The following is a 57232-nucleotide window of genomic DNA, read 5'->3' as shown; positions in this document are numbered from 1 at the left end:
TTTAAAGAACTCTCGAGATGGAGATGGGCGAGAGCATGACCAGGCCATTAAGGGAGGAGGGAGGATGAGGATGGGACCAGGCAGAGGAGCCCAGCAGTGGAACCAGGGGGAATATTTGTGATTCATGCAGTGAAAGTTCCTTCTGCAGCACAGCAGCAAACCTGCCTGGAGCTCTGCTCCATGAAGAACCCAGTCGTGGCTGTGGGATTAGCAGAGTGTGGAAATGATGTCTGGGAGCAGGGATGAGCTCAGCACCTGGAGCAGATGTGCTCTAAAACCTGCAGAGCTGCTGCTTCCCTGGAATAACCCAGCACGGGCACAGAGTGTGATGGGATGGGGTGGGTTTGAGCAGGATAAAGGTCCTGGGTGGTCTGGGAAATGAGCAGGAGGGGGCCTGGCAGGGTGGTGGCAGAGCTGAGGTGGTTCTGTTTGGATGAGGAGAGGCACAAGGGCTCATTTTGCACCCAAACCATTTCCAGCCACCACAAAAAATGAAAAACAGGGGGATTATTTGATGGGAAAGAGAATGAGAGACAAAAGGTGAAATAATTCAGGGTGGCTGCTGCTCCTTGAAAGAGAACAAACCCAACAACTCCTGGCTCTCCACTGCCGGGTGCTGGGATTACAGCACTCAGGAAGAATGTTAAATATCCACACATCTGCTGTGGGGCCCACCCAGGCACACCTGGATCAAAGGGAATCCTAAAAGTAATAACAGGGAAGATTTCCACCCAGCAGGAAAAACGATCCCAGATTTCCCCTTGGCCAGAACACCTCCTGGTTTGTGGTGTGGCCACCGAGCTGCAGGAAACTTCCTTGGGAGGGTCTGGGATGGTCCCACTCACCTGTGTGAAATGGAAACCAGCCACGGATCTGTTTATTTTGAGGGTTAAATTCTGCCAGGCAAAGTGTTCCATGTTACTCCAAGAGCAGGTCATTCTTATTTAAGAAATTCCCTTAATCCATTATCAAAATCCTTTGAGCTACAAGAGCTGCCCGAGCCCCAAATCTCCTGGATAACACAGCTCACTCCCAAGATGTTTATTTACCAACACCCATTCCTCTAGGCCAGGCTTAGCAGGCAGCAGCTTTATCCCTGGGATAATGCTAAGTCCCCATCTGACAATCTTATTTCTCTCGGGGAATTACAAAGGCAGGAATTTAGAAACAACATTTTCTGTTTTCACAGCTTGCTCAAAGCAACTTTATTTTCCCCCAAGTTGCTGAATGAACCAATTGTCACGAGGCTGTCACAAGAATGAACAAAAATGTTCCATCCCCCAGGGCCACAGAGCTCTGCAGTGATCTGAGGGAATGCTGATCCCAGATCCAGCAGTTTAACAGAGCTGGGAATTGCTGTCAACCACTGCCTAGATTCCCCCAAAAATCAGCTTCTACTGCACAAAACTCTTTAAATCCACGCTTTAAATCCAGTGTTGTCTCATTCCAAGCATGGAGTGACTGGTCTTTTACAGGATCAACCCCAACAGGCTTTTTATTTTACAAGACTTTTATTCTGTTTCACAGATCTGACTATTACAGCAGTAAAATTATTACAAGTGACTCGTAACACTTAGTTCCAAATAAAAGTAGAAAAACACAAAAAAAAAACCAATAAAGGAAAGTTAAATGAGATGTGTTTTAAGAGCACAGAAAAAAGTATATAAAAATACATCAGGAGCAAGGATTTTGCAGCCCAGTTTTGGTTTAGTTACAGTTGTGACAGCACAGAGTCACAGAATGGCTGAGGCTGGAGGGGACCTCTGGGGTGGCCCTGTCCCAGTCCCTGCTCAGGCAGGGCCACCTGGGCTGTGTCACCTGTCCCCTGGAGAGGTCCAGGTGTGCTCTGTGGCAGCCCAGGCTGGAGCTTTCCCCCCTCACCATCCGTGGCCTCTGCAGCCTTGGACCTCGTTTTGGGCTCAGCAGAGCCCCTCTGTTGGCTCCTGTGTCCCTTGCAGGAGGAATTTACCACCAGCCCCCTCCAGGAGCCTCCTGGATTGCTGAGTTACCCCTCCAGCAGGGATCAGGGTGGTTCAAGTTCCCCCCTGAAATCTCCAAATTCCAGCCTGAGGCTGCTCCTGCCTGTGGAGGGTCTGATCCTCTCCTTTCCCCACTAAAACATCACCTCTCCCTGTCCTCCCTTCACTCCTGAGCTCTCAGCTGCCTCCTCAGCCATCCCCAAGAACTCCAGCTGCTGTCCCACAGCAAGGACAACTCCCCTTCCTCCTTCTCCTGAAGAGCCCCCAGAGCCCAGCACCAGAAGCCCAGAATACTGAGAGCTTTCACTAGAAAGGTGATAAATCCAAGAGCAGATAAAAGGCAGAAAGGAACCAGGGAAAGGAAAGGAGGGTGTCTGTGTGTGTGTGTAAAGTCTATTTTATGGCAAACTTCCAGTCCTTTGGCCACTATAAAGCAAAATCAGTGGATTTCATATAAATTCTCTGTATAAAGGAATGTCTATGAACTGTGTACAGTATGGCCCAGAATAAACATCTCATCGTCAGCCTAAAAGAGCTCCTCACAGAGGAAAAGAAGGTGCTTAGTCATGGTTCATCTTCCCAAGAAAATACTGTCCGCAATTGGACTAGTGCCCCAAAACACCATCTCAGGAACAACAGGAATTCCTTCAATGGAAAGGAAAAGCAGAGTCTGCCCAGGCTGGGGCAGCAGGAGCTGGGCAGGGCCCTCAGGGCTGCCCTGCTGCTTTCAAGTCCGTGTGGTTGATGGGCAGGGGGTGAGCCTCGGTGTTGAACACCCAATCCTCCAGGGACAGCACGTCATCTTCACAGAACAGAAGATAGAGGTACCTGCAGCCACAGGAGAGGGACACACGGCTTGCAGGAGCTCGGCAGGGCTCCAGGCAGGCACGGGCAGCAGCGTGTGACACATCCCCACCTCCCTGAACATCCCCACCCTTCCCAGGTAACCCAGCTCTGGATCACAGCAAGCAGAGCCCTTCAGCCCCAGCCCCTGAGCAGGAGCCTGCAGGGAGCCAAGGGCAGCAGAGCTTCTGCTGCAGGAAATTCCCAAAGATTTGCAGCCTTGCCCAGTTTCCCCCCGGAACGGGCTGGCTTGGAAAGATCCTGGAAGCTCCTCTGGCTCCAGCCCCCTCCCTGGGCAGGGACACCTCCCCTGGGAAGAGAAGACTTCCCCCTCATCATCTGAGGCTCCTCAAGCAGCTGCTGCAGGAGCTGTGCTGCTCTGGAAGGCCCCTGTGAGCCCAGACTCACTTCAGGGTCTCTGCGAGGAAGAAGCTCTGCTGCATGTTGTCGTGGGTGGGCGTGGTGGTGTACACGTCTCGGATGCCAGAGAAGCCAGCTTCCACCCTGCAGTGCTTCTCCAGGGCCTGGGGGGGAACAGAACCCTCAGCCACCCCCAGCAGTGTGGGGAGAAGCAAACATCCACAGTGGAGATAACCCTGAACTGAGGCACTTTGTGTATTCCTGCCCCATTGCTCACAGGTTTGAGATCCTGCCCCATTGCTCGTGAGTTTGAGAACAATCTGTGTTGAAAGGAACCTTAAAAATCACCCAGTTCCACCCCCCTGCCATGGACAGGGTCACTTCCCTCTAGACCAAGCTCCCCAGAGCCCCATCCAGCCCAGCCTGGAGCGTTCCTGACCCATCTCAGCATTTAATTTCAATAATTTCCGCTCCTTCCTCCGACCGAAGCCAAGATTTCCATAGGAATGCAGGAACCCCCAGAGCCCTGTGCAGCCTTACCTGGACCACCTCCCAGCCCCAGTGCCTGTACTTGGGCTGGTGGGTGAGCCTCCAGAGGTACATGTAGCTCTCCACCACCTCGGGCCGCAGGATGTAGTAGCGCTCGCTGAGCCGCGTGGCCGTGGCCTCGCTGCCCGCGTCGAAGCGGAACGCCTCGGGGCCCAGCTTGGTGTCTGGGGACAACACACAGCACTGTCACTGTCACTGCCAGGCCAGCACCAGCAGGACACCAGCCAGGTGCCTTCGGGCTGCTCAGCATGCCAGGGTTTGCCTAAGGCTTTGTTGAGCCTTTTTTCCTGCAGTGCCTTGGAGAGAAGGGATCAGGATGGTGATAAAACCAACTGCACTGGATTTATAAACAGAACATCAGGGCGATGTTGGTCTGTGGTGAGGAATCCCAGTCTCCTGCAAGCACTCTCCAGCACTCAGATGCCTGCTTTCAACACCAACCCTCTCCCTGCTGGAAAAAACTGGTTCATGAGGGGGCCCAGAGCAGCTGTGGCTGCCCCTGGATCCCTGGCAGTGTCCCAGGCCAGGCTGGACACTGGGGCTGGGAGCACCTGGCACAGTGGGAGGTGTCCCTGCCATGGCAGGGGAGGGATGGGATGGAATTTAAGGTCCCTTCCAGCCCAAACCCCTGAGGCACAGAACCACCCTGGCAGGCAATCCCCAGGTACCTGAGCGTGTGTAGGACTCGTGGCAGGTGCTGGTGATCTCTGCTGCCAGCTCCATGTGCCTCTGCCTCCTGTCCCCCGTGCTGTGCTCGGCCCCCAGGGCAATCATGCCACCAGAGAAGCAGGCCAGGTGGCCCATCTTGTGGTCCAGGATGCCACCCCTCCACTCAGCAATGTAGGTCAAGCCTCCTGCAGACTTCTTCACCAAATGCTTTTCTATTGCCTAGAGGGATGAAAATCAGGATCTCAACAGAGTGGACAGTGAGTAAAACTTGGTGTTAGTTAGTGCCAGGAGTGAGTACCAAGGACACCCAGAGACTCATTCTGAAGGTCTGAACCCTTCTCATGAACCATGTCCCCCCAAGAACCAGAGAGCAGCACCAGGCTCCTCACCTCCAAGGCATCGTCGTACATCTTTTTAGCTTCAGAGTCCTTCTTGTCTGACATCAGCCAGGATTTGATGAGATATTCATAAAAGCTGTCCCCGAGCCCCCCGATGGAGACGTGGTCTGTGGTGGGAAAGCCAGGAAAGAGCTTCAGGTTCATGACAGACAGTGAGCAGCTGCCTGACAAAGGGGAAACAATCTCCTCCTATTTAGTGCCCTTGTTCTCTCCTTCCCCTTCCCAGCTTCCTGGGGAGAGCTTGCAGCGTTGCTTTTCAGAAAGGAAGAAAGGTGGAAAGTGCAATCAGGAGAAAAATGTTCTGTCATTTTCCAGAGCATTAGTATCCCTTACCAGAACCATTCAGAGGCCTTATTTTACAAGTTATTTATCCTGCAATGTGAAGATGCTTCCTGTTTATGGAGCCATCATCATAAATCCAGCCTCATAAACCAAAAGCAGTGGTGGGTATTGAGAGATTTCCATCTGGATGGAGCCCCTGGGAGCTGTCTCCCTGCCTCAGGAAAGGAAGGAGAGGTGTTTGGATCCCACAGAGCTGCCAGCAAGGGGCTGTGGACACTCTCCTGGGTTTTGCCATTTGCATTCCTGCCTCACAAAGGGACTCTGAGCCCTGGGGGAGGCTGGGGGTTGCTGGCACATTAAAATGATAAAGTCAGGTATAGGGATGTGCACTGCACGTTTTCCTCTGCAGAAATGAAATTTCCCAGGCTGTCTGCTCAGAGCACCCCCTGCTCTGACCTCACAGGAGGTGCTGAGGGATTGCAGAGTGAAATGGGCCTGACAGCTGCAGGTTTGTGCCTGGGGGGAGCTGCTGGATGCATTTACAGCTTCAAACTCCACCACAGGGGGAACAGCAGCGTTCTCACTCTCCAAAGCACTCCCATTTTTAGGAGAGCAAGACAAATGGCCCTCCCTGGACTGAGCCATCCCTGTTAATTAACAAATTAACAGTGTCCCCCCCTGGCTCTGCCCCACCCTCATTTCCCAGCTAAGCTCATGCAGCAGGTGTTAGAGCTGCTCAGATTTTTGTTTCCCCTCTCCTTGTACACAGATAAAGTCCCGAGGCTTATTCCAAATGCTGAATCCTCCCAGCAGCACGAACCAACAGCCATGCATCATTCTCCTGACCTGAAGAGCAAACATCCCTGACACAGTGTGTCCAGTGATCCAGGGAATAATCCCTAGCAAAACAATGAGATTAAACACCCGGCTGCCGTGCCAGCAGGGAGGGCAGGGGATTTGCAAACACAGGCTGCCTTTAAAGAGCAGCTCTGTGATCCCGAGTGTGTCATTCAGAAACTCACCAGAGCTGCAGCCCTGGTACAGGACTGCTCCCCATATGGCAGCCTTTGCCTCCCAGGCACCCTGCACCAATAAATCCCTGCCTGCAGCAGGGGCTGGGCTGCCACTGCCCCAGGTAGCAGCTGCCCTCCCACAGGTGCAGCTCAGCCTCTCCACTGAGGAGATCTGCTCATTCAGCCAGGTCAAAGATGTGCCTTTTAAGAAAATCACAGCAATTTCAAGGAAAACAGCTTCCTGCAAAGAGCTTTAATGGCAAGAGAGAAAATGAGAGCCTGGCCTCTCTGGGGAGCAGGCTGCAGATGCCTCCCTGCTCTGGTCCTCATCTGTTTCTCCCCAGCAGCACTGGGCATGCAGAAGGGGCTGATCACTCTTCTCCCTCCCTGGAATATGGGGTCAGATCCCAAGGTCACATCCTGAGCAACAGCCACAAACAGCCTGGGAAAGTCTGTCTGGAGTCAGGAAATCTCCAGGCATCTGCCTGTCCCACACAAGCAATCAGAGGCTGCTTTTAATGTGCTCTGGAAAGCACCACCAGGCCCCTCTCTGGAAACAGAATTAAATTCGTGGCAGAAGAGATGAGAGCTTCCTCCCAGCACCAAAGGGCAGCTCTGGTTTAACTGTGGGACAGCTGTGACCATCCCAGACACTTTGCTGGGACCAGCCCTTCCAGTTACAGGTCAGGGATTGCTCACAGCCAGAGCTCTGTCCCTGCCTGTTGCCACCAGAGCCACAAAAACAGCACTGGGAGAGGTCTGGAGTGATCCAGCCCAGCAAAAAGTGCAGCAGAGCATGGGGACATCAGGAGCTGCAGGACTCAGAGTAACCTGCCCAGATAATAAATGTCACCCACTGACAGGTTCAAACCAGTCTCTGAAAGAGACTTTTCTTTGGCAGCATCAAATCCAGCAGGCAGAACAAGCAGATCAATAACAGAGCAGAGAGGGGAGGTCAGAGCTCAGGGCCCAGCTGCAGAAGTGGCACCTCCTGCTCCTACCACAGGGCAAACTCCTGAGGAGAGGCACAACCTCCTCCCTGCGTGTCACCTTCCCCTGGGTGCCTCCACAATTCCCCTGCCCTCTCCAAGACCTTCCCTGATTATTGCTCCAGTGCTGGGCTCCCAACAGGAGAGGAGCAAACATCCTCATCTCATCCTTCCTTCCCAAATGGCTCTGCAGAGCTGCCATGGTAACAGGAACAGGAATGCACAGGAGAATTCCTCCCTGGATCCGAGGGGGATCCAGGGCTCTTCCAAGCCCTCGGCCTCTCCAGGTGGTTCCTGCACTCTGGAGGGAACCTCACTGTGCTCCCCATGCAGCTCCCTGTGCTGACTGCAGGATCCCAGCCTGGGCTGGCTCCCAACACCTGTGGGACGAGCCCCTGTGCAGGGAAGGCCCTGATTCTGTCTCTGAGAGCACTCAGAGGGACACTCTGCAGCTGGCACACTCAGCCAGGCTGGTTCTCTCTCTGCAGCTGGCACACTCAGCCAGGCCCCAGTTCTCCCTCTGCAGCTGGCACACTCAGCCAGGCTGGTTCTCTCTCTGCAGCTGGCACACTCAGCCAGGCTGGTTCTCTCTCTGCAGCTGGCACACTCAGCCAGGCCCCAGTTCTCTCTCTGCAGCTGGCACACTCAGCCAGGCTGGTTCTCTCTCTGCAGCTGGCACACTCAGCCAGGCTGGTTCTCTCTCTGCAGCTGGCACACTCAGCCAGGCTGGTTCTCTCTCTGCAGCTGGCACACTCAGCCAGGCTGGTTCTACCTCTGCAGCTGGCAACCTCAGCCAGGCTGGTTCTCTCTCTGCAGCTGGCACACTCAGCCAGGCTGGTTCTCTCTCTGCAGCTGGCACACTCAGCCAGGCTGGTTCTACCTCTGCAGCTGGCACACTCAGCCAGGCTGGTTCTACCTCTGCAGCTGGCACACTCAGCCAGGCCCCAGTTCTCTCTCTGCAGCTGGCACACTCAGCCAGGCTGGTTCTCCCTCTGCAGCTGGCACACTCAGCCAGGCTGGTTCTCCCTCTGCAGCTGGCACACTCAGCCAGGCTGGTTCTCTCTCTGCAGCTGGCACACTCAGCCAGGCCCCAGTTCTCTCTCTGCAGCTGGCACATTCAACCTGGCTGGTTGTCTCTCTGCAGCTGGCACACACAGCTGGACACACATCTGGGCTAAGGGCACATTCCTGCCCTGCCCCCTGCAAAGCCTGGCTTATCTCCTGTCCCACAGCCTGTCTGTCTGGCTGCTGTGCCAGGTGCCCCCTGGGGAAGGAGGGGAGGAGGGGAGGAGGGGAGGCTGGCATGCTGCAGGCAGGGGGGAGGCAGGGATACCTACGCTGCACCCAGCTCCCCGTCACCGGGCTCAGGAAGTTGGGGTACAGGCCCTGGGGCTTCTCCACTCTGCTGAGCACCCTGCGGATGTTCCTCACCTGTGAGAGAGCACAGACAGCCTGGGTTAATGCTCTGCTGCCAGGGCTGCCCTCCCTCCAGCCCTGCCCAGCCCCTGCCCAGCAGCCTGGACACAGCTGGGGAGGGAGAGGCTCTGGGCTCAGCCCAATCCTTATCTCAGACGTGGCTCTGGAAACCCTGCAAAGCCCCAGGTCAGCTCACTGCCATGGCCCAGAAGGGATCCTGGGAGACCTTGTCCTTCCAGCACCTGAAGGGGCTACAGGCAACTGGAGAGAGACTTTTCCCAAGGGTGTGGAGTGGCAGGACAAGGGGGAATGGCCTCAAGGTAAAGGAGGGCAGGGTTAGGTGGGATATTGGGAAGAAATTCCTCCCTGGGAGGGTGGGCAGGCCCTGGCACAGGGTGCCCAGAGCAGCTGGGGCTGCCCCTGGATCCCTGGCCAGGTTGGACACTGGGGCTTGGAGCACCTGGGTCAGTGGGAGGTGTACCTGCCACGGCAGGGGTGGCACTGGAGGGGCCTTGAGGTCCCTTCCAAACCCAAATCTGATTCTGTGCTGGGGGATCTGGGTGGAAATGGGAGATGTGAGCATTGCCAGGGGTGATTTTTTCCATGATCCGAAGGGAAAGGAGTGGCAGGGATGAGTGACTCACACAGCACTTAAATTCACCATGTGGTCACTTAATGTGATGAATTGGGGCCTTTAATTTCAACAAGAGACAGTTCCTTTAATACCCCAGAACAGCCAGCACTTAACTCTCTAAAGCCTCCCTTGGTTTCACCCCCATTAAATCCAATAGGCCTTTCCCTTAAGGGACCCAGTTAAATTCCATGCAGCATAAATATTCTATTATAACCTACAGAGCAGCTAATTTGCCCTAAACCTTTTACAAAATCAGACAATTTGCACGCCAAAAGCTGGCTACAGCCTTGAGCCAGTGCTTCCAAGGAAGGGGTCAGGCTCCATAATATTTCCTGGAGTTTAGGAGCTTGGCATATTCATGACAGGTTTGGATAAAAGACACAGATGGGCTTTAATTCCTGCTAACATCCAGGTCCCAGGCTGGGAGCTCATGAGTTGATCTGCTCCCCTGCAGGAATTTCCCCCAGGCTGGGCTGTTAGAGCCCCCACCATCTCATATTTTCCCTCTCAGGGTGGCTCTGATCCATTTTCTGTGCACACACCAGCCCAGGAAAGTCCCTCAGAAAGGTTTTGCCATTTTCCCTCCACAGGCTTAGGAGGAGAAGAGGAAAATCTCTTAGGCTGGGGACAGAGGTTTGACCCTGGCTCAAAATGCCACAGTTTGAACCCAGAATGAGGATGCAACTCTGGTTTTTAGCAGTGCATCCCCAGTGTTTCCTCATCTCTCCCCTCCCTTCATTTCCTCACACATTCTCTCCACAGCACTGCTCCCTTTCCTGGCCTCTCCTCAGCTCCCCCTCCCTGGGAGCAATTTATCATTATCCCTGTCCTCAGGAACCTCAGCCTTGGCTCTATCTCACAGCACCAGCCTCTCTTCATCTTCCCACAGACTTTCCTGGTTTCCTGTTTCCCTTCACCCTCTCTTTTCCCTCCTTTGTGACACTCATTGCTCATCCCACCCTCACTGCTCTCCATCCACTCCATCCTAGCTCCACTTTGCTCTCCCACCTTCTTCCTCCTCTTTTTTTCCTGTCTCTCCTCCAAATCCCCTCCTTGTTTCACAGCTGACACACCTGCACTGGACACATCCTGGAAAAGCAGAATTTCTGGGTGTTTTTTTTGGCAATCCTGCCTGGTTTTGCCCCACTGTGGCACTCTGGACCACCCCAATTCCCTTGGGCTCTGTGGGGGCAGTTTGGGTTCTGCCTGGAAGGATCTGTGTCCCTCAAAGCAGGCTCCTGAGGGATCTGCATGCCCCGGATGGCTGTGCCCTTCTCTGGGTAAAATCCACCCTGGGAAAAACCCCAGAAGGATGAAGAGCCAGCCCACAGAAGCCAGGCTGGGCTCACTTGCCTTTTCTGCAAACACTGGGTTGCCAGAGAGCTCGGAGAGGTGCAGGAACTCCAGGTGCAGGGTCCCAAATTCTGCCAGGATGCTGCTGCCAGCAGATGCCCAGCCCCAGCTCCAGCTCATGCCACTGCAAGGAGAGAAAAGGGAGCCCTCACTGCCAGGAAGCACTGCCAGAGCCTGGGGTGGCCCTGCCAGGGCAGCCCTGCCTTTGCCAGGTGTTGTGGGGCATGGAAGGGACACACACACAGATTTGGGACACACACACAGATTTTCAGCAGCAGTTCCAGTGGCACTGAGCTGGGATTTTCCAGAGATTCTTTAGGACTGGGCTAACACACAGACTGCACAAGCTGCATTTCTTTGTGGGAGAGGACTCCCTGCTGGACAGCTCAGCTGACAAACAGCTTTGGAGGAGCACTGCCACCCTGCCCTAGACAGACACTGTGGGATAAAATATCCCTGTGGTACCCCAGAGCGCTGGGTGTCCCTGGACCCCTCCAGACAGGACAATCCTGGAGGATGCAGGGCTGGATGTAACCATGGCAGCCTCTGTGGGTGCTGCCTCAGAGGTGTGGAGGCTCCCGTTTGGCATCTCCTGGCAGTGAGTCCCGGGGAGGGGACAGCTCCAGGGACAGGGAAGGGTGGGGGTGACACTAGATGGCGCCGGGAAGCTTGGCTGGGAGAGAGAAGGGTTTGTTGTTTACAGGACCTTAAAACTAATGATCCTTCTGAGCATGAACAGAAAAAAAAGAAGTTTCCCTCGCTGTGATGGAGAGGAAAACGTGGCAGGTGCCGAGCTGGCTGTCTGACCAAGAGAGGCAGAGAGGCAGTGCGGTCACAGTGCCCTGCAGGGCCACAGCCTGCAGCAGCTCCCCTGCTCTGGGGACATGGAGACACTGCCAGGAGTGCATTCCTGGCCTGGATTTACTGCCCTGGAGGGAGGCTGCACCAAACACAGCCCCACAAACAGCTCGGCTCGGCTCAGCTCAGCTTGGCTCAGCTCGGCTCGGCTCAGCTCAGCAGGGTTGCAGCTGCCAAGAGGGGCCGTGTTTGTTGTCCCAGCAGCTCTGAGGGGTCCCAGAGACCAGGACAAGCCTGCCCTCCCCAAGAGCACAGCACGGGATGTGCTGCTGCAGCTGAGCCTCGGGTCAGACAGCGCAGCTGAGCTGCTGGGAGGGGAGGGAGGGAACAGAGCCCATCTGCAGCGTGTCTGGGGGAGAGAGCAGCCTGCAGTGACCCCCTGCAGGAAAACGTTTTGTCAGCCTCAAAACTGGGCCTCCACAGCTGCTCTGCTCTCTAGCAGCTCAGAGGAAGCTACTGTTTAAAGGACCTTGGCCTCCAAGGGAAAGGAACATCCCAGAACCTCCTTTATCTCCCAGATAAGTGGGTCTGAAATGCTGAATTATTGCCTTCCCTCATGGGAAAGCAGCAAAAGCAGCAAAACCAGTGGCAGGTCAGGAGAGAGGCCAGGAGAGGATGCTGAGGGAAAATCTGGAGGTACAGAGGGTTTAGGGACATGTGAAGGAAAAAGCTGCAGCACAGGGAGAGCTCACAGAGCAGAGCACAGAGCAGCTGGAGCACACAGAGCACTCCAGGGCCAGCGTGGAGCAGCAGGATGGAAAGCAGGAGTGAGAGATGGGACACAGCAAAGCAGGAGTGAGAGATGGGACACAGAGCCAGGGGACAGCAGGCAGCCACAGGAAGCTCTTCAGCAGAGAGAGGACCCCAGAGGAAAAGGTGACAGCAAGAGATAAAGGCAGCTGGTTTTGGGAGAGCTGGGGGGGCTGGCTGTGCTTGGGCCCTCGAAAATGAATGTGCAGAATTGACTCAATGCCAGGGGGTTTTTTTTGGTTTCAAATTTCTGAACGTCCTTCTTAACCCACCCCCCAAGCTGCCACCAGCAGGGGCCCACACACGCTGCAGGACCCTCCTCCTCCTCCTGGGATGCTGAGGTCTCTCTGGAATTAGCACATCCTTGCAAAAACAGAATTGGAGAGAGAATTCCTCATTGCAAAACTCTTCTGGGCTTTGCTCTGGCCCTGGTGTTTGGGTCAGCGTGGTCTCACAGCCTCACCTCGCCCTCCTCTGCCTCCACTTGCACACTGAGCAATTCCCATTCCCTGGGGTTTGCAGCCTTGGGCTGCTCAGGCTGTGGATGCAGCTCCCTCCAGCCTGCCCCTAAATCAGCTGCCACTCCAGCCCTCTCAGCAGCCCCAGAGCTCCAGGCAGCAGTGGGGGCTCTGCCTATGGCCTGGGTGTTCTGTCGATTTTCTCTGCTCTCACTCAAGGTCATCAGCAAAACATTTTGGGAATGTCTGGGCAGACAGAGGCTGCTTCAGTTGTCTTCACAAAGGGCAGGGGAGGGTTTGGCATTTCTGTGAAAGGTTAGTCCATGCAGAGCCTTTATCAGCCACAGAGGAAGCAGGATGTCTGTGCTGCAAAAAAGGACAATTACAGTGCTGCTGGTGGCTCCAATTTTCCCCGGGATCAGGAGCTCATCAGACAGCTGAGGGCTGACAGTGATATTTGAGCAGCGCAGCAGCGTGAGCCAAACGTTTGGAAGTCTTTTGCTTGCAGAGCCAAGGAGGAGATTTGGGCTAAGGGCTGGAAAATGACTCTGAGGGTTTCGCAAGAGGTGAGGATGAAAGGCTTTGTTAACCCACATTTCCTGCAGCTCTCACCCGTGGATTTGTTTGGATGCATCAGAAGCAGCAGATCCAAATCCCTGCCTGGCTGGCAGGGAATTGTCTGCCAGGAGAGCCAGGAGCAGGAGGGCAGCCCCAGCTCTGCTCTGTTTGCTGCCAGACCTTCTGCAGGGATTGACTGCACTCAGCTGCCTCCCTGGCCACGAGAACACCACCAACCTGAATGCTGGGGTCTGGGGAAGGACAGAGCCTGGCTGAGGGCTGTGTGCTGTGTCCTGCCCTTTTCCAGCACCTAAACTGTCAGCCAGTCCCATCCACTCCCCTGCCCGGTTTTTCCAATTTTTTAAATCCATTTTTCCTGGATGAATCCGCATGCACCTAGCTGGGCACACTGCAAAAATCCATGCTATGAGCAGGGTAGAAAATCACCTTTCACAGAACATGAGAGTGAGGAAAATGCTCTTGCAGCAGGGAGCCCTGTCAGGGGGCAGAGGAAGAAACTGTGGAGAGCCCCAAATTAATAAAACACAGCTGGGTTTGACCTGAGCCACCTGCAATCTGTGCCAGGGTCTGAGCTGGCAAAGCAAGTGACCTGGAGGAATCTGCTCTAGAGGGGACAGCTCTGAGGAGCTGCTGTTGCTCCTGGTCCTTCCCACCTCCCAGCACTACAGGAAATGCTGCTGAGGCCTTGCCTGCCCAGGTTGATGACTCCACGTGGGATTCCAGTGGGGGTGTTGAAGGCTGGCAGAAGTTTCTCTCCAAGTTCCAGGGCTTTGCTCTTGAACACCTGTTAAAAGGGAGGATAGATATTTGATGGATGAGTCACAGAGGATTCCCCCACATCCCCTTCTCCAACCCCTGTTATAAAACACTGGAGGTGCTGCAGAACCCCTGCTCCAGGTGTGCTGTGCCCTGGTTCCCCTGCACAAAAACTCTGAACCAAAAATCTCACTGAACTTGGGCATCTCTAAATTGCCTCTCAAAGCTGCACTAAACCAGCACCCAGGCCCTGCCAAAGCCTCAGCCTGGACCAGAGCAGCTCACACCAGCACCCTGTGATCTGAGCTGGTCCAGGGTGCTCCCCAAATCCTTCCCATTCCCAGGATGGCAGAGAACACCAGGAGCTGCAGGGCCTGAGCTGAAATCAGAAGAAATCCTTCTGGGCTGAAGCCCTGCTAGATTTACAGCGTGGGCTTGCCCAGATTTTGTTTTCATCTCCTGTTGTAAAAACCATGATTTGCAACCAACCATCCTCTCCTTGCAGCTCTTGGCCAAGAAGGATTGGTGGTTTCATGGCTAAGCTGCTCCTTTTCCACTGGCAATGCCTCAGTTTTGGGCTTTCCAGTCAGATTGCAGCTTATGGAGCCTTGCAGCACAAAGCAAGCACACACAATTATTTTGGGACAGACTGATAGCAGCACTAATCTTCGCTGCAGAGATTAGTCCTGATCAAGAGAAGCCTCTAAGTGACTTAGGAGATAAAGCACAAGCCTTTTACCTCTAGCCCTGTGGTGGTGGCTCTCAGAAAGAGGAATTCATTGCTCTAAAAATACAGCACTGAGGAAACCTGAGCTCTCCTGTGGGCTCACAGACCTTTGATACTCTCACAAGGAACCAGGGGGTGGCTCAGAAGGGAAAGCAAGAGCGGGGACTGGGTTTTGCCTTTCAGTGACACTGACTGGGAAGTGACAGGCACTGCCCCAGCTGCTGATGGGACTTCAAGAGGTCACTGCTGGAGTTTTATGGTTTAATGTGGTTCCTCTTTGCTCTGTTGATCTGAAACCTGTTGAAGTTGTCACTGAGGCAGACTCTGAGTCGGGGCACTGAGTCTTTGAGAGTTTTCCCTGGAGGGAAATCCCAGAGGGAAGGCACTCCTGGAACACATTTAACATGCAGCTGAAGTAAGAGAGCTGCTCCTGGATCAGTGGTGTCACTGTGCAGGAGCCACCCCACCCTCTGTGCTGGGGCAGCACCAGAGCTGAGCTCTCATTTGGGGCCAGTCCTCACACAGCTCCCCCTGAACCAGAGTTTCAGACTGCCAGGGCAGAGGAATAATTAATAATCTCCTCACCCCCCTGCAGATGCAGAATTCCAGCCCAGGCACACCAGCACACAGATGATGGCATTGTGGCCCAGGCTGGGGAGGAGGGAGGGCAGTGGAGATGAGATCTCCTGCCTCACCCAGGGCTCCAGCATCCACCCCAGGGGCTGTGACAGCAGCTCTGCACCCCAGGCCACTCCAGCCCAGGAATTCCTGCTCCACAGGGATGTGGGGAGCCCCTGCCCCTCCCAGCTGCCCTCCTTAGCCCGAGGCAGGATCTGGGATGATGTCTGATGAAATCTCACCCGACTTGGAAGAGAGAGGAACAAGCACAAAGACAAAGATCCCCTGCAAATGGCATTTCCCCGGGGAGCAATGTGTCCAACTGCAAACGTGTCTTGCTACAATTGCCCACAGGAGGAAAGATCTCTGGCAAATGAGCCATGCACGGTGTGTGCAAGGTAATTATTGGAGGCTTAATTAAAGGAACATTAGTGGCATTTCCATATTCACAAAAAGGATGGGTTTAGCCTGTTGTTAAGGGCGATTAGCTGATGCTCAGGGCAGGGCTCTCAGCTGGTTCCAGGTGCTGTGGGGACACTCCAGGTGCTGTGGGGACACTCGGTGGGGACACACCTCCTCTCCAGTCAGGTAGTAGGTGGCCAGGAGCCCCCCGATGTAGCGGATGTTCACCTCGAACAGGGAAGCTTCTCCATTCTGCAAAGACACAAGGACAGCCCTGAGTGCAGCACAGCCCTCAGCCCTGTGCCCATCTCCCAGCACCCTGCAGGGACAGGGTGAGCCTGGAGGGAACAGAAACACCCAAACTGCCCCATTTATCACCTGAGGCAGCACCTGGGGCAGATCACACAAGCACAGAACCTCCTGAGCTGGAAGGGACCCACCAGCATCAGCCTGGCCCTGCCCAGACCCCTCAACAACCCCACCCTGGGCATCCCTGGGCACTGTCCAAGAGCTCCTGGAGCTCTGGCAGCCTCGGGGCTGTGCCCATTCCCTGGGCAGTGCCAGCACCCTCTGGGGAAGAGCCTTTGCCCAAGATCCAGCCTAAACTTCCCCCGACACAACTTCAGACAGATCACAGCACTCAGTTTCCAGCAGAGCTCGTGGGTCCTGCAGTCCCTGTCCTGCCTTCCTGGACTGTGAGAGCTCCTTGTACAGAGGCAATATTGAATTAATTTTCCCCTGCCTCCCTTGCTGTGCTCCCTGACTCCACAGATCAATCCATAGCATTCACTCTTGTCTTTACAGATCAATCTATTCTGCAGGCCAAGATTAAAAGCTTTTATGAAATCCAGATAAATTATCTCCCAGTTGATTTTGTCCCTTGTTTATCGATTCAGTAACAGACTGAGACCATTCACCAGATTTATCAGATGTGGGCTGCCTTTTATGAATCCATGAATGCCAGTGGTGCCCTCCCAAATGATGCTTCTCTATAAAGGCAGCTGCAGGCATTGTTCCTGTGGGAGAACCATTCCTCACAACCACCAGACTGGCATTAAACAAATACAAGTTTAAGCTGCACTTTGGTTTTACCATTCTCTGTGTGTGCCACTGATGAGATGCCATCAGCTGGGGGTGAGGGAGGCAGGAGCTGGGACAGAGGAGGGACAGCACCCTTCAGCTGCCAGCCCTGCACCCAGAGCCCCAGCACAGCCCACGTGTCCAGGACAGCTCCAGCAGCCCCAGGCAGAAGCATCCCTGGCTGTTTCCTGCCCTTCCTTCCAAACCCTGGCTCCTCTGTGCTCCCCCTCTGCTGCTGAGGTGTCACACAGGTCCCAGCAGTGACACCAACAAGGGGAGCTGGGTTTACAACCTGAATCTAATTTAATAAGGAAATTTAATAAGAAAACCTTGTTTTATCACAGGCAGACATTTACCTGAGATGAAACAGAACTTGTTCTTTGATGAGCAACATTTCCTAGGAGTGTCTAATAGTGATTGTCTGTTTCCCTAACCCAGAGCAGAACCACTAAACACTGAACCTTCCTGTCAGCCAGCTGAGGCTGATCTGCTGGCCCCTGCTGCAGCCAGCAAAACCTGGGGTGAATCCCTGCCCTGCTCCCTTTGGCCTTAGAAAGAAAATCAGCGAGTGGCTTCTTCCCCCCCAGAGCTCCTGGGGAAGATTGTGATCAGGACTGGCAGCTGAGGTGGCACAGGCAGGCATTCCCAGCAGCTGACTCACCACGTTCAAGTCAAAGCTCTTCTCCACCCACTGCTTGGCTTCTTGGAATTCCTCCTCGAGCTCCATGATGTACAGGGTATCCAAGGCATCGATCACAGTTGCTCCTCGAAGGCCTCCTGTGTGGCAAAAACACAGCAGAGAGCTGAAGCCACAGCTCTGAGTCAGCCTGGGGGCTGGCACAGGCAGCAGCAGCTCCCAGTCCCAGTGCTGGGGGTGTCTGGGTGGCATCTTCCACCAGGGCTGCTCAGCTCTGCACCCACAATTTCCACAGGCCTGAAAGAGTGCTGACTTCTGGAAGAACTCCCCAGGGAACAGCTCAGGGTCCACCCCTGAAGCCCCCAGGCACAAGTGCAAGCCCTGGCCTTGTTCCAGCCCTGCCTTGGCCAGAGTGGCTCAGCAGTGTTTGTGCTCTCACCAAGGCACACAGGGGCCGTGTCTGACTCAGGTGTGCAGCCCAGAGAAGTGCTCAGGTCCTCTCAGAGTTCCTCTGCCCTAGGGAAGGATCCTGCCTTACCCTTTTGATGCTAAAGATTGCAGTTTTGACACTTCTCAGCCAGCCAGCACATCACTGCTTTAATACAAACCCAAGCAGGACTTTGCTGCTCCACCACGGATTGCTGCCTTTGGATGCTGTCTGCATCAAAAGCAGGGGCTGGGGGAGAGGAGGGAGGCAGAAAGAGCCTCCAGAAATCCATTTATTCCTGCAGGTCTGGGAAATGACCACCTGAAGGAGCCATCTCCAGGAGCAAAGGGTGGATGGAGTCCAACAGGCACTGGATCAACTGGTGGGCTCTAAAAATCAGCTGGGCTGAAGTGGGCCTGGCATGTTTGCCAAAAGCACCGAGCATGGAAAACAACCCCATGGCAGGCAGGGCTGCTTTCATCAGCCCTAATGATTCTTCAATATTAATGATGATGTGATTTTTATACACTTTCCTGTTGGCAAGGAGAGACGTGACAGGGAGGCAGGGAGAGCATTTCAGCAGGGAAGGAAGGGCAGTGGCACCTGAGGCACAGCTGCTGCTGTGATATTCTGAGAGGAAAATCACACTGCTGGGCTTGCCTTAATTTGATGATATAATCAACAAAAGCTTTTCATAATCTGCAGAGAGACAATGAGGAAAGTTGGATTTGCTCAAGCTAAATGGAGACAAAGAGACAACAAACTCACCATTTTCTGGGATGATTAATTGAAGTGAGGAATATTGCTGGAATTGACAGAGCCTTTTATGTTTTTAGCAAGTCAGGCCTTTAACTCAGGGAATAGCTCTGGGGACTGGGAGCTCTCTGCTTGGAGTGGCTCAGCTCTGCTGCCTGTGTTTGACAAAGTGCAGGGCAAACCTCACTCCCTGCTGCTTTGTCTTTGTGTCACATTAAACATTTGTTTTAAATATTCCCTCACCCTCTGCATCAGAAGAACCTGGGGCTGTGTGTTCTGTACCAGGGGCTGGGCCGTGTTCCCTTTCTTCTGCAGCAGCTTTGAAGAGCTGCAGATGCTCAGTGACTCCCCTCCTGCAGCCCCAGAGCCCTCCCCAGGCCAGGAGGGGCTGTGTCAGCTCCAGCCCCAGGGGAGGGATGAAAAGGCAGCTCCTGCCCCTCCTGAGCACAGAGCAAACCAGGGCCTGGCTGTGCCTGTCCCTGGCCAGGACAGAGGGCACCCAGAGAGTCCCTGAGCCCAGCCTGTGCCTTCTGTGCCAGGGCAGCATCTTCCCTCCTTCCTGCTTGGGCTTGGCTTCCCCAGAGCAGGAGGGAGCTGCAGGGGCAGCTGTCAGAATTTGGTGTGTGCACACCCCAGCAGTTCCCTGCAGCACCAACACACCCACCTGGCAGGGTGGTGACACCTCCTGCCACCTCCTGCCAGCTCTGTCACACCACCAGCACCTCTCTGCACCTGCACATTAGGGTGGGAGGGCTGCAATCAAAGGGGAGGCAGCTCAAAACCAAATCAAACCCCTCTCTGTCACTTCTGACTCTTGCTGGCACCCTCATCTGCAAATTGCTGGTTTCAGCCTGACTCTACTTGCTCTGGGGGAGTGTTAAAGCAGGAACCAAGAAACCTTCACAAGAAACCCCTGACAGAAACCCTGCTGGCAGTCCCAGGGCTGGGAGCAGTGGCTCTGAGCAGGACCCACATCTGAGACTGTGTGTCCCAAACCCACGTGTGCAATGAAAACCCCTCCTGATCCTGCCCCAGACTGCCTGGGCTGGGACACCTTCACCAGGGAGAAGAACAGGGACCTCAGGAGGAGTCCAGGGGGTCTGGGGACATTTCTGAGTGTCACAGCAGCTCTGGTGACAGGGCCTCTGCCAGAGCTGTCCCTGAGTGGTGACTGGGGAGGAGAAGCAGCAGCTGATGGAGCAGACAAAGGTTCATCTCTCCCTGAGCTGAAGGAGCTGTGCCACCCTGGATTTGCTCTTTTGTGCAGCAGAAGAATGGAGAGAGGAGTGTGGGCAACAAGGCTGCTCTGTTCCTGCTGCCACCCACCCCAGGAGCTGAACCCTGCCACACAGAGCACCAGCCAGTGTTAACTTCATTAACACAGCACTGGGGAAAGGTGCTGGCTGGAAAGGAGCTGCCATTGGTGCCTTTGCCTTGTTTTGTTTCTTCTTTTCTTATTTTTATTTTTTTTTTTAGCCCAGACTCCAAACACCTGAACAAGTGGCCTAACCCCAGCACCCATCCAGCCCCCAGAGCTTAGCAGAAGTCTGATTTTCCAGAGGGGAGCAGCTGTGATGGGAGGGATGGAGAGCACTGTCTTCCCTCAGCCCCCTCTCCCAAAATAGCCACCATGGAGTATCACAGGCCAGACAGACTTGAAGGGCTCCCAGCTGCAAGTCTGTCCCTTGAGAGGCTCAAAAAAAGCCACCAAAGTGATGCTTCAGCAGCCAAGTAGCTCTGAGTGGGTCTGAAATAGCCTTTCCTCAGGAAGGAGAGCTCCTTCCAAAGGCTCTCTGGATCCACCACGCTCTCTGCGCCTGGGCATGGAGAGCAAGCACCCTGCAAAGCCCCCAAACCACAGGCTGGACTCTCCTGTCCCACCAGCTCTGCTCTGGGCTCCAGGGACCAAGGAGGAGTTCAGGGTGTGCCTTTGGGGAGGTGAACTCCAGGATGCCCAAGCAGCAGGAGATGGGAGCATCCTCACCAGGATCTCCAGCAGCTTTCCAGCACTCCCTGATGTCAGGGTTCAGCTCAAATAAAATCATCCTTTCACAGGCTGGTTTGGGTTGGAAGGGGCCTTAAAGATCATCCCATTCCAACATTCCACTAGAAAATTCCTTGTGCTGTGTCCCCCCTGTTTGGAGCCATGCTCCCCTGGGACTGCCATCACTGCCTGCCCCAGGGAGGGATGGAAGCCCACCCTGACCCCAGCCAGCCCTGCAGCAGGCAGAGAGCTTGGGGAATGTCATCTCTAATGCCCTGAGCCCCAGGGGGCCTGGTGCTGCCATTTGGCAAAGAGCCCCTGATGAAGTGACTCAGTGAACAGAAACCAAATCCTTCCCTCCCAACAAAGCCGCTCCAATCCGTACAGTGACGCTGTGCGCCAACGCCTCAGATGAACAGCACGAGCCATTAGGAAGATATCAGACTTAATCTTGCATGCAGCAGGACTGTTTAAATGCCACAGAACAGGGGGTTTAAACAGCTCTTTGCTAACTTTAATAACAGAGTTTACAACTGAAAAGCAAGAGCAGAAGGGGGAGGAATTTAGATCAGCGCAATGTAAACCCAGATCAAAAATGAAAGGTCTTGACTCCCACTGTTCTTATGTCAGATCGTGTTTGTCAAAACAGAAATTAGTGCTGAAACCCTGTTTGGAATAAAAATTAGGATGCAGTTTCTATGAAACACGATGAACTTGTTAACTGCCAAGGCACAAGGGGCTCTGGTTGTCACTGGTTGTTTACCTTCAGCTCCTGGGGTACGGGGGGGAAAACACGAGATCCCTTCCCCTGCTTCTGGTCTGAAGGCTTCAATTAAAATCAGTGCCCTGGTACAGCAGGAGTCTGAAAAATTACCATCTCCAAGTGCTGCTTTTCCTGTTCTTTTTGGTCCTTTTTCTCCATGACAGGGCTTGGAGAGCAGCCTGAACTCCTGACATTTATCCCAAACGTGTGTGAGAAGCCTGGGAGCTGCCTGGGACTGCATCACCACACAGCTCCTGCCTGGTGGCAAACTGTCCAATTCTGGGAGAAATCCACACAGAGGCGTTTTACACAGCTCAGGATTATCTTGGCAACCAAGTAAACTGTGAAAATCACTGCAGCTCCCTGGAAAATCTGCCCTGCAGCCAAGATTTGCCAGTCCCTGTGCCGAGCGCTCCAGGTCAGGCAGAGCCAGCGGCTGGGAGCCTGCAGCTCCTGAGCTGGGATCTGGGCTTAGGCCAGAGCTCCCTGTCTGGCCTTTAGCTTCTCCTGCCAGCCAAAAAAGCAGGAGGAATTTTCCTCAAAACATGCAGAGGAAGAGGGTTTAAAGCAAGAGAACGTGCTGGTTAGAGAAATAAGAATGAATTTATCCACGTCCGCCCTGGTGTCTCTGCTCTTTGCAGCACCATCCATCCATCCATCCATCCATCCATCCATCCATCCATCCATCCATCCATCCATCCATCCACCTCCCCTCTGGAAGGGTGCAGGAACACTCCCCACCTGCTGGTTTCTTAACATTTCCTCCAGCACACACGCCTCACCCCGGGGATGGGCACTGAAGATGAACTCCAGCTCCAGGAGGAGCTCTCCAGTGGAAAATCCCTCTGCTCCCATTGTGAGGATCAGATGTCAGAGATCCCCAGGACAGGGCTGGTACCACTGGTCCAGCTGACAGAAATTAAACAGAAAATCCAAATGGAACTGGGAAATGGGTTTGCTTTGCAGGAAGAAAGAAAACTGCTCCGTTAAATCCACAATCACCTCATTACAGTGCTTCAGCTGCCTGTGAGTGGTGCCTACTGCAGATGAAGGCAGAAACACCAGACCTGAGCTACAGCCCTGCCAGTGCCTTATTTATTGAGTTTTTGTCTGGGAACCTGATAGCTGTACCACAGAGTAACTACATTCCCTTTATTTAAGGGAAACTAAACAAATTACATCTGAGCAACAAGGTAGCAGAAGCCAGAGATGGAGGGGACAAAGAAGTAGTCCAAGAATTAGAAAAGATCTATTTCTTTTTGTATCAGCACATTGTCTTGCAGAGTTAGGGAAAAAAAAAGTCCATTAGCTTTTGAGCAACCTCATTTTTCTCTGCTTTCCAAATAAACCACTGCACCTACACTTCAGGGACCTCATCAAAAACCACTCCATGGCCAAGGTTATTTTCCCATCTTCCTCTCATTAATCTTCCTCACTCTCCTCTGCAGGTACTGGTTAAAGGGTCACCCCTGAGTGCTCTCTGTGCCCTGATGGGCAGCAAAGGCCACCAGGCAGGGTCACGGGCAGCTCTGTCCCTGTCCCTGAGCTGGGAGCTGCCATCCGTGGGGGTCTCGGGGTCACACCCTGTGCCAGGCCCCACCCCACACCCCAACAAACCAGCCCCCAGCAGCCCAAACCACAATTTCCCCCCAAACCAGCCCCCAGCAGCCCAAAAGACAATTTCCCCCCAATTTCAGCCTCTGTTCTGGTCTCTTCCCCTTCCCCACCCTGGCAGATTCAGCATTCCCAGGATGCTGGCCCTGCTTTGCAGTTACCAACTCTTCAGGAATCAGCCCTGGCCCTGGAGAGTGGATTCCCAGAGCTCCAGAGGAAACAGGGATCCACTGGAATCCCATGCATTTATGAGCCACAGGACATCACTCACACCATGCCGAGGTCACGTCCCCTCTGAGCTTCACAGCAAACAGCTCCAGCCCCCATCCTGTGCATGCAGGGTGCTAAAGCCACATTTCCCCCGGCCAAAGAAAGGTCAGGGGCTGATCACTGCCTGAAAAGATGCTCAGAACAGCAGAGCAATCAATCCTGCCCCAGGCTGGGAGGGAGCAGAGCCCCCAAAGCTCCCCTGCCAGCCCGGGCTGAGCCTCCCACCCACAGCACAGGAACTCTGAAGGCTGGCATGGGGGAAATACCCAAACATCTGGCTCACAGGACAGCTGAGTCTGCTCCTGGCTGTCAGCAGGAGAGATCTCCCAGGCTCCTGGGAAGTGCTAATGAATGCCAGCTCCACCTGCAGCACGGAGCAGCCTCAGCACATGGGCTGCACAGGTAAAGCTGGCAGCAGACAGGCAGCTTCAAGTGCTGCCTTTTAGGCTGCATGATCAAATTTAATAGAGAGTGTGTTCCAGCTGGGGAAGAAATGGCTTTTTTGGATTACAAACCACTCATGTTTTTCAAATATCAATTTCCCCTGGAGAATTAAGGCTATCCTTCAAGCTGGAGCAGCAGTGGCAGCTCTGCCCTGATCCAGTGATGGGTGGGAGACACAAAAGAGAGCTTGGCTCATTTAGGGATGTGAGAGTCTGGGAGAGAGCAGGCTGGGGGGAACAGGTTAGCAATATCCTTATTAAGCACTGGGAAAAAGGAGAAGAAAGGTGTTCAGCACAAAACTGAATCGCTTGTCACAGCACCAGCCCCTCAGATAAGTTACTTCCTTCAGAGGAATGGGAGAGCAGACATGTGATAAGCACCTTTTGCCAACTGATTCTTAAATATTTAATACTTGGCAGCACTCCCCAGTTTAATCCTCTTTCCCCCAGTTCCTCCAACCATCTTTCAACATTTAGTGATCCTCCAACAAGCAGCTCTGCTTCATCCCTGCACGACTCCAACACCTCCTGGAGCTCAAATCAAACTGTGCCTGTTCCAGAGTGCCAGCGAGGAGGGGAGGCTTGCCTGAGGCTGGGAACACAATCCCTGATACAGCAGACACTGCGAATCCACTCTCCACGTGCCTCCCATCTGTCTCCCGTGACACACGGGCAGCTCTGTGGGCCAGGGAGAGCTCAGCAGGAAATTGGAAGTGATAATCGTTCAAATGCTCCTCTGGGAAAGAGCTTCCCTCCTGCTCTTGGGCAGTGGGGCTCAGATGCTGGCCAGCAGAGGTAATTACTTCTGACAAAGATGGGTCATTTGACAAGGCAGGAGCACTGCTGGGAGGAGCAGTTCAAGGAGGTTAAGCACAAGACAACAGCTGGGGCAAAGCACTGCTGGTGCCTCCCTGTTCTGGGTGTTTGAAATTAATTTTGGAGTGGTTAAAGGTAATCTGATTATATTCAATTTATTGCTCCTCCACAGACCTCCTGGAGGACCTGCAGCATTTAATGTGAGGGGTCCCAACAGGCCCATTAAAGCAAACACACACGTCCTACCTGCAACTATTACCCTGCTCTGCCAGAGCCACAGGTAGCAGTTAATGAGCAGAGCTGCTAATTCACCTCACAATTCAAAGGGGAGATGCTTCATTACAACAATCAGAAGAAGGTGCCCTTCTGCCTCTCAAACACGCTTCCCAAAAGTGGCAGATGTGTTATGACAGCACAGCCTGGAACTCCTGACAGTGATTTTCCCTCAGATCTGATCTGGATGGGCCCTGCAGAACAGGCACCACGTTGGAGCTGGGGCTGTAAAACCACTCATCCCTGTCCTGGTTTTACCCACAGCCCAGCAAACATCACCTCCCAGAAATTATCTGCCCCTTAACACCAGCCCAGGTGGGAGAGAATTCAGAGATGAAGAAACCAAACCACCCTTTGCCTCAAAAATGAATAAACAGATTAATTGTGCTGTTCAGTATGAGGCCTGGCCACCTGCTGAGAACTCATGAGCTGAGCTTGGAACCCTCATAATCATCCATGGAAGAATCTGAACACATTTTCTCTGTGAATGCAGAGGGTCAGGAGAATGCAAATGCTCTATTACCACCAGCACAAACACATTAAGCCACAGAACTCCATCACTTGGGACCATCTGTCCCCGTTCCTCCCTTTCTCTCCCATATTGTTAAAGCCACACCAACAAGACCCCAGCTGAAAGCCTCCAAATGCTCTCCAGTATGCTGCTTGACAGGATCAGATATGAAAATAATCTCAGCAAATTGGGGAAACAGCCAGGAGCAGGCGGGATGCAATTCAGCGAGGGCGCGTCCTGCCCGGGGAAGCACAATGAACCACGAAGCAGAAGGAGGAAATGGTGAGGCAGCACTCTGGAAAGCATGCCCAGGAAATGCAGCTCAGATCAACCATTTCCAGCTCAAAGCAATGACTTCCAGCTCAAATCAGCAATTTCCAGCTCAAACCCAGGATTTCCAGCTCAAATCAGCAATTTCCAGCTCAAACCCAGGATTTCCAGCTCAAACCAAGACGCTGGAATGTTGGAAAAAGGAGCAAAGCCCACCCCAGCAAGAGCACTAATGTCTCACACAAGAAAGGGCACAGAGTCTCCCTCCAGCAGCATCTGGAGATTCCGGAGGGCCCAGCAGGAGGATTGTGACCTGCAATTAAAGCTGGGTAGGTCTGAGGCTGCTCAGCCTCCAGGGGAAAAGGCTGGAGGAAGCCTGACCACGTTTTGGAGATGCTGCAAAGAAGGAGAGGGTAAAAGCACTCAGCACATCCCCAGGGAGAGCCAAGGAGTCACAGCTGAACTCTGCAGGAGAGAGGGGTCAGGCACCAGGACCAGCTTGAAAGCACTGAGGCAGAACTGCCTGCCAGGACCTTGCAGCTTTTAGGGAAGCACTGAAAGAGCCCTGGCTGCTGCTTCTGTGTTTTGCTGCTCCCTGGGATCAGTGGGAACTGCAGGTCTCCAAAAAGATGCCCTGGAGAGGCAGCAGAGTGATGCTGAGGGAAGGAAGAGCTCCATGAAACATTTCCTGCTGGCTCCATCCCCTGCAAACCTTCCCCAGAGCTGCCTTAGTGACAGAGAACATCACAGCTACAATTTGGGATGTACACACAAAAGTCAGGAAATTAAAAATGCTGGTTCCCACAGCAACCAGGATGGAGCCTGCCAAGAGAGAAGGAATGTTCTAGCCTAGGCACAAGGTGTCAATTTTAATGCCTGAAGGTGACTTCCACTTCCAGCTGCCTGAAGGAGAGGTCCATGAAAGCTCTGCACTCCTGCACGGGCAGACCCTGATGCTCAGGTCTTTGTTCCTGAACTCCCTCTCTTCCTGGCAGACACAGCACAGACTGGAGCTTGGAAATGGAGGTGAACCAGAGCTGTAAACCTGCTGCAAACCCAGCCCTGAATGCTGGGATCCTCCACTTCAGAACTCAGGGTTGGTGTTTTCCCTCCCCCAGCTCTGCGAGGAAACCACCCCAGAGCAATCCTGTGCTCAGAGGAAAGCACTGTGGAGAGAAACAGGAATAAATTTGGTGTTCTTAACCCTGTGTCTGTATCTGAGAGGTAAATTCTGGGTATATTGAAATTAGTAGGAAACAACCTCTGCCTTCAGAACTTTCTCTTGAAATGCTTTCATTTTCCTGCACTGAACTTTTTCTTCCCTTTTTTCCCCCCCTTTTGGAGCTGCATACAAAGTGTGCTAGGGTGCAGAAGTGGTGTTGGGAATAAAACATCACAAGAAGGATGAACAATTTTAGTCAGTCCAAAAAAAATCCTCACCGTGTCTCACACTGATGCCTCAAGCAAAGGCTGAGGGATTTCCTTGAACCTCCAAAAAAATCCTCTCTAGAGACAGGAACAATCCTGGGAGGCTAAAAGGAAGCATTTTGTGAAAGCATAAAGGTCTTGGAGGGACAAATGCCTGCCACAGCATTCTGAGCACACAGAGGCAGCCCTGAGCAGTGACAAATCTGAGAGCTGATGTCCTGAGGGAGGAAGTTAAACCCACTGATTAAGTGAGATAAGGGACTCCTCTCCCCCAAAAAGGCAGCAGAGATGAAAAACAAAAAATCAGAAACAAGCACCTGGAGAAATTACAGAGGAAGGAATTCAGTAGCAGGACCCATTTGATATATGATCTCCTGGAGGTGAACAGAAAAATGTCAAAATCTAACACTAATCCAGATGAATATCCAATGAGATCCATAATGAGGGTGGAAAGAAACCTCAGCAGCAGCACAAAATGATGTGATAGAGCAGTTAAGTTCTAAATGTGAAATCCAACACAGCAAAGCCAGTTTGGAACCTGCTTAATCTCTTCAGAAGTTTCAGCAGTAGGAACCAAGTGAATTAAAGCCAAAGTAAGTGGGTTTTTCTGCTGAACAATTTCCATCTCCTCTGAATAAACAAGGGAAAACTAAAACATACAGGGATAAAGGTAGAAACCCACGAGTCTCGAGATATTTCCAACTTTAAAAGGCATAACCAAAAGTGTATTTTTAAAATTTTCTTAACCTGCTCTGGGTTTTATGTAGCTCCTGGTAGTGCAGGGGAGGCTGTGGCTGCAAACTCCTCCTGGAATAGAGCTGGAGCCAGAGGGGGGTCAGGCTCTGCTCCCAGGGAACAGGGACAGGACAAGAAACGGCCTCAAGGTGTGCCAGGGAGGTTTAGGTTGGATAGAGGGAAAATTTCTTCCCTGACTGGGTTATCAAGCCTTGGAACTGGCTGCTCAGGGAAGTGCTGGAGTCACAGCCCTGAAGTGCTCAGGAAGGTCTGGATGTGGGTTAGTGGTGAACTCAGGGCTGGTGCTGGGTCAGTGCTTGGATTTAAAGGTCCTTCCCAACCTTCATTCTGTGATTCTGGCAAGAACCTCATCAAGAACCTGACTGCAAGCAGTGGCCAGAGACACCTGGCCCTGAGCATCCCAAAATCCACCTGCAGCCCAGGCAGGGCAGGCAGGAGCCCCAGGTGGGGCATTTACCTCCCTAAGGAATCCCAGGCTGGTTTGGGTGGGAAGGGCCCTCAAAGCCAAGCCCATCCCACCCCATCCCATCCCATCCCACCCCATCCCATCCCAGGTTCCCAGTGACTCCCAAGCTGTGCCCAGCTCCCTGCAGCAGGTGCTGGATGTTTGTTCAAACCAGCTGGAAGTGCCAAGCCTCCAACTCAGCTTTTGCTGTGGAGCTGCCACCAAAGCCTCCTAATCCAGAGCTGGATCTGTGAGCAGTCCAACTCCACCCACCCTCAGCTGGCTGCCTTTTAATCACACGCTCAATATCTCTGAAGATTAGACAATTATTTCCGCATAATTAGTGTCCAGAATGAGGCACAGGCAACATCCATAATGGGGTGCTTAAAGGAAATATTAAAAGGAAAGAAGGAAAAATCTTAAAGATGAGCTCACTGTGTTTTAAAATACACCCAGAGCCTGAAAAAAGGATTAAAAAATAGCTCCAGCCTGATTGTTCCCTGCGTGCTGTGCCACGGGGCTGCTCACGTGTGGCTTCCTGCTCATCTCTGCCTGCTCCTCTCTCAGCAGCCCACAGAGGCCCCACAGAACCCTCTCCACTCCCAGCCCAGTGCAGTTTTCCCCCTTTTCCTGCTCCCATTTGCTGCTCTAATGCTGTTTTTCTGTTCCTTGTTTTGTTTCCTCCTGCCCCGTTTTGCTGCGCGAAGCACTCCTGACAAATCCCACGGCACTCTCTGCTGCTCCCAGGCCTCATTAAGCTCCAGCCTCAGCTTGGGGTCAGTGGAAAGTTCAGGAAGCTGCTGAGGAAGCTGGGCTGATGGATGGGGTTGGGGAGATGAGGTGGAGCTCGCCCAGCTTGCTGCTAGGGCAGGCTGGGGTCTCCCATCCCAGCCTCTCCACCCCCTTCTCCTTCCTGACTTTATTTCTCTGCTGAAATGCAAATCTAAGATGAACCCACTCTGTTCAAGGGACATTATTTCAGCAGTCACTGCCCAGCCAGGGTGTGATGCCAAGGTGGCCTCATTTGGAGGCCACTCTTGAGACATTGGGGATTTTTTCTGGTTAAACTTTTTAAATGAATATTTCAAGCTGAGAAGTCAGCTGAGCCTCTGAAATCAGATTAAACCCCTGCTTAGGGGGGTTTAGGACCCAGCAGAGCCCTGAAGTTTGAGCCACCACTGCCAGCAGAACCCAAGGTGAGAGTGGAGTGGGGACAGATCTCCTGAAGGATTAATTAGCTTGGGAGTGATCTCAAAAGAGGGGGAAAAAACCCCCAAAACAGGGATTAATGTCAGCTCCAACACACAGCCAGACTCCAGTGAGTTTGGGATTTGGAGGACATCCTGATTCCCTGCTTCCTGCTGCCAGGAAATAAGTTTGTTGCTGCAGATTTCACTGACATCAAAAGCCAAAGTCAACTCAAAATGCCCTCCTGAAAATTATTCATCTGGGGAACATTCTACATGAAAAAGACAAAAAAGATCATGATGCCAGGGAGCAACAGAGTTCCAGCAACATCTTCATTACAAGGTATTTTTTCTCTTTAAAGAGCTCGTGGAGCCAAGCATCCAATGTCATGTGCAACAGGCAGCAGGCATCATTCAGCATAGAAATTAAGAGAGCCATTAGTATTATTATTATTATTTTAATCACATAAAAGGACTCTCCAGGGTTTTGCAATTTTGTGATCACAGGGAAAGAGACCCAGAGACAGAAGAGAAAAGGTGCAGGAAGTGATTGCACAATTGGAGGTTCCCATTTCTCTTCTGGCAGCTGGGATGTTGCTGCATTAATATTTTCATTCAATTATCTCTGTTATATATTCACAGACCAACTCCTGTTGCTTCTAACTGAGCTGGGTGTGTTTGCTGCCTGCTAAATCCTGGAGAAGGAAGCAGCCCTCTGGGAAATGTTTGGCTCAGCTGGCCAGCCTGGGGGCACTCACCCTGGCACGTGGAGATTTTGGGGGCCAGCACCTGAGCTGGCAGCCCCAGAGCAGCTGCTGTAAAAAAACTGCTGTCACAGGAGCTTGGGGGTGTTAAATCCACTGGGGACTCCTGGGATTTCCAGTGGGATTCCTGGAATCTCCACCCAGATCTGAGCCTGGCAGGTCACAGTGCCACAGGGCAGTGACAAAATCTGGAGGAATTTGCCAGGCAAAACAAACCTGAAGGTTCTGGACCTCATCTGGGTCCTTTCCAGAGGCCTCTCTGGATATATTCCTGTGGTCACTGCTTTTCTTCCCCAGCCATTTCATCCCTTTTGTTTTCCTTAGAGCCAAACCAGCCCCATTTCCAGGCAGCTGAGGCCAGTGACCTCCTGTCCTCAAAGCAAACAGCTCAGCCAGAGTCTGAGCCCAGCACACAAACACAGCCATGGATTTCCCAGGAATTCCTCCAGCCTGGGCCCTGTCACCAGGCAATCCAGCACAGGAGAGCCCTGCTGCAGGATGAGGTGCAAACACCTGCTGTCCTTTCAGCCCAGCTGCTGGCAGAGCTGTGCCACCCCTCTGCTGGCCTGGCAGTGTCCTGGCTGTGGCAGTTGGCACTTGGACTGCTATCAGCTGGAGCTGCACAGCCTCACTGTGCTGCAGAAATTCAGCATATGCTGAGAGAGCAATGGCTGCAACGAGGCAATTCATGATCTCAGGCATGATATCGAGTGGGGAAAGAGGGAAAAAAGGGGAGAAACCTGGTTAAGGTTTGCTATTTTTAAACTAAAATTAATAAACCAACGTGCATTTAGGTGGTGGGAAACGCCTAACAGCACAGCAGGGTTCCATATTTACTTGCTGTCACTGATTTCAGAGCAAATTGGCTCAGGGTATAAGTCAAAGAAAGATTCTTCTGCTGCCAGCACTGCACACTTCAAGAGATATCTGAAAATCAGGCTTCTCACCTTATCATTGTTAAAAGACTGTGCAATCAAAATGTAACTGACAATTCAGCTGATGCACGAGCAGAACGAGATGCCAGCTCACTCTCCCGTAGCTACAGAAGCTCTGTAAAGCTATCAGGATTTTAAAAACATTTTGTCAGAAAAATAAGTGGCTCTGACAGAGCTGGGGAGTGGGCAGAATAATAATCCAGTGCTCTGGAGCTCAGGGTGGTGACAGGTGCATTTCAGGGGCTGTGGCACACAGAGCTGCTGCCCCCTCCAGCAGCCCTGCTCCCAGGGAGCCACCTCTGCAAACACCACTGAATTTAATCCCTACAGCCCCCAAGGCAGCAGGGCTGAGGTGTTGAGAGGGGTTAAAACACCTGCATCAGCACTGGGAGCAGAGTTTGTACCTGCAGTCTCCAGTCTCACCCTCAGCCCCAAGCTCAGCTGTGCCATTTTCCTTCAATGTTCCTAAACCAGCTCATTTGGGGCCTGGCATCCTGCAGCTCTTCCCTGAGAAATCCTGCAGACAATCCTGAACCTAAAGGTAATGAATAATAATTCTTCTAATAAACATAAATAATAAATATATCAATCTATTATAATAATAAAATTAATTAATAATTAACCCCCCCAAGCTGTACAGCCTTTAGGAGCATCTGGAACCTCGTGCTGTGGGGTTTGCTCCAGCAGAGATCATCCCCCACCCTCTGTGGGGCACTGTGCCCCTTCCCATGGCACCATTTCCAGGGAAACCATGCCACCTGAAAGCCTAAACCATGTTTACCCCACTGGAGGGCATGGGCTGGGCTGCTCAGCGTGGCACTTCTTATCACAAGCATCACTGATGAATAATTAATGCTGATGAAAGGAGCACAGCTTGTGGGTTTAAGGAGAGGGCTCTCGAGCTGCAGTGATTGTAAATGACAGCAATCTCAGGAGTTCTGTGCAAATAAACTCTGTCCAGAAACGTGGCAGAGGCTTGATGAGAGAAACAGGAGCTGGAGAGCACCAAGCACCAGCAGGAACGTGAGGCCAGCTCTCCAGAGAGAGGGGGAGTGCTGAAACACCTGGGAAATGGCAGAGTGTGATCTCTGGAGAGATTAATGGGGCTGGGGAGCCAAGTTTTCCTAGCTGGGCAGGAAAATGGGGAGGGGTGCTCTCTCCTGGCTGCCAGAAGCAGGACACTCTGCAGGAGCAGAATTTAGAGTTCATTTTTATTTCCACTTGGACTAGAGGGAATATTTGATCCAGAGCAGCTCCCCCCAGGCTGAGGCTGCCAAACTGGAGGCTCCAAGTGAGCAGCAGCACATCCACCACAGCAAAATCACCCTTCAGGAACTTGATTGCTTCCCATGCATGCAAACACACTCGAAAATAGCCCCAAAGAGGTTCCTCCCCTCCCACATGGAAGCAGCTGCAGAGAAATGTCAGCTTAATATTGACATTTCCAGCCTGGAGAGCACCCAGTTTGCCTCCTTTCCAGCTGGAGTTTGGGATAAAAAGCCACTTGGTGTGACAGGAGGGGGAATGGGCAGCAGTGCAGGGCTACAGTGCCCTGTCCTGGCTCCTCAGAGTCTCTGAAGGCTGCAGGGACAGAGGGCTGCACCAAGGGATTGCCTGATGCTGCCCACCTTTAGAGGCACAGCTAGGAGGAGGAAAAGCCTATTAAAAGGCTGAAATGTACCATGTAGCTGCTTTTCTGCAATTGTCTGCAAATCCTCGTGCTCCAAAGCATTTTTCTTGAGAGTGCTCACAGGCACACTGCAAACAAGCATAAGAACTGTCAATTGTTTTAGCATGATAAATGCATTTTAAAGCTTTCAATATTTTTGTCTGTTTACTGGCACACTCCTTGAGGAATTTTGACAAGCTTGCCAGAGTGGAAGAGCTGCAAAATGCTTCAGCTTGCTGCTGAACTCCATGCAGATTCTCCAGTAAAGAACCTGGCTGTTGCTGGAGGGGGCTGAGAGAGCAAAGCAAAGGCCAAACCCACCCAAATCAGTGCTCCTGGCAGAGAGGGGCTGGCCAGGGGCAGGGGCTGCTCACACCCAGCCTGTGACAACCCCAAACCTCCTTCCCTGAGCCTCCACAAGGGTTAATGGGGCTCCTTGGCAGCCCAGCCCTGCACAGCCAGCTGTGAGTCAGATGTGGCTGTCCCTAATGTCCCATCTAAGCTGCCCTCTGTCCCTTTGATGCCACTCCTGTCACTCCAGACCCTCGACAATGGTCTCTCCATCTTTCCTGTCCTCCCTTCAGGTCCTGGAAGGCCATAACCAGGTCACCCCAAGCCTTCTCTTCTCTGATGGTGTCAGAGACACCTGATGCCATTTCCACCTTCACACTTCCCTTCCCCACACCTCAGGCCCCAAAGCTGAGCAGGAGCAGGGTTGGGTCCACACAGAGCACATCTCCACAGGCTGAAAGCTCCCCCCAGGTCCTGGAGCTGATGTGGAGAAGGACCTGGGCACCTACAGAGTGCAAAACAGGATGGGAGTGTTCTCCAAACCCTCAGTGCCACCCTCTGCACTGAGGCAATCAGCTCACGGGTGACCTGCCCACGGAGGAACTCTGCTCTGCCCCGAGCTGGGTGAGAACTCCAGGAGATAATCTCTGCACACACATCCCCTGGAAAGGAGCCCAGAGCCCTCTGCACAGCAGCAACTCCCCAGGGATGGGAAGGGAAGGAAGGGCTCCTCATGGCACAGGCAGGGGCTCAGGGAGCAGAGCAGGGAAATGCTCTGAGTGCAGAGCAGCAAAAAGACAATTTATATCCCCAAAAGATAACAAATACCCCAAAGCCACACCAAGTATCCCACCAGAACGAGCAGGGGAACAGCACTGAAAGTGGCTCACATAAAAAAAGCTAATCTGCTAAAGAGTAAAATTATACAAGCCAGTTAGCACAGAGTATAAAGAGCTTTTAATATTGATTCACTCAGTATTTCATGGAATTCACATCTTGCTCAACAGTGGAGAAACGAGAGAGAAAATGCTCAATTTGGTCAGGTCCTGAAGCCTACAAGCCCAGACAAATAGCAGCATTGTCAGCTCTGGGCTGGCTTCATGTTTTAATAAAGACACTTTCATTTTAGCACATTTGGTGCTGGCTGTGCACAGAGAGGTGCCCCAGGCTGGGACTGGGAGCTGCCTGGAGGGATGAGCTCCCAGCCCTGGGACACGCACAGCACACGGATTCAAACCTTGCTGCTCACCACCAGCAAGAGGGACGGGGTCAAAGCTGAGACAGACACCTCTCTGCCCTGCAGAGACAGGAGCTGCCCTGCACACGTGACTTCCAAAGCTCAGGAAAAGTGGAACTGCAGCCAGCTGGGCCCCACTCACCGAACATGTTCCCGATGTGGCCGTTCTTGGTCAGCGGGCGCAGCTCGTTCTTCCCCAGGGCATACTGCTTGTAGTTATCCCAGGCAAACTTCATCATCTGGGAGGGGAAAGGCAGTGAAAACAGTCAGAACCAGTGAGACTTTCCAAACCTGAGCTCTGGGAATCCATGGCAGTTTCCCACTCACTGCTGAACCCATGGCCTGTCAATGATAAAATCTGAATTCCCACCGAACACGAGGAGTGGGGCTGCATCCAGAGGTTGGGAAGTCTCCAGCTCATCATTTCTGGGCAAGAGTCTGGCACATCTCCCACCAAAGCCCCACGTTTCACCTTGGCCCTGCAAACCACGTGGGATTTGTAGAAAGCTGTCTCCATCTCTGAATTTCCAACCTTTTTCAGAGAGCAGCAGTATTTCAGAATGCAAGGCCAAAGCTGATCTGTGCCTAAGTACAGGGAGGAGCTGATCTTGGGGACTGCACAGAGGTTTTCACTCTGTTAATTGACAGAATACATTCACAAAGACCAAATCCATGACATTTTGTTATATTCTATCAGAACTCCACAGTGCTTTCTTCAGAGAGCTCTGCACAGGGGCTGGGTGATTTCTGAGCAACCCTTTCCAACTCAAACAATTCCTTTTGGGATGTTTGAGCTGTCCTGCCCGGGCCCAGCACCCTGACCTTCCCCTGAGGGCTGCGGGGCAGTGCTTGTGCAAGTTCCAACACACACACACACCAGAGCAGCTTCTTCTGTCCTCCTGCCCCTCTGGGAGGACAAATTAAACATGCAAGTGTCCTTTCTTCACCTGGGAGAGACTGGGACTTGTCAGCTCCCAAGGAGTGCCTTAAATCAAGCTGCCTTTTCTAACCCCCAGCCTGGCTCTGAGCAGCTCCAGCCCCAGCATCACACCGACCTGAACATCCTTTGATTCAATCCCTGGCAAAAAGAGATAACAAAGGGGAAGAAGGGGCTTCAGAGAATCAGCCATGTTCTCCAACAAAGATAAGAGAAGTCTGAAAGGCTTCCCTCAGACCAGGCTTTTGAGGGAAAACGGCAGTTTAAAGGAAATCCTTCCTGCACAGAGCACTCCTGTCCTGTGTCTGCAGCAGCACTGGCTGCTCTGCTTCAGCATCGGAATCAGCAGGTTCCCTTGGTCTGAAATTCCTCCTGTCATCTCAGCTCTTACTCTTCCCTCCAGCTGTGTGTTTCACAAACCCAACATCACAAGCCCCCGGCAGTATCCTCCTTAATTAGCAAAAAGCCACATCCCCAGATTCCCCCCTCCTTTTTAAACATCAAGCTTCCAAAGTAAAGTTTCCTGGAGCTGTTCAAATGGAGGAGGATAAACATTTGCTGAACTGATTGTTAACACTCAGGCTCCAACACCACCAGGAGATGGAATGCTGGACAAACAAATAAAGCCAATTTGGGGTTTAAAAACTCAGTGTGGGATGAATTAGTCAGGGGAGAGCTCTGCTGAGGAAACTAAATAATGACCCAGGGTGGGGGAAGAAACCCTCCACAAAATGCACTCAAACATGTCCCAGGCACATGACTCGGGGTGCTCACTTTATTTTTGCCAAATCTCTTTTTGTTTTGGTTTGGGTTTTTTTGCCAGTGGCAGCAGGTTTTAAATGGGAATCTCTCATTCTCCATGAACATAACAGGGTGAAGCTTTGAGGAGCTCTGGCCTCTCTCTGGGCAATGCAGAGCAATTCTGTGTGTCAGAGCTTGCTCCTGAAGCTGGCAGCAGGAAGGATGGTGTTTGTCAAGGCAGCATTCCCACAGCGAGCAGCAGAGCTCCTGCACCAAAAGGAAACAGCCAGGCACCTCCTGGGCTCCTCTCAGTCAGGGCTGAGGATGGGGACCCTCCCTCCTGGCACACGGGGAGCCTGGACATGCAGAGGATGTGGAGATGGTTCTGGTTTGTTCCCTAGATCTTCTAATGCTGTAATTCTGAGTCAGCTGCATTTTGAGCTGAGTATGAAATTTTAAGTTATTTCCTTCCCTCAACTTCTTTAACCCCTCCAGTGCAGAAGGTCCAGGGTGAACCCAGCTGTGCTGGGACCCAGAGCCTGCAGACACCCCATCCCAGGGAGGGCATGGAAACCACCCGGGCTTCCCTTCAGCCTCCACCAGCCACATCTCCCACAGGGAAAATCTCCTCTTCTCCTGTCTCCTCATCAAGGAGGGGCAGCCTGAGGCTCCCCAAAGTGCCCCACTTCCCCCAGGGCTCTGAGTGCTGATGGGGCCAACACGTGCATCCCTCATCTGCCTCTTCAGCCATTTCAGCTGCCTTTGTCCCACTGCTGTGAGAAGGTCACCAGCACAAATTTCTGTCCCAAACTCTGCCTCTGCTCAGCCCTGAGATGATCCTCGGGGGATGGCAGTGCTGCCTCATGGAGCTGCCAGGCTCCCTTTAGGTGAAGCACACTGTGCTGGCTGCCTTTAAACCCTGCAGGTTTGGGAGGCAGGATGCAGAACGTGGCAGCTTTTCATCTCCCAGCATCCCAGAGCTTGCCTCTCTCCTCTGACAGCTCCAAAAAGCAGCAACTGGAAAAGGTGAAGAGCCAAAAAAGCATCTGCACCACTCTGCCCGTTCTGGCTCCCTGCAGCTGCCTCTCCAGCCCAAATTTAGCACCTCAGCTTCCAAAGCACTGGAGGGATGCAGCAAGGTCCTGAAAGTGGGGGCTCCACATTCACAGCAGCTTCCTCTGAGCAGAGGCTCCAAATTCCAGGCTGGAAGGGAAGGGAGGGATGCAGGAGGGAGGGGAACGTGTGTGGTGAGCCTGTTCCAGGCTCATTTCTGATGAGCCACCAGGATTAGAAGTGAATATTTTATGAATTCTGGTCCTGACACGTTACAATACATCAGTGTTAACATTGTGCCATTTTGCATTTGAAAAATGGCACCAGAACCACAAAAATTATGGAAATAGATCCATAATTTCAGATTTTGTTCTCACCACTGAGCCATCTGCCACCTAACAGACAATTATCTATTTGGGCCTGTATTCTAAGCACTCTGGGTCTCAACTGATTTATAGCAGAGACTTCCAAATTTATAATTTAATTTGTCAGATTGCTCTTTCTTTCCTTTCACCTGTAAGTCACTTGTTACTCTGGAGAGTTTCAGCTGCCCAGCCAGACAAGTCTGTATTAAAATCAATTAGAAATGACAAAACTGACCTCTGAAAACCTGCACTATCATTTTCACCGTTTAGATCCCCATCTTTTCCTATGCTTTTCTCCACCCAAACCCAAAAAGGACCTGGCTTTCAAGCCCACCTGTGTTTCACAGAGGCAGCAGCAGAACAAAAAGCATTTAGAGGATGCTGTGATCCAGGTAATGAGGAAATGGGTCTCGGGATAAAAACTTGACCAAGAAAGTGCTTTCACTTTGAAGAGATGTGCAAATCTTTAGCACATTTAATAACTAAACCACTCCAAATCTCTGGGTTTATGGACTTGCAAAAGCAGAGAGATGAGAGGGGAAGAAAAGAAGAAAAAGCTCCCCCCACCATCACTTGCCCTCCTTTTGTTAACAGGGAAGATTTCCAAAGGCAGAGCATTCCCAAACAGCCATTTGATTAGTTTTATCCATCTAGACTGGGATAATTAGTAAATGCTTAAAAGATGAAATCTAAATATACCAACCAATCAGCCCCTTTCAAGCACTTCCAAGGAACATTACACAAAGCCATTATCTTCACAAGATAACCACTTCCGTGGCTCTTTAGCCTCCTTCCTTCAACTTCCCTTCAAACATTTCCCTATAAAATATCAAAGAAATTTCCAGTAGGGTTAAAAAAAAAAAAAACAACAGGAGGGCAGGGGGGTGAGTGGAATTTAAATCTTTCTTTCCCTATTGTATTCCTAACTTGTTTTTTCCCCACCTCTCTTCCTGCAGCTGGAAGCAGATTATTTGTGCTGACAGTTTCCAAAGTAGGACCAGTTCTTTCCCACCTTTAACCTCCTTGCCCCATAGTAGCTCTGTGCCACTTTGGGTCTTTAAGTTGCAATAATGCCATTTATTTTCTCCTGCTGTATAAAACATAATTTGCCAGATGAGAAGAAAGAAAGAAAAAGAGGAACTGTCAGTCTTTAGGAAGAATTCTGCCTGAACACATTGGGATAACTCATTTCTGTTTGGAATAATGGATGCATTTTTCCCTTCTCAGACTTGCATAAACCTGTATAATTCAGGATCTGCAGAAAAGGTAATGAAACAGCATCATGTTTATTTTGTGTTGCTGCCTTTAGTATTATCACATGGAGATATAAATACCCAGGCAAACAGCAGGGCAGAATGCTATAAAAAGGCTGGAATTCATTTGAAAACCTTGAACAGAAAGCTGAGCAACTTCTCAGGTTCCTTCTCTGGGCCCGTGTCCCCGGTAATGCTTTTATGTAACAGCAAAATGATAACAAAAAGGCCGTGTGCTCACTCCAGTGCATGGAGATGTTCCATTTAGGCAGACACTGATAGCCAGAGCCTCCCTCTGGCTGCCTCTAAAAGCCTGGGAGTGCAGAGCAGGAGGAGCTGCAGCTCCAGGGACGTTACCAAGCAACTCCTGCAGATGGACACCAACATTGATAATCCATCCTAAAGTAATTACACTTTATAATTAAAGATTACAGGAAATCCAATAGATCCCAACAGGAACTCCAGCAGTTTAAAGGCACCCTGGCTAAGCTGCCTGTTTTCCAGCAGCCATGTTCTCTCCTGCTGGCATGGAGCACTCAGGAACTGCAGAGATTTCCATTTAATGGGCCCTCAAACGCTGCCAGCACCTTGGGACGTGGTAATCCAACACCCCCTCCCTCCTCCCACTTTAAATCAAACTCATCCCTTTAACTGATGGCAAAGGGGTAAAACCTGAGCCTGTCACTCCAAAGGAAAGCCAGGAGAGCACGAGCCCAACTCCAGCTCCAGCTATTTCCTCTCCACTGGTGACTGACACATCCACTGTGCCTCAGCTCCTCCAGCTAAAGCACACTCAGCCCTTTTCTCCCAGAGACTGGGCAGGGTGGAAACATCCAGAGGGCTCTGGACACAGAAATATCCTGAAGGAACTGGACACAGAAACACCCAGAGGGCTCTGGACACAGAAATATCCTGAAGGAACTGGACACAGAAACACCCAGAGGGCTCTGGACACAGAAACACCCAGAGGGCTCTGGACACAGAAACACCCAGAGGACTCTGGACACTGTGAGCCTGAGCTCACTTGGTCCATCAGGGTGCCCAGAGCAGCTGTGGCCGCCCCTGCAGCCCTGGAAATGCCCAAGGCCAGGTTGGACAGGGCTTGGAGCAGCCTGGGACAGTGGAAGGTGTCCTTGGAGCATTGGGATTTCATCCTTTCCAGGCTGACTGGCCTCTCAGACAGCACAGGTCCCAGCTCCCTCAAAAGCAGATTTCTCCAAACACACTCTTTGGAATGGCCCCCAAAGCTCAGGAAAGCCTCACCTTCCTGACACTTGCCACTGTGCTGCTCAGGTTCTCCTAAAACACGAGATAAAGGCTCATTTTCCACATCTAAAGCAGCAGCCTGGGCACAGAACTCCTCCCTGGGGCTCCACTCTTCCTGGAGGATTCTCACCCAAAATTTCCACCCCTGTCAGCTCCTGCCTGCAAACACATCAGCTGAGAGTTCAGAGGGAGATGGCAGAAAGAGGAATTGCTTCCTACAGGCAGCTTTGTCTGGAAGCAAATGTAACAGAGCAATTCCAGCAACAGGTGAGTGGGGCTTTGCTTTGATTTCTTTCTGGCAAACTCCTGGCAGCTCCTTCTCAAAGCTGCACGGGTGGATTTTTCTGCCATCAGCTGCTACCACAGCTCACCCTCTCTTGCACAACAGCCAAAGCCATTGCTCAGAAAACTGATCTCCATCACTGGAACAATGGGGGAATTCTTTAGGAAGTCAGAAATCAATTTCCAGCCAGTCACAATATAAAAAAAATAAGTTTTAAGCTCTCCTTGCTGTTCCCAGGCAGCCAGGTCACCGTGAGCTCTCCAGCACAGACCTGCAGAGCCAAGCACTCCCTGCCCTCCACAATCAGGGAAAAGCAGGACAAGAAGCACTGGGAGGACAGAAAAAAGCACTGGGAAGACAGAAAAATGCCCAGCACAGAGCAGCCCAAGGTTGTCAGTGTTAGTGGCAAGGACAGAAATAGAACTCAAGAGTCTCCCTGCCTCAGTCCCTGCTAGGAAAGCTGAATGGGAGAAAACAGCTCAAACCACAATTAAACTAACACCTAATTAAATTCCTAATGCAACTGGATTTAACCGTGTCAAGAGGGGGAAAAAATAAAACCCTTCTAGGGCTATCTGAGGCACTAAACCCCAGCTGGATCCAGCTGCATCTAAATCAGGAAACATGTCAGCAAGAGCAGTTGATTTTGCAGTTAGCTCTGTAATGAGATGCTGGCCTGGAAGAGGCTGACAATGGTTTTGAGAACAAATTTGCAAGTCTAGACCAAAGCACGGGGTGATTTAGTGGAGAGAGGAGGGAAACTGCAGCCTCCTCTTCCTTTGCCTCCCAGAATCAAAGCTCGGGGAAAATTCTGATGGGAACAAAAGGAATTTGTGTTCCTGGCCACCCCGACACCTCAGTTTCATGTTCCCTGTGAGCCCCTAGGGCTGATCAGGCTCAGGATATTCCAGAGCACGGCCAGGCTGGCACTGCAGCCTCAGCAGCAATAAACACAATAAATACTCCTGTCCTAAGCTTGTCACCACTCAGGCACTGCTGTCACTGCGTGTAGGGAGATGGCAGCAAAAGGCAAACCCTGAGCTCCAGGTTGCACCTGGCCAGGGGAGCTGACCCTGTTAAATCTGAGGGTCAAACACAATTCCTGAGCTGCTGCCAGGGCTGCAGGCACACAGGACAGCAGGAGGACCAGAAAGCCACCAGCACCCACTGCTATTTGCATTTTTTCAACTCCATTTCACTCCAGGCTGGACAGTCTGGCTTTTCTTAGTGACTACTATTGCATTCCAGCACACCTTAAGGAAGGAAAGTGGGGGAAAAAATTACTTCCCTAGTAATGATGCTCCTTCAAATGTCACCTCCGAGTCCCCTCCTGGGTTTTGAGCCTGCAGCACAAACCACACAGGAAATTCCCTGAGCTCTTAAGATTTTGGGCACTGTCTCATTCCTGCAGGCTGCCTTGAGGGCTCTTCCATTTCAGCTACTTCCCTTCAAGCATGTACAGCACAGGGCTTTGTAAATCCCTAATTACACACAGACTACAAATTCTCCTTGAAAGTGCCCAGCATTCCAGGTGAGCATGAGCAACAGCTGAACAGGCAGGCAGAATCCATCAGCTCCTCCCCAGAATCCCCCCACGCTGGATGGGAAGGAGGATGGAAACACAAACACGAAGCAGGATTGTTTTTACAGACCTGCATTATGGCAAGGGAAGGTTTTTTCCATTTCCCTACAGATACCATCTGCACAGAATTCTCATTTCTGGAGAGCCACAGCCCAAGGGGATGCTCAAAAGGAGCTGTAGCCATAAGTAACCCAAAACGCTGTAAGGAGAAGGAAGAAAAGGAAAAGGTGTGGAAATATTTTGCTTTTCTTTTTCAAGGAAAATAAAAAAAGAAAAACCAAGTCTCTAGAACATATTGGGCCTGTCTGTTTGACAGCCTGTAGGACAAATGTCAAACAGATCAATAATGAAAAGAAACAAACCGGAGAGGAGAGGAGAGGAGAGGAGAGGAGAGGAGAGGAGAGGAGAGGAGAGGAGAGGAGAGGAGAGGAGAGGAGAGGAGAGGAGAGGAGAGGAGAGGAGAGGAGAGGAGAGGAGAGGAGAGGAGAGGAGAGGAGAGGAGAGGAGAGGAGAGGAGAGGAGAGGAGAGGAGAGGAGAGGAGAGGAGAGGAGAGGAGAGGAGAGGAGAGGAGAGGAGAGGAGAGGAGAGGAGAGGAGAGGAGAGGAGAGGAGAGGAGAGGAGAGGAGAGGAGAGGAGAGGAGAGGAGAGGAGAGGAGAGGAGAGGAGAGGAGAGGAGGATTTGTACTCCCGAGCCTTGGGTGAGGGAGCATGGCAGGAATCCTCAGAGGGCTGGGGAGAGTAAACAGGCTCCAGAGCTTCTGTGTGCAGATCTGCCAGGGAGCCACCCCCAGGCAGGGCAGCAGAGCCTCCCTGCCCAGAGCAGGAGTGCATTTTTGAGCTCCCTGCCTGTCCTGGGTGGGATGGAGATCAAGTGAGTGCACCAGAGCTTCTGGGGGGCTCCCACCCCAGCAGGGGCACAGCCAAGAGCTCTGTTCAGCCAAGGGAAGGTTTCCAGAGCATCCTCAGAGACAGAAAGTGAGGATCAGCCTCACACCCACCACAGCTGCCAGAGACAAAAGGAGCAGCCCCGTGCCAGGCTCCCCCAGAGGCTCAGCTCTCTCCCTCTCCCCATTTCAGCCTCACTCCCCCACTCCAGCAGCTGAGCTGCCTCTCCCCCCAGCACCCACAAGGTGTGAATTGCTTCTGACACATGGATGGCTCAGGGGCCCAAAACACAGCAGAAGCAGATGGGAGAGCTGAAAGAAAGGGAGAAGGGAAGGAAAAAATGTAAATACAGGCCAAGAGTCATCCTGCATCGCTCCTGTTCTGCACTGTGAGAACGGATTTAGGGAGCAGGAGGAACATCTGTTTGGAAACTAGCTTTGTCTCAGTCCAAATGCTGGAACAGGAGAAAGAGGGAGGCTGAGGACTGCCAGCACACCTTGTGCTTCATCTCACACTTGGATGGCTTAGCAGGAGAGATCTGGGAGGATGAGTTTAGTTTAATGATTTCTTGCTGGTTCACCTGCTCCCCATCTGTCTTTGTAGTCCTTGCTCAGAGGGACAGATTGGAGCACTGCTGTCCTCTCCCTTTTCCAGGGTTCCTCGTGATTGGAACTTCTGAAGAGAGGAACAGAGCAATTCTCAAGTATTAAGTAGTCAGCTGAGATTAGTCCAATAATTTATCACAGGTAATAGCTAATAACAGACACGAGAAACTCACTCAGAGCCTTCCTAGAGCCACGTGTCAGAGCTGTCACCTTACAAAAGTGGTGCAAGAAATTCTTGGACCACAGTAGCAAATTCATTAGCCAGAGGCTGATAAACCCTTCCAAGAGTCCCCAAACCCACCATAAATCATTACAGACCTGGTTACAAACACCGGATCCCTGATGAAAATGAGGTTGGTGGGGTGGGTGTGGGAACAATGTCAGGATTCAGCTGGCAGGATGGAGGGGCCTGGCCCTCCCTGGGCCTGACCTCCCACCCCCAGAGGGATCAAGGCTGGGCCCTGGCACTGCTCCAGCACTGCCATCACACAGCAGTGACTAATGGGCTGCTGACAGAATAAAGCAGGGAATGGCAGCTTCGGGCATCCGGGTAATAAACTACAGAAAACAGCCATAAAGGTTCATCAAAATTAGAGGCAGGAGCAGCTCCTTGCTCACAGACTCCACATCTGTGCACAAGTGGCACCCAGAGAATGCTCAGGCCTAGGGAACGAGCCTCCACTCAAATCCCACCCTAGCACTCAACTCAAAACTTGATTTAAGCCTTTGAAAGCCAGAAATGAAAGAACCAAGAGAAGAGAGCTGCCTGTGTCTTCGTCCTATGCCAGCCAGGGCTGAAATCAGCCTTTGGAATTATTTTGCTGTGCAGCCACCAGTGAGGGTGGGCAGAGCCACAGCCAGCAGCAATGGTGTTCTGGTTGTTTGGGCTCAGCAGCACAAACCTCTGAGAGATAAGATAATCAAGCACAGCCGCGGTGGTTCAGCAATCCTGACACTGTCTTGGTGCTGGAGAAGGGCCTTCAGGAAAGCCAAAACAGCACCAGAAATCAGCCAAGGGTTTGTTTGGGTCCATCAGCACTGCATTCCAACACAAATACATGTCCTTCCTAGAAAACTCCAGAGCAAAACGAGGCTCAGATGGAAGGAGAGCCAGAAACATCCCTTTTCCACTGGAAGTATTTTATTTGTATTTGATCCTGCTGGCTAACCCAGGCAGCAGGAGGGTTTCAGGATGGATGAAACGTGATTATTTTATAATTATCCTTTGTTACTTCTCAAAGTACACGGTTCTGCACTTCCCTCCCTGCCCAGGGAAATCATGTTAACACAATTAGAGCAAGAGCCCTGCTTTAAACACGGCTGCTCGGACGCTGCTAACACGGCTCCAATTCTCAGCACAGACAGTCTGCAGAGCCATCCTGCTCCATAAATCAGCAGGAGCTCTGTCACCGAGTCCCTCTGAAGGGAAGGGACACTCTCTAGGAGGAACACTCACTGTATATCATCATCCTGAGCTAGTGCTGCTGGCACGAGACGCTGCAGGATTTCTCCATCTCTTGCATTTCATATTCTCTGCAGCCTTATTCTTGCAATATCTGAGAGGAAATCTAACAACAGCTCTAGGGCCATGCAAGGCAAGTATTGGAGGCCAGATTAGAACTAATGAGCTCCTGGCTCCCACTCAATCCCAGCCTTTAGAACAATTAGCTCAAATAAACCCAGGAACTGTTTTCTGCTCCGCTGTCGCCTGCCCGTCCTCCCTGGTACCTCCTGAGCTGGAAAACTTCAGCTGGCTTTGACAGAGGGGAGAGGTCACAGAGGAACCAAAGTTCAGTGCAAGCTGCCAGCATGGGGAGACCCCCAGGGTGCCCCATGGAGGGGGTGGTCAGTGCAGGGATCCTGCTGCTGCATTGAGGAACAGGCACTGGGGTCAGGATGGGCTCTGTGGCTCACACAGGGGACACAGGGCAGGGGTGGGGGACACAGAGGGACACAAGGATGGGGAGCCCCAAGCTGCCTGATGGCTCTAAGGAGGTTCCAGCACAGAGGGCTCCCATTCCTAGAAAGCTCTGTTACCTTCCAGCCCAGGGAAGAAGCCTGAGGAACACAACTCCCCTTTCCAAACCCTCTGGAGATCCCTCCCTGGACTCTACACTCACAGGGGACTCTGCAGCTCTGCAGTCAGCAGCAGGAGATGCAGGAGGGAAGCACAGCAGTCACTTCAGTTTAGTGCAGCCTCGTGCTTTACTCACGCTCCAGTGTCCTCCTGGGGAGTGCTGGAGTGCCCAGGAGGAACAGCTCTGCTGCACATTTTCCTGCTGGATCAGGGATTGAGCAGCCTGTGCCCATTTCACAGAGGTGCCACCACGGATCTGCCCTCAGGAGCAGAACACCAAGTGTCCTGCTTTAATTCCCAGAGGGTGCTCTGCCCCGTTAGCCAGGGTACAAATGAGTGCCATCCTGTCCCATAAAGAGGGCATGTTCATTATCCAGCCCTGCAGCACAGCTCCCAGTGTGCTCTGTCTCCTGCCATGCTCTGGGTGCATCGTGCACAAAGCCCTCACATTATGTGTGGCTCACAGACACTGCTGCCCACGACAGCTCCTCTGGAGCCCTTCCAAAATGTGGTGTCAGATGATGAACTCAAGCGCCAGGGGACCCAGAGTAAAGACAGCAATCATGGCAGCGTGTGCTCCTCATGCCAAATCCAATCACAGCATCCACTGAAAAGTATTTTTCTGGGGAATGTAAATGTAGTCTCTTCCTTAAGTTTAAAAATCAGAATGCTCCCAGCACTAAGATCTCCTCTTGCCACCACTGGAGTGAATTTTCCTTCCTGCCTTCTCCTTCTGACAGGTCCATGTCAGTTTTATATTCAGGTCAGTCTCTCATTTAGTACTAAGGTACATTTCCCTTTCTCCCTCTCAGCTGCCCCATCTAAAATCCGAATTGTTTTCAATACTGGAGAACATATTCAAAAACATCAAAATGACAAACAATCTGTACAACAACAGAATCACAGAGTAAACCAAACATGATGGATTAGCCTCATCTGGCAAAGCCTTGCATACAGAATCAAAGGAAAGAACATTTAGCACGAAAATCTTTCTCCCATTAAGGGGCAGATTTAATCATTGATTAAAAGTTAATCATGACTCCATAAAAATTTTGGCTGGGAAGATAGAATCTTAATGCAGGTGACTGCTTTTCAGTAAATATTTGAAGACCTGGATGTGCACGGGCCCCAGCCTGATGGAGGAGCAGGGAGGTTACAGCAGGATGTTACTGACAGCTCACAGCCAGGCTCCATCCCCCTGCCCTAACCCCATCTTCCCATCCAAAGCATTTCAAGGAGCTGATGTGCATTTCCTGAAGTGACTGAGGAGCGTGCAGGTCCTTCAGCACCACAGATCTGTGGGCATCCTAGAGAGTCGTTTCCCCCCACCCAGCACTCGCAGTCACTCATCACCCGCCCGCCAACAGCTCTGCAGTGCTGGAGCCGTGTGCTGGCTGTAAGTGGCAGTTCAGAAACCAGTCTAGCATCAAATTTAGTTGTTGTGGAACAAGTGCTTTCACTGCTAGACTTGGGCAGAGAAGAGCAAATGACTGCAAATTGCAGAGCACTCCCAAATTCCAGAGTGCCCTCAGCGCGGGAGAGCTGGGTCAGAGCGAGCTCTGAGGTATCACTGAGGCAAGCAGCTCTGCAGCACTGATCACAGCTCAGACTCCTGTGCTGTGCACTCCACCAGCAGAACAAATACATTTTTAGTCAATTAACTGTATCCCCTACAGCTAAAACAGGCTCGAGGTCAGGTCTAAATTCTGTTTGCATGAATCCACCGGAGGCTACTGAAGCAAAAAACCCACTGCACGCACCATTTGTGGGATTTACACTACAGTACCCCTTTCACAGGTTCAGTAAATAAATGCATGAGGAGTGTGGAGCAAAGGAAAATTCCAGCAAGGCTGGAGTCAGCCAGTGCTTCAAACTGCAGAGAAATTCTCTCTTGCAGAGGTATTTCTACCCCAGAGAAAGAATTACAATCACAGCACAACTGACTGGTTTGAGATCATAATTCCACTGCACCATAGTAAATATTTTACAGAGAACTGGTTTCCTTACCCCCAGCAGCCAGAGCAAGTCTGTTGGAAGTCCCTGGGTCTCCATCTGCCCAGCACACAGGATTGGACCGTCCCCACGTGCCTCAGTGAGGAGATGGGCACGGGAGGAGCATTTCCAGCTGAACTGAGCGTGGCGCTCCTCACGTACCGAACCACGGACGGATTTCACGGCTGGCCTGGAGTGCTGCTCAGCCCCAGAGCACAGCACTGAAAGGCATTTGCTCCAAATGGATGGACAGAAAGTTGCACAGTGCAGGCAAAGGGAGAGGTCTGACATGTTTTTCCTGCTGGCTGTGGAAAGGAGATGGTCAGAAATGACCAGTGATGGGATTCACAGCCCAGCTCAGCCTGAGAGCTGCTCTGAGCTCTGCTTTTGGCAAACTGGTGGTCACAGCCCAACCCCAGGGCACTTCTGAGCTCCAGGAGACCACCCAAACCCACACAGGTGTACCAGAGGCAAGCAGCACCAGGGCTGAGAGCTCTCCTGGCAGGGGTCAGGGCTGTGGCAAAAAAAAAAATTCAGAACCTGCAGCATTTCCCCAGCCCTGCCCCTAAAATGGGCAGTTTTTTCACTGCAGTCATAACAGTCAAAAACCACACAAAGGGAACTCAGCAACCAACACCAAGGGGCCTTCAGCAGAGGCTGAGCTCCTGATAACATTCCTGTCTCCTGCTAATTGCCTTTTAGTGGTAAACTGTCAAGATATTTGTGTTCCAAAGACTGATCCACCTGGTGCAGAGTGATGCAGGATAACTGTGGGAGCTGGTGCCTCCTTCCCCCCAGGGGCTGATTTTTGAGAGCAAATACATCTTTAGAGCTGTGTTAGAAGAGGACAGGGGACAGCCAGGTGAGGCAGGTAGAGGTGGAGATGGGAGGAAAAGCCAGGATGAAGAGAACTGCACTGTGAAACAAACAGGCTTTGGTATCATTAATCCAGAGGAAACGCGGGTGTCAGACCCAAGGGGACAATCCCTGCCTGGATGTGACACATTCCCTCCTTTGAAAGGGACAAAAGGCACTGCCAGGCTCAGGCACGATGCATTCCCACCCTTCAGGCATGGAAACGTGCCTTTTGCACCCAAAAAAAGAGGAGAAAAATGAATAAATCTCTCCCTCTGTTCACATTTTTCTCACATCCCATGACTGAGCTGGAGTATTTAATGATGAACTTTCTGCTCTGCCTGGCTCCAGTGGTTGTCTTTAAGCACCGGTTGGTATAAAAATACTTGAAAGAAATGCTCTTCCCTGTCTCCCCACCTGTGAGACCCAGGAGTGCAGCAAGGAGCAGCCTGTTTGGCTCCATCCATCATCAGCAAAACTGTCAGCTCAGCTCCACCAGCAAAATCTTTATTACTGGTTATGATGCAGAAGGCAGGAACCACACGGTCTGATTTCCTCAGATCTGAGGCTGAGTTTGCAGAGGCAGCAGTTAGAGGGGAAATAATTTTGACTTTTCCCTGAGCCAATTTGATCTGGAAATTGTTGAGAGCGAATAAATATGGAATCCCACCGTGGAATTTCTGCAGTCACTCTCCAGCTACAACCATTTCTCTTTTTTTTTTCCTGAGCATCAGTGATTTGTATTTGGCACATGTAAAAAATCAGCTAATCCCCAAAGCCATGCCTGACTGATCAATTACACAACTAATACCTTTTCCAGAGGTCATCTTAAGAGATGAATAATCCCTTCCAAAATTTCCCAACCTGCAGCATGGGGACATTTGTTCTTTGGCTTTCTGCAGCTTTCCTGGAAAGGTCAGAGTGCCCCAGCCCTGGGCTGCCCACAGGAACACACAGCAGTGGGTCCCAGACTGTTCTCCAGGTGACCAACGACCTTTAGCAGCAAAAGCTGTGCAATACAGCTGCTCTCCTTTTTTATTTCCAAGAAAACAACTGTTAACTGACCCTGGACATATCTTTACAGGTGAAGGTACCTGCACACACACGTCAGCCCAGCAGATGCAGCCCAGCCTGGCTCCTCACTCTGCCAACAGCCCCAGGGCTCCTCACGCCCCAAAGGCTTTCCCAAACAGCAATAAAATGGGAGAGGCCATGGGGCTTTCCACTCTGAACTCTGGTTTTTAAGCAGGGAAGGTCTAGCAGGGCTACAGGAAAGCCATGGCACTGCCTCTTCTTCAGCTGAAGCACCAGGCGGCTCAGAGGTGGTGGGAAACAACAGACACCAGCTCGGATTCCTGGCTGCAATTCCTCACACTGGAAGGTCCTGGGGAAAACAGAAAGTTCCAGTCTCCAGGCTGGGCATCACCTCTGGGCATCTGTGGGCACGCACCAGTTTTTCCTCCTGGCTTTCATCTGGCAGGCAGATGGGGGAAAAAATATCCACAAATCCCATCCTCCCTGTTACAGAGGTGCTGACCTGGGAGGATGGCCTGAGGGAAGGCAGAGAAAAGAACAAAACTGCCAGTGCAAGGACAGCTGGGCACTCCTAGCAAGCTACAGGACTGAAAGCTCTGAAGGAAGGAGGGAAAAGCAACTCAGAGCAGCCAGCACAGCCACCACCTGCCCTGCTGGCATCTCACATCATGTGAGCAATATTTGCTAATCCAAAGGCTGTATCATCACTTCTTCCTTGCAATTCTTTTTTTCTCCATCTGTTTCTTTTTATGCAGCATTTGTCTTCTAACCTTCCTGGTTTGTTCTCCTCTTGTCTTTTTGATTAACAAAAAGAGACACACCTTATCTCTTCCCCAGGCTGCACCACCCTCCCTTGTTTTGCGTGTTCAGCCTCATATCTCAGCACCATATTTGTTTCTCTCTCTCTGAATAAATAGAAGCGTAGGCACTTTTAAGAAATAAGGGCTCTGTTTGAAGAGTAATTAGCTGTCAGCATAAAACTAATATTTATGGATTCTCATCCTTGAAAACTCTAACTCTGCTACCCAGCACTGATTATGGCTGTTAGAAACAGATGGGGCTGAATCCATACAGCTTGAAATAATGCTATATTTAAAAAATAATTAACTCCAAATGAAGGACTGAATGCCACTCACTTCCCCTAAATTTGATTTTTCAATTTGATTTGTTTGCACGGAGTGGGAGCTGGGTTATTCCTGTGTGTGTCGTGCTCCCTGGCACACCTTGGAGGTGGCAATCTGCAGAGACCCAGGCACACGTGAGGGCTGGGCACTGGAACATTCCAAACACCCTGCAGCAGGAAAGGATGGCTGGATCCCTCCTGGGACCATGAAGGAACCCAGCAGCCCCGGGGGTGCTGTGCCTGGCTGCCTGGCAGAGGAATTGGAATTTCACCAGCGTGCAGCCTTTGTTTTAGTGCCTGACAAAGACAGCGGGAGGGGAGCTTTAAAAACTGTTTTTCAGAAGCAGGTTGGAGAGGATGAAAGCCCTCGGTGTGTTATTCCCGACTTGATTCTCTCTTCAATCCGGGGCAGCATCGTCGCTGGATGCCTGCACCTCTGCGAGAGCACAGACCCAGGAAATTTACACTCTGCTTAATTAAACCTGTGCTTTTTACTTATTGGCACCTCTTCCGAGAGCAGAATTCCCTCCAAGTTGGTTATCCATCAGGGCGAGGGATCCGACAGCCACGATGGAATCCCACACAAACCCGGTTAACTGGGTCACAGCCTGCTCCACGTGTGTGCCAGGCTGCCAGGCTTGAGCACGAGCTGGAGGCACGGGGCCAAACCCTCCCCTCGCCTGGCAGCCCCCCCAGCCGGGCTACCCCGGCTCACAGGGGTCAGCTCCCCGCAGAGGGTGGCAATTCCAGTGCCAGTCCCACAGGGACCTGCAGGGACAGAGCCTCCTGCTCCTCCCCAGCTCCTGCATCCCATCCCTCCATCCCCCTGCACCAGCCAAGTTCTGTCATCTCCTGGTTTTTGTGCCAATCTGAGCCCCCCGGGATGGAGACTCTTGCAGAAGCAAACACATCTCCCACCAAGTGTGGCTTTTTCCCCCATAACCCTTTTTTCCCTGAATAACCAAGCCGAAAATTACATTTCGTCAATTTCAGTCACACCGGGCGAGTGGAGGTGTGTGCTCAGTGACACGGACACTCCCCTGGAAAGGGACACCCCAATTCCTGCCACCCTCCTTGGGAAAAGGAGGGAGCAAGGGACCTTGTGTGAGAAATAGGGGCAAGGGTGGGGAGGTGAGGGGTGGCAGCAATGAGGGGGAACATGGCTGTGAGGGGAGGTGACAGCTGATTGAGGGGGGACATGGCTGTGAGGGGAGGTGACAGCTGATTGAGGGGGGACATGGCTGTGAGGGGAGGTGACAGCTGATTGAGGGGGGACATGGCTGTGAGGGGAGGTGACAGCTGATTGAGGGGGGACATGGCTGTGAGCGGGGACATGGCTGTGAGGGGCAGTGATGGCTGACTGAGGGGGACATGGCTGTGAGGGGCAGTGATGGCTGACTGAGGGGGGACATGGCTGTGAGGGGAGGTGACAGATGAGGGGGACCCAGACATGAGGGCTAAGGTGGACAAGGCCCCGAAAACTGAGGGTGGTCATGGCCGTGAGAGGGGGCAAGGCTTGACTGAGGGCGATATGGCTGTGAGGGGAGGCAGGGACTGACTGAGAGGGAAATGCAGTCGCGGATGGCAGGTGAGGACTGAGGGGACACACACCTGAGAGGGGAGGGGATGTCGGATGGGGCCATGACTGAGGGGACACACACCTGAGGGGAGCCGATGCTGTGAGGAGAAGCAAGGTGAAGGCCGCCTGAGGGGGATGTGAGCACTGAGGTGAGGCGAGGGCTGCCTGAGGGGGCCATGGAGGGACTGAGGCAGCACCGAGCGGGCACTCGGCCGGGAGCGCTGCCTGCGCTCCTCACCCACCTCTTTGATCTTCATCCTGCGGGCGCGGGTCTCGGGGTCCTCTCCGCTCCGCCCGCCCCGCACCGGGTGCCGGAGGCTCCGGCGGAACCGCTCGTAGTCGAAGCGGAACGGGGCCCGCGTCTCCCGGGCCGGGGGCGCGCCGCTGGCGGGCTGGGCTCGGCTCTCTCCGCCCTGCACCTGCTGCCGGGAGCCGGGCGCGGTGCGGGCCGGCGGCCCGGCCATGCGGGCGGCCGTGCGGAGCTTCTCCCGCAGGCGGCGCGGGGCCGCGGGGCTGGCGTGGCGGGGCTCGGCGGCGGCGGGGGGGCTGCGGGGCAGGTCGGTGTCGCGGGTGGAGGAGGAGGAGGCGGAGGACGAGGAGGCGGAGGATGAAGAGGAGGCGGAGGCGGTGGCCCGGCGGGGTAGGAAGAGGCGCTTGAAGCGGGAGGAATCGGGCAGGAGGAACAGGGCCCCGAAGCAGAGCGTGAGCAGGCCCGAGAGGAAGAGCAGGAACAGGAACTTCTGCGGCAGCCGCAGCCCCAGCGCCGCCGGCCAGCCCGGCATGCCCGGCAGCTTCCGCAGCACCACCATGGGGCACCGGATCGCGGCCGCCGGGCGGGACCCGCCGCCACGCCGGGGGCTGCCGCTGGCTCCTGCGGCGAAACGCTCAACGGGGCCCGCCCTGGGCACCACCGGCCGCCTTCACCGGGGACCGCACGTGGGTGGCTGCGGGCCGGGCGGAGCGGCGGTTCAGCGTCCCCCCTGCCGGCATGAAGGCGGCGGCGAGCGCATCCCGCCGGGGCCGGGCGGCGCGGGGCTGGGCTGGGCTGCTCCCGGTGCGGGCTCCCGGCCGGACGGTGCTCCGGGGCTGGCTCAGGCAGCGGCGCCGAGGCGGCGTGAGCCCGTCTCTCTAGGCGGCGGTGGGTTCATGCTGCAGCATTTCTGCGGGGCGGGGGGGAGACAAGAGCGCGGTCACTCAGCACCGCCGAGGATGCGGCCGGCGAGACGAGCCTTTGTCCCCGGCCGGTCCCCCACCCTCCAGCAGCACTAGTTCGGTTCCCTCTGTCCGGACTTGGCATCAACTCTCCGGTCTGCGAGCAGCTCTGAGCTCTGCACCATCTCCCATCCAGTGCCGGGATGCCAGGCTCTGCTGGCGGGGCAGCCCGGGGGACAAGGGGAGAATCCCGGGGGAACGAGATGCTCTGGGACACCCCAGGAGGGGCAGGGTGCCCTGGGAGAGCAGACAGGGACGAGGCTGCTCCGCTCCTCTGCCAGGAGCTGCCATCGCCCGCGCCGGGCTGGGGACGATGGGGCTGCAAACCAGCCATGCGGAAAGCTAGGCTTGGGCTGAGCTTCCCGAGGCAAAAAATAGTAATAAAAAAAAAAAAAAGAATCTACCTGGTTTGGTTTTGCCTAATAGATCCCGGCAAATTTATCCCAAATCTCTGCCTGCTAGAGTTATCCATACACCCCCACAAATCCTCTCTTTGCCGAAGAGCCAGAGCTCAACTTTCAGACCCCGCAAGCCGGCAGGACACGGCTTAAACCCCTACGTGCGATCCCCAAATCGCTCCTTCTCCTGCGGGCAGGGACAGCGCTGCCCCCGAGCGCCGTCACACCCGCTGGGGCGGACGCTCTCCTATCCCCAGCGCTGTTTACTCACCCCTCGGACAAATCCAAGCCTCTCTGGCTCCTACAGTAAGCAAAATCTTCTCAGTCCTGCCCGCTCATCCCAAAAGCGACAGCCCCTCGCTGCTGCCAGCGCTCACGGGTGCCCGCTCAAGTAGGAGAGGGAAGATGCTGCGCTCTCCAGGGGACAGCTCCTCTCCCTGCCCATCCGAGCACACACGAGGAAAGCGCCTCACTGCACCGAGCCCCTTGCCAGGCTGGGATTTTGCCCGCCCCCGTGCCGGGCGCGGGGACCGGCGGGGCAGCGCTGCCCGGTGCCCGCACGGAGCCCCGCCCGCGCCGCCGCTCACTGCGACAGCGCCCGGCCCCGCCCCCGCCGCGCCCCCTCCCGCCAACGGTCACTCCGCCGCCGCGCCAGCCAATCAGCGCGCGCGGCTCTGCCCGCCCTCGAGCGCTATTGGCTGGTTGTCCCCTCCTGCCATGGCCCATTGGCTGCTGCCCGCGACAGGGAAGTCGTGGGCTCCGCCTCCTTGTTTACCACAGTCGCCCGGCTCGAGCTCAGCGAGGGATGCCCCGCCCCTTTCCTCCAGTCACCGCCTCCCATTGGCTGCGAGGAACGCCCCGTCCGCGCTGAGATTGGTGGAGGGGGGGCGCCGCTACTTTAAAAAGGGGCTGCGGGCACGCGGCGGCCCCAGAGGCTGTGAGGGCTCGCTGGGGCTGTCTGTTGCTGCTGTCACCAATTCCGATCGTCTCGCACTATGAGGACTCTAAGGGACCGATTTACCCACAGATCCCCCATGAGGGGCTCCGTACTCTGCGTGTGCCACGGCCCTGGGGGCGCTGCCTGGCACGAGGAGAGGAGCGGGAGTTTTAGAGAGGGGCTGGAGGTGCCTTGGGAACCCCTTTTCTGATTTATACGAGCCCATGTTCAAGTGTCGTGAAACACTTCTCAATCCCAAATCGTTACATCTACACTTTAACCTTCAATTTATCACCGGCTAGATTTGAGTGACCCTGTGAGCTAATACTGTACCAGAGGGGAAGATGGTGAATCAGGGTTTCTGTTCATAAATGTTACAAAAAATGCCCTCAACCCGGCAGAATTAGCAATGAAAGGGAGAAAAGGGCATCACCCACACCCGGAGGCATCTGGAACCCCTCAGGAATAACTGGGTGGGGGAAGGCGGCAGGATGAGGCTCCCAGAAAAGGGTAAACGCAGCCACCAGAGAACATCTGTGACTAAACTTGGAAGAGCTAAAAGGGAACATTTTGTAGGCTGGAAAGGAGCTGGAGCTGCGAGGAAAGGAAAGAAATCATCTGCTGTTTGTGTGCTCAGTGTGTGCCTCCTGCACAATAACCAGCACCGCGGGGGACAGGTACCTGAGCTGATTGCTGCAGGGCCCCACATCTCTGAGAGTCAGAGACACGCTAATATTGTGAGTCACACACACTAATATTGTCATTTTCCCGTGAAAACTGCTTTAAGGGGTGTAAAGCAGGCAGCACAACGGGATTGTGGAGCTGCCCTTGACCCTAGGCTGGCCATCCTCCCACTTCACCTTCCCCACAGCTGCTGCATGTTTAGCCCAAATAAACCCAAACAATCGTGATGCTTTCAGCTCCAGTGGCTGCCCCACGGACCTTGAAGGTGTCCACTCTCCGAGGGGATTTGCATCTTGATGGTTTGGGTTTGAAATTGCTTATTTCCCCCCTGTAGTTGGAGGCAGGGCCTGCTGAGCGTGAAGGAGCTGTGGGCACCACGGCCTGTGGTCACCATGGCCTCCACGGCCCACAGGGCACCACGGCCCATGGCCTCCACGGCCCACAGGGCACCACGGCCCATGGCCACCACGGATTTGTATCTCAATGGTTTGGGTTTGAAATCGCTTTTTTCCTCCCTGTAGTTGGAGGCAGGGCCTGCTGAGCGTGAAGGAGCTGTGGGCACCACGGCCCACAGGGCACCATGGCCTCCACGGCCCACAGGGCACCACGGCCCACAGGGCACCACGGCCCATGGCCACCACGGCCCACATGGCACCACGGCCCATGGCCACCATGGATTTGCATCTCGATGGTTTGGGTTTGAAATTGCTTATTTCCCCCCTGCAGTTGGAGGCAGGGCCTGCTGAGCGTGAAGGAGCTGTGGGCACCACGGCCCACAGGGCACCGTGGCCACCATGGCCCCCATGGCAGGCTCTGCTTTGAGCAGAACTGGAGCCAGCCTGGCACAGCTGCTCTCCCTCATTCCCTGTGGCTGCACCACGAGGAACAGGAATCACAGAATCACCAGGTTGGAGTCTTGGTTGACTCGAGATCATCGAGCCCAGCCCCAACACCTCAGCTAAACCCTGGCCCCCAGTGCCACACCCAGTCCTTTGGAAACCCATCCAGGGATGGTGACTCCAGCACCTCCCCAGGCAGACAACTCCAGTACTTTGTCACCCTTTCTATGAAAACCTTTTTCCTAATATCCAACCTGTATTTCCCTTGGTGCAGCTTGAGACTCCCTGAGGGAGGTAGGGAGGGAGGGAGGGATGGGGCTGCTCCTCCTTGGCAGGTTGGCAGGCTCCTCTCAGCCCCTGGGAGCAGCTCCAAAGGAAGCTTTGGTCCTGCTCAGCACAGGGAGAGCCCTGTGAGCCAGCTGCCACTGCCATTACCCTGAGCACAGATGGATTTTGGCATTTTGTACCTCGGGCAGCCCCCAGGGACCAGCACCAGCCAGAGAGCATCGCTCCGTGGGCTCCCCACGCCTCAGCTCAGACTGAACAGAAATAATCCTTCACCTCCTTTAAACCTCCTCTCCTGGGGAAGCCTCACACAGCAGGCAAGGCAGCATTTTGTCTCATTATTACTGAAAATAACAACCCTAAACCAAGCCAACAAAACCCCCCAAACCAAAGCTCCTCTGTTCCCGTGGTGGTCCCTTGATCTTCTTAGGGAAGGCCCCAGGATGGGAAAGGTTGGACGGCTCTGCTTCCTAAGAGGATTTGGGGGCATCAAGGAGGATAATAAATAAAAATCAACAGCAGAGAGCAAAGCAGAGGGAGGATAAACCAAACAGTTGTGAGCAAAGCAAAGGGCTACGCCTCGCTCCTCATTCCAGGCAGCAGCAGTGGAAAAGTTGGAGGCTTATCTTTTAATTAGGTTAAATTAGGAAATCTTTTTGTTTTTCTTTTTTTTGTGTTTAGCATAACATTGTCTTGGAGGTAAAAGCTTGGAAATGGAAGGTTCTCCAGATTAGGTTAAATTAAGATATTATGCTTCTTAAAGAAGACAAAGCATTGTCTTCAAGGTAAATGTTTAATTACATTTTAAAAACAATTTTGTCTGTGCAATAATAAGACAGAGCCCAGCTCTGCCCGTGACTGCAATTCCAGACAGAAGCCAAATAAATTGAGAAATTGCTGTTGAAGGAGTTAGGAGGCAGAGTGTAATTACTGGGGAAATGGGGGTCCTGCTGCACTATGATTCTTGGCTTTTTAGCAGCTCTGGAAGAAATAATTTAAAGAAAATTACTTTTTTTTTTTTTTTATGGGCATAAGAAAAATAGAATTTAATATCCA

General features: G+C 52.9%; 1 protein-coding gene across 2 annotated transcripts; it reads right to left on the bottom strand.

Annotated features, from left to right (window-relative positions):
* Positions 1–1492: 1492 nt before the first annotated feature.
* MAN1C1 (mannosidase alpha class 1C member 1) lies at positions 1493–54015 on the bottom strand. Of its 2 annotated transcripts, XM_059868845.1 has the most exons (13): positions 53703–54015; positions 52064–52981; positions 34332–34428; positions 17375–17490; positions 15805–15885; positions 13820–13914; positions 10486–10609; positions 8420–8513; positions 4790–4905; positions 4400–4619; positions 3723–3895; positions 3231–3346; positions 1493–2807 (listed from the first exon to the last, which is right to left on the bottom strand). In XM_059868845.1, the coding sequence occupies exons 2-13, from the start codon at positions 52628–52630 to the stop codon at positions 2687–2689; spliced, it is 1920 nt and encodes a 639-aa protein (XP_059724828.1). In that variant the 5' UTR covers positions 52631–52981; positions 53703–54015; the 3' UTR covers positions 1493–2686. The 2 variants fall into 2 exon arrangements, with proteins under 2 accessions (XP_059724828.1, XP_059724829.1); XM_059868846.1 differs by lacking the exon at positions 52064–52981 and having other exon boundaries at positions 53703–54012.
* Between the last annotated feature and the right edge of the window lie 3217 nt (positions 54016–57232).

The sequence above is a fragment of the Haemorhous mexicanus genome, chromosome 27 (assembly GCF_027477595.1).
Source record: "Haemorhous mexicanus isolate bHaeMex1 chromosome 27, bHaeMex1.pri, whole genome shotgun sequence".
NCBI classification, from domain to species: domain Eukaryota; kingdom Metazoa; phylum Chordata; class Aves; order Passeriformes; family Fringillidae; genus Haemorhous; species Haemorhous mexicanus.
This window is presented reverse-complemented; position numbering and strand designations above follow the sequence as displayed.

Coding starts and splice junctions, on each gene's coding strand:
- MAN1C1 (XM_059868845.1), bottom strand. CDS start 52,630: ATGGTGGTGCTGCGGAAGCTGCCGGGCATGCCGGGCTGGCCGGCGGCG. Junction 34,429..52,063: donor GCAGGATGAAGATCAAAGAG/GTGGGTGAGGAG, acceptor TTCCCCTCCCAG/ATGATGAAGTTTGCCTGGGA. Junction 4,906..8,419: donor GACGGGGAGCTGGGTGCAGC/GTAGGTATCCCT, acceptor TTCCCACCACAG/ACCACGTCTCCATCGGGGGG.